This window comes from Herpailurus yagouaroundi, unplaced genomic scaffold, assembly GCF_014898765.1.
Source record: "Herpailurus yagouaroundi ecotype Mexico unplaced genomic scaffold, PumYag 182, whole genome shotgun sequence".
NCBI classification, from domain to species: domain Eukaryota; kingdom Metazoa; phylum Chordata; class Mammalia; order Carnivora; family Felidae; genus Herpailurus; species Herpailurus yagouaroundi.
In genome coordinates this window covers 16615830-16687918 of record NW_024412413.1, presented here as the reverse complement: position 1 = coordinate 16687918, position 72089 = coordinate 16615830, and the positions used below count along the sequence as shown (strand labels likewise).

The 72089-nt window shown below is 43.1% G+C and overlaps 2 long non-coding RNA genes across 2 annotated transcripts; both read left to right on the top strand.

Annotated features, from left to right (window-relative positions):
• Positions 1 to 21904: 21904 nt before the first annotated feature.
• On the top strand, positions 21905 to 30610 carry LOC121040487 (uncharacterized). Its single transcript, XR_005795329.1, has 3 exons — positions 21905 to 22053; positions 26458 to 26818; positions 29433 to 30610. It is a non-coding gene; the product is annotated as an uncharacterized LOC121040487 (long non-coding RNA).
• Positions 30611 to 48046: 17436 nt separating this feature from the next.
• On the top strand, positions 48047 to 68569 carry LOC121040486 (uncharacterized). The gene is made up of 4 exons (XR_005795328.1): positions 48047 to 48261; positions 51298 to 51401; positions 62199 to 62288; positions 68423 to 68569. It is a non-coding gene; the product is annotated as an uncharacterized LOC121040486 (long non-coding RNA).
• Positions 68570 to 72089: the final 3520 nt, after the last annotated feature.

Sequence of the window (72089 nt, the reverse complement as noted above, 5' to 3'; positions counted from 1 at the left end):
TCCTCTTTTTATTTTGGCTGTATTTAAAGGCATAGCTAGGCTTTAATATCATGTGTGTAAGTGTGGGTGTGGAGCCAGGCCAGAGTGGTGATGGAGGTGGTGGTGATACTGGTGATGAGGTGATGGCGGTGGTGGTGATGGTGGGAACTGATGGTGGTGATGGTAGTGGTACAGTGATGGAGGTGATGGTGGAGATGATAGAGGTGATGGAAGTGATGGTGGTGATGGTGATGATGGTGGAAGTAATCATGGTGACAGTGGGAGTTGATGGTGGTGATGGTGGAGGTGATTGTGGGGATGGTGATGGTACTTGAGGAGGTGATGGTGGGACCAGTGGTGATGTTGGTAATGATTGGGGTTGGTGGTTGGTGGTGCAGTGGCAACGCTGATTAGTGTGAAACTGCAACCTTTCTCTGCTTTTGGTGTGGATTTCATGGTCTTGTTTTCACACTGTATCACTTAAAAAAGAATCATACTCTCAATAATCATTTGTTGCTACTAGCTATGCCTTTAATTACAGTCAGTTATGTCCATAAATTATTTGAAAGATTACTGGAAAGCTGCAAGTTTGAGAGAATGTGCTTGGGGAAACAGCTTCCTTGTTGAACATCTTTGGGTCTCTATTTCTTTATGTTCAATCTGGCCTCAAGCCTATGAATGCACGGAACAAACCTGACAATGTGTGTGAAAGGTCACAGGAATAATAACAATGACTATTTGGTTAGCATCTATTCAGTGATAGTATTGGAAACTCACATATATTATTTATAATTCTACATATTTATGTATTTTTATTTACTTTTTATTTTTGGAGAAAGGGGAGGTTAGAGGGCGAGGGAGAGAGAGAATCTTAAGCATGCTCAGCATGGAGTCTGATACAGGTCTCCATCTCACTACGGTGAAGTCATGACCTGAGCTGAAATCAAAAGCCAGATGCTTAACTGACTGAGCCACCCAGGCACCCCATTTATTGATAATTGTAAAACCATCCTGCAGAATTGTTTTGTCCTATTTGTTTATTTTCACTTTGATTTTATAGGTTTATGAGTATATTTAAATGACATAAAATGGCATTGATTTAAGAATTAGTAAACGCAAACCAAAACAAAACAAGAATGTAGCCCAAAGTGGAGCCAGCGGAAAGGCTGAAAGGCTTGCACAATGACCTCCTTGTAATTTCCTCCTCCTGTGTGTTTCCAGGGCCACAAATTGGACACATCTTTCTAGCAGCTATTTTGAAAAGGAAAAGTTCGTTAGTGATACAACTCAGCTTCCTTCAGAGAAAAGCTTCCTGGCTGTTTGGTAGATCAGAAGTCCTGTTGGTGACCTGCAGGCCACCTTCTCAAGGTGGGAGCAAGGGCCTCTCTGCCTGTGACACTTGTGTTCGTCTCACTGCCTTGTGTTCCCATTCCTCCACTCTGTAAAGGGGGGCAGCCGATGTTACAGAGTGAGGCCAAATGGGGCTGGTTCTAACTTGTCTTTCCAAAGAGAAGCCCCTGGCTGGCTTATATATGTATGGCAAGCAATGTGAAATCTATAAAAGGTTGGATGCTTCGGATTTGTCCTCAAGTTTGGGTAAGACACCCACGACCACCCATCCCTGCTGCCTTGGGGTTTGTTGTTGTTGTTAAACCTTGGGGTTTAACCAGTGTCCTAGTATAGCAACCAACTGCTAGAGAAGGCTCAGGGCAGGGGGAGTGTGCAGAGGGTGAGGCCAGTGAGAAGAGAGAGGGCGCCTGGGCGCCTCTCCATTCTGAGGGATACAGATGTTTAACTGCCTTTCCCACTAATCCCTGGAAATCCCAACACTTGTGGAATGAGGAATTTCTCACTTATGGGAGAAGACTGAAACCTTCTGGCTGGTGTGTGAAGGCACATGCTAAGTGATGCGTGAGCAGGTAAGAAAGCGATCCCAGAGGTGGGAGATGCCAACGCTCTGTGCTTTGTGTCTTCTTGTTTAGAATTCTTTCTCGGAGACACGATACGATCTCCAGGTTCTATTTATCACTGTCAGCTCGAGATGAGGGAAGTGCTTGTGTTCTCCATGCAGCTTTAATTTTATCCCTCTTCCCTGACGCTCTGGTCCCCCACCTTTACGACATGTCTATTGAGGGGTGAGTGTGCTTGGATGAAAATTAGACAGTGGTGTTTGCCAGAGAGTCACTGGGTGCCACAGACACCACAGTGATGCTGCACTGCATCACCTTCTTTGCTCATCCTGACAGGAACTATTATCTCCAAGTGTACGTGAAGAAAGTAAGACATCAGGAGGTTATAGAAACTGTGTAATGTCACGTGGCTTAGATGTTGCATGGCTGAGATTCGAACCCGAGACTATCTGATTCCAGAGCTCACAGGCTGAACCACTAGTGTTTGTAAACTTCTCTCAAAAGAGAAATAGGAGGTTGGTGTAGTACAGGGTTCAGGACCTTATTTGATGGTGGTTGTGCCATAGATAGTTGTGAGACCCTTGGTAAGGATGCCATCCTATAGGACTCAAATCCTTCACCCTTAGAGGGACACTGTCGTTCTAGATATTCTCTAAGGTACCTTTCAGCCATTGGTGATTCTGGAATGATATCTATGATCAAGAGCTAGAATAAATTATTGCCTTTTTAAAAATGGGCCTGGCTTCTTAGAAGGAAGCATTGGCTTTGAGATTAGGACTGTGATCTCATTTAGGAGGTTGATGTTCAGCATGGAGTTTAGGGCTTTAGAGTCTTTGGACCAGGATCCAAATCCTGGCTCCATCATGAGGTTTCTGAAATTCATTCTTTCTCTCTAGGCCTCAGCTTCCTGATCTGTAGAATGAGGATAACAAACCTTTTCTAGAGAGGATCCATGAATGCCTCAACTACAATGGTGAGCACATAGTATTGTGTCCTCCTTGAGGGCGAGACTATGCTTTATGTCTTTCTGCCAGGCTTGGGGTTGGGGTTCAGTTGATTTCAAGAGGAGAAAAAGGCAAGTGTGCCTTTCTCTGAAAAAACAAAACAAAACAAAACAAAGAAACAAAACAAATGAACAAACAAAAAAACCAATCAGGGTGTGTTTCTCCTTTGTTGGAGGTGGATAGGGTATGTTTCCTGGCTCCAATATCTCCTCTTGGCCAGGGTTTGACCTGTCCTCAAAAGATCACTCCCTCAGTGCAGAGGACTATGTTATCTCCTGCTATACCAACTGAATCATGCTCACATAAACAGACATAGCGTACAGTGTCTCTGGCTTTGATCATGGAAGAAGGATTTGAGATGGACTGTTCTTTCTTTGACTTTACATCAAGTGGCCATGTTGTGCTTACTAGACTGCCTTCCACACACTCCTGGGCACTGGCTTACTTGGGTAGGTTTTCTTCTCTGGGTTCCCCATATTGAGATGTCATCTTGGGAGACACCTGCTCTGGAGTCATACACACCTTGGTTGGGTCCTGCCTGTTACCAAATTTCTGAGCCTCAGTTTCTTCCACCGCAAAAGGGGGTGATAAGAGTACCTGCCTCCCAGGTCTATTATGAAGATCAAATGGAGCCCAGTACATGGCGAGGGCTCAAGAGTGATAAATACTTTTGTTTCGGGTCCCCTTTGCCTGCCACCGTGGGGACTCGTCATCACTAAGTAGACAGAGTGATGGCAGGAAAAGGAATGAGGGCTCTGGCTTGCTTTTAAGCTGTGCCAGCCACTCTCACCTGGAGTTGAATTTGCAGTTAAACTAACAAATGCTGAGCGCTGTAAGTGCACCCATGACTTCTAACCATTGGCATTTCGGACCTGGGATGGACTTAGTGATCATGTACTCTATCCTCCTTTTGGAGTTGGGGGAAATGAGTGACAGACCAAAGAATCAATGACAAAAAACCAAACAACCAACAAAAACCAGTAGTTTAAATAAGATATGAGATTGTTTGTTTGTTTTTTTTGTTTGTTTTTTTTTTGGTTTGTTTTCCCATAAACCTCAGCAACCCAGGGCTCAAATAGTAGCTCCTTGATCATCAGTGAAAAAGGCTCCTTTTGCATGTTGCTCTCTCATCCTCAATAAGACTTCCACTTTGCAGTCCAGAGATGGCTGCTCCAGCTCTAGCTATCACAACTTTAGCCTCCAGAAAGGAAGAGAAGGACATAGAATGGCACAAACATTCCACTTAAGTATACACCATGGATGCTATGCGAGCCATATCATACATACATAAGGATTTCCATACATGAGGGTCACATAAGCCATATTAACTTACATCCCATTGGTTAAACTTCCTCACATGTGCATATCTAGCTGCAAGGGAGCTTGGGGACTATACTATTTGTTGTGGTAGTTACATACGCAGCCAATATTTGGACGTTCTGTTGTGGAGAAATAACAAGAGAATGCATCTCAGGGGACAACCAGCAGGCTTTGTCACACTAAAGTAACACACCTACTTTACTGTAGAGTTCAAGTACAGATGCATTTCCTCCTCAAACCACACCTTCTCTGTGCCATCACAGATTTGGATTACATTTCTCTTAGGTTCTTAATACAATTTCGTGAAAAATTCTAAGCACAAGGGGTAGCATCTGACAACCTCTGTATTCGGATGCATGGGTCAGAGTATGGACAGAGAGTGGGGGAGAATGAAGTGGGGGAGAGAACCAGGGCCAGTGGTGACACAAATGCCTTCTGTCGGACCGAGACCCTCAGGTGGAGGGCCTTAGAGCAGGACAGAGGAGCTGTACTGCCCCCTGCTGAGGTGACAAGGGGAAATGAGGTTCCACAGCACTGAGAGAAAAGGATGAACACTTCTGGAGGAAAGCATACATGTGTAAAAACTGTCTAATCTGTAAATGTAAATGGTTTGTTGCTAAGATAGGTAAGTGGCCCGAACTCCGGCAGGCAGCCAGAGTAGCCCCAGTCACCTAAAACGGTAGTCAGAATGTTGGGAAATGCCAAAGGAAGAGGGTCTGGACCCAGAATTAACAAAAGGGCAGAACTGTGGAGCCTTCAGTGTGTTTCAGTCTCTGTGTGTGAGGGGTGTGTGTGTGTGTGTGTGTGTAAGAGAGAGAGAGAGAGAGAGAGAGATGTGGTGGGGGGAGTAGAGACAGAAAACACATATGAGGAAGGAAAGCAGAGATAAAAATGGAAAACAGAGTAAGAGGGAGGAGAGTACAGGGAGGAAAGGAAAGAAGGCATTTGAGAGATGATAGAAAAGGAAGGAAGGAAGGAAGGAAGGAAGGAAGGAAGGAAGGAAGGAAGGAGCTAAGGGAGAAAGGGAGGGAGGGAGGAAAGGAGAAAGGGAGGGAAGGAAGGGAGAAAGGGAGGAAGATAAGGTAAGGGAGGAATGGAGAAGAAGTAGAATGGAAGGAGGGAGAGAAGGAAGGAAGGAAGGAAGAGGTGTGTTTACCTGTGTGTGCAGGAAATAGCTGAGTAACAAGGTATCACAAGCCTCTGCTCTAACTTAATATCAAAATCCAGCTTCTCCAACACATACCAGATCTAACGATAGCACCCCAGGTCCCAGGTAGCAGTGGGGACTCACTGGAGTTTCCTCCCTTTCTGCTCTCCTGGGCACTGTGGGTCCTGATCCTGCATGACCCCCATCTCACCCTATCTTCACCCTCGTGGAATCCTGGAGCCTCTCAGGCAATTGCAGAGTTGTTTCACCCATGTCACTGGCCGTGCCTTGGCCGTGGGGACCAGGGGCTTCAGTCTGCCATGTGTTTTCAGCGTGCTGGCTGCCTGAGAACACACATCTGTCAACCTTCACATCAGAGAACAAAAGCTTGGGTCTGACATGAGAAGGACAGCAAAAGAGCAGCCCTGACCTGACTGCCATGTGGCGTTCCTAAGCGTGCAGAGATTCGGCCTGGAAGATATGCACAGTACTTGAAAGAAGTCTTTTATCCAGGCAAGAGGGGATAAACACATCTGTACGGCATTGATTCCTCTCCCCCCCCCCGCCCCCCCCCCCCCGCCGCCTTTCTTTCTGGGATTTGGAGCTGGGCTGGGGAAGGAACAATGAAAACATTTGAAACATCTGACACTGAGTTGGGGTTGTGGGTAGGCAGCATTTGGGGGGAAATGAAAGGTGAAATGCCAAATTTAGTTTGGCTCTTCTTTCTTTCTGGCGCCATTTTTCTCTCTTATATTCCACCCGTATTTTCCTTTTAGCACCGGTGGGGGGTGGGGGGTGGATCGTGTAACATTCCTACTTAGCACATACATAGCTTGCCTTGTCTTGAAAGGGAAACATACACTGACAACAGAAACCTCACAACCTCCCGAGTGGGAGACAGCCTTAGGATTCTGGCTTCCAGGGTATTTATTTTGGTTACTGTTTAGTGTACTGAACACCAACCAGGATCCCTTGACTCACAACTGAAATGGGATCAGTATCCAAAGGCATGACATCTCTGCTGAAAACACAAAGATTGTAGCTTATACAAGAGCAAACGACTGTATTTAAGAAGAAACAAGTCATTTGTACAAGGATGGGGCCAAGTATATTCGTGTGTCAGGAAGAGTTTGGGATGTTACGTTCCGGAAGAGGTTGGCCTGCTTTATTGAGGGTCACCACACAGCCCACTAGTGCAGCTGGGTCTCTGCTGTGGTCTACCAGGTGTCCCGGAAAAAGGATAGGTGTAGCAGGTCGGAAGAGAAAAATTACGAATTTATCACCCGAGACTTCTAAGACCTGACCCTACCCGTGTGGTTATGTGTTGAAGCAGACCTTGGTTCACACCCAGGTGTTATATCTCAGAGCTGAATGGCTTTTGGAAACTCAGTCAAACTTTCTGAGTGTCTTATTCTTTGTTTTCAAAAATAAGATGTTGTGAGATATGAATGAACATATAATATATAGGTTTAAAAAAGTGTGATATAATAGGAACTGGTGCTAAATAATCTATATTTTCTTATTTCCTACAAGTGTGTCCTCAACTATATTCTAAGCTTCTGGAGCGTGTATACACAAATTTTTGGGATTTCTGTATTTAACTTTAGTGCTTTGTAAACTTCCATCAAAAATTTCCTACTAAGTGTGCCTTGCTTGGTTATAATAAACTTTTTTCCCCTTTAAGATAACATTTTTGATGTCTTTTTTTTTGGGGGGGGTATGTCCTCCGTAACCTCCTAAAGTCTTTTTTTTTTTTTTCAAATAACAGTTTAAAATATAATGCCATAATGTTCACCTTTTTTAAAGTGTACATTTCAGTGGTTTTTGTATATTCAGACTTGTGCATCCATCATCACTATCTAATTCCGGAACATTTCATCCACCAAAATAGAAACCCTGTACCCATTCTCCATCCCCTCTACCTCCCCTTGCAGGTCCAGGCAAACACTACTGTATTTTCTATCTCCATATATTTGCCTATTGCAGACATTTTATATAAATGGAATCATACAATATGTGGTCTTTTGTGATTGGCTTCTTTCACTTGCCATGATGTTTTCAAGGTTTATCCATGATGTAACATGTATCAGTAGTTCATTCCTTTTAATGACCAAATAATATTCCATTGTATGGACAGACCACATTTTGATTATTCATTCATCAGTTGATGAACATTTGGGTCGTTTCCATTCTTGGCTATTATGGATAATTTTCTAAGAACATTCATTTACAAGATTTTGTGTGGCCATGTTTTCAATTCTTTTGGGCATACATCTAGGAGTGGAATTGCTAGGGAATATGATAACTCAATATTTAACTTTTGAGGAACTGCCAAGCTGTTTTCTAAAGTGGCTGCACTATTGTATATTCCTGTAAGCAATATATAAGAGTTCCAATGTCTCCACATCTTTGCCAGTATTGTCTATTGGGTATTGTCTATTTTTTAAAATTATATCCATCCTAGTGGGTGTGAAGTCGTATTTCATTATGGTTTTGATCGAATTTCCCTGATGACTAATGATTTTGAGCATCTTTTCACATGCTTATTGGCCATTTGTATAGCTTGGTTGAAGAAATGCTTCTTTAAATTCTTTACTCATTTTTAAATTTAATAGTCTTTTTTATTATTGATTTGTGATTTTACAAATATATTCTGGATACAAATCCCTTTTCAGACATATGGTTTGCAATTTTTTTCTCCTATTGTATGGCTTGTCTTTTTGCTTGCTTGATAGTAGCCTTTAAAGCACAAAATATTTAATTTTAATTTTAATGTTTTCTTTTTTCAGTTGTGCTTTTTGTATCATCTTTAAGAAAACATTGCCTAGTTAAAGGTCATGAAGATTTACTGCTATGTTTTCTTATAGGAGTTTCATAAATTAAAAAATAGTTTTAGCCATTACATTTAGGTCTACCACCCATTTTCAGTTGACTTATGTATATAGCATGAGGTAGACATCTAATATCATTATTTTACATATGATGTCCAGTTGTCTCAGACCATTTGTTGAAAAGACTATTATTTCTCCATTTAATTCTCTTGACATCCTTGAAAATCAGTCGACTATAAATCTAAGGATTTATCTCTAGTATCTCAGTTATACACCATTGATCTATATATTGATTTTTATGCCAGTAGCAGACTGTCTCGATTACTGTACATCTGACGTTTTAAGATCAAGAAGTGTGAATACTTTAACTTTGTCCTTTTTTTTTAAGATTGTTTTTGCCATTCTTGCTCCATTAAATTTTTATATGAATTTTATTATCAGCTTCTTAATTTCTGCAAAAAGGGCATTTGAGACTTTGATAGGGATTGCACAGACCCTGTAGATCAACTTGGAGAGTATTACCATCTTAGTAATAGTAAGTCTTCCAATCTATGAACATGGTTTGTCTTCCACTTATTTAGTTTCTTTCATTTCTTCCAATAATGTTTTATAGTTTCCAATGTTCAAGTTTGTGCTTATTTTGTTAATTTTATTCCTAAGTGTGTGTGTGTGTGTGTATGTATGTATGTATGTATGTATTTAAGGATATTATACATGGAATTGTTTTCTCAATTTCATTTTGGACTGTTTACTGAAAATTTATAGAAATACAACTTATTTTTGTATACTGGTGTATCATGTAACCTTGCTAAACTCATTTATTAGTTCTAATAGCTTTTTAGTGTATTCCTTGGGATTTTTTATATGTAAGATCATGTAATCTATGAATAGAAATAACTTCTTTCTGGGGCGCCTGGGTGGCGCAGTCGGTTAAGCGTCCGACTTCAGCCAGGTCACGATCTCGCGGTCCGTGAGTTCGAGCCCCGCGTCGGGCTCTGGGCTGATGGCTCAGAGCCTGGAGCCTGTTTCCGATTCTGTGTCTCCCTCTCTCTCTGCCCCTCCCCCGTTCATGCTCTGTCTCTCTCTGTCCCAAAAATAAAAATAAAAACGTTGAAAAAAAAATTAAAAAAAAGCTTCCCCCTACTTTGGAGCATTTAAAAAAAAAAAAAAAAAAGAAATAACTTCTTTCTTTCCTAGACAGGTGCTTTTTTTTTTCTTACCTAACTGCACTAAGAGACTTAAACATAGTGTTGAATAAAAATGGTGAGTTCACATCCTTGTCTTTCTTCTGATCTTAGGGAGAAAGCATTGTTTTTTCACTAGTAAGTATGATGTTAACGGTGGGCTATTCGTATATGCCCTTTATCAGATTGAGAAAGTTACTTTCAATTTCTAGTCTGTTAAGTGATTTTATCATGAAAGGGTATTGGAGTTTATGAAATGCTTTTTTTTTCTGTATTTATTAAGATGTTCATGTGTTTTTCTTTTACTTAATTACTATTGTGCATTTCACCGATTTTCATATGCTGATTTCATATATTGAACTATTCTTGAATAACTGGGATAAACAACTTGGTTACGATGCATAATCCTTTTTATATGTGGCTAAATTCTATTTACTAACATTTTTTCAGAATGTTTGTGTCTATATTCATATGGGAAATGTCTGTAGTTATCTGTCTTGTGAAACCTTTGGTTTTGGTATCAGGGTAATACTGTCCTCCTAAAATGAGTTGAGAAGTATTTTCTCATCTTTGAAAGAGTTTGTGAAGGATGGATATTAATTCTCTATGTATTTAGTAGAATTCACCTGTGACACTATCTGGGCCTGGGCTTTTCACTGTGGGACTTTTGATTATTAATTTAATTTCTCATTATAGGTATATTCAAATTTCTATTTGTTATCCAATCAATTTCGTAGTTGTGTCTTCCTTGGAATTTTTAAAATTTCATTTATATTATCTTATTTGTTGGCAAACAATTGTTCATATTATTACTGGAGAATCCCTTTTATTTCTGTAGGGTAGATAATGATGTCCCCTCTTTCATTTCTGATTTTAATAATTTGAGTATCCTGTTTTTGTCTAGTTAAAGGTCTGTTATTTTTGTTATCTTTTCTAAGAAACAACTTTTGGCCTCACTTTCTCTCTACTGTTTTCTATTCTCTTTTACATTTATTTCCACTCTAGTCTATTATTTCCTTACTTCTGCTTGTTTTGGGTTTAGTTTGCTATTCCTTTTCTAGTTTCTTAAGGTGTAAGTTTAGGTTATTGACTTAAAGTCTTTCATTTTCCTTTTTAAAAAAATTATCTTCTTTGAGAGAGAGAGAGAGTGTAGGAGGGGTAGAGAGAGAGGGACATAGAGAATCCCAAATAGGCTCCACGCTGTCAATGCAGGGCCCGACACAGGGTTCCATCTCACCAACTGTGAGATCATGACCCGAACCAAGATCAAGAGTCAGATGCTTAACCACTGAGCCACCCAGGTGACCTTCATTTTTTTTAACATAGTCATTTACAACTATAAATTTCCCTCTTGACACTGTTTTGACGGTTTCCCATAAGTTTTGGTTCATTGGGTTTGTTTTGTTTTTATTTATCTTAAAGTATTTTATACTTTATACTTTTATACTTTATACTTCGCTTCAATTTCTTTTTTGAACCAATTTTTAACTAGGAATGTGTTGTTTTCAATTTCCTAAATTTATTTCTGTTATTGAATTCCAAGTTCTATCCCTTCTGACTAGATATCATACTTCACATGATTTCATTACTTTAAAATCTATTGAGACTTGTTTTATGGGTTAGCCTATAGCTTATCCTAGAGAATATTCCATGTGTACTTTAGAGAAATACGTATTTTGCATTGGTTAAAGTGTTCAATAGATGTTTGTTAGGTGTAGTTGGTTTTTAGTATTGTTCAAGTCTTCCATTTCTTTGTTAATATTCTGCTTGAAATAGATCCATCAGAAGTGGGCATCTTATCAACTAGAGAAATAAGGGGATGTTAAAGCCTCCAATTATTATTGGATTGTCTATTTCTCCCTTTAATTCTATCTGTTTTTACTTCATGTATTTTGGGGCTCTCTTGTTGTATACATTTGTTTATAATTGTTATATCTTCTTGATGGATTGTCCCTTTAATTATTATAAAATGTTCCTCTTTGTCTCTAGTAATAATTTTTGTTTTTGAATCTATTTTGTCTGATATTAGTATAAATACACCAGCTCTCTTTTGGATACTGTTTGTATATTTCTTTTTCCATCATTTTGCTTCAGCCTATTTGTGTCTTTGAATCTCAAAACGTATCTCTTTTACATAGCATGTATTTAGATAATACTCCCCATCCATTCTGACTTTTTATTGGATTGTGTTGTCCACTTACATTTAATGTAACTGCTACTCCTGACCTTTTAAAGTGTCATTTATCAATCTTTCTTCCCTATTATTGTCTCTCTTATTCATTATTTCATTTAAAAAACATTTCCATAAATTAGACATTGTCTCCTTGATTTCAGTGACACATTCATCTTTGTATCCCCAGTGGCTATTACCATGTCCTTCCTGTATATATTAGGTGCTCTCTTAATGTTTGATGAATAAGTGGTGAAGTTTAGGGATTGAAAAATTTAATTAAACTTGTTGAGAATTTTCCATAGAGGCATGATTCAGAGAAGAATAGGGAGTTTTTCTGTTAAGGTATTTCATCTCCTTTTTATAAAAAGGCATTGTTTACCATTAACACCTGATCATCTTGGGGAAACTGGGGCAGTATAATGCAGTTGTGAATGTGTCGTTGGTATGAATCAAGCACTACCGTAGTGGCAAGAGTCAAATGCAGTCAGTCCCCCAAGGCTGACCTGACTTACCCACTCAGCTTCAGGGGGGGAAGCTAAGATAGAGAGGGTAGATCCCTTGTTGGTTCTGTCATACAAGACAGCAAGAGAGAAGTAAGAATGAGAGACAAGCGCTTTGCTATTTTAGTGTAGTGATGTTCTCTCCTGATACATGTAGCCCAATGGATGTAAGGGCTCACTGGTATCCCAGTCAAGTTACTTCTGTTCTCAGAGGATACAAGAATGGAGAGAAAAACTAGATGCAATCAGTCTATACTACCTCCTCCAGAAGAAGGGAGCACAAATTCCCTTTTATATCTGGACTCTTTTTACAGTCTCCAGATTCAAACTGGCTTGTGTAAAGAGTTTATTGATCCACGTAGCTGAAAAGCTCAGGAATTCTCTAGGCCATGACAAATGAATTTCTTTTCATCTTCTACCTTTAACATGGTGGCTTCATTCTTGGTTCGTTATGGTGGTTTTTGGCACCCCAGGGTCACATGCTCCCAGATTCAAGTCCTGTAGAAAAGAGAATGTTTCTTTTTCAGAAGTCTCAACCAAAGAATCACTGCATTTCATATGACCCTGATTGGGTCATGTGTCCATCCCCTGAACCAATCTCTATGTCTAAAGCCATATAATGACCTGAAGAGCCACCGCCTCTGGATTTGGGATGGCATCAACGCCATCCATAATGCAAATGGACTAAGTATGAGACAGGTGGCTCTGGAGAGGAATATCAGGGTACCATTCAAGGAAAGAGTTGCAATGGAGAAGAAAGACAGATGTTCACTATACTTCTCTTCCATGGAAGTATAAGAACTGTGATGATTTTCCCATTAATATCTTTGAGATTTGTGTTGTCTACTATGACAGCCATTAATCACAGATGGCTTTGAACACTTGAGATGGGGCTAGGCCAAATTGAGCTATAAAAGACACATTGGGTTTTGAAGCCTTGGTACGAGAAAAAAGAATGTAAAATATCTCATTAATAGGGGCGCCTGGGTGGCTCAGTCAGTTAAGCGGCTGACTTCGGCTTGGGTCATGATCTCGCGGTCAGTGAGTTCAAGCCCCGCGTCGGGCTCTGTGCTGACAGCCCAGAGTCTGGAGCCTGTTTCAGATTCTGTGTCTCCCTCTCTCTGACCCTCCCCCATTCATGCTCTGTCTCTCTCTGTCTCAAAAATAAATAAACGTTAAAAAAAAATAAAAAAAAATCTAATTAATAATTTTGAATGTATTGTGTTAAATAAAGTATATTACTAAAATGAAATCCACCTGTTTTTTTTTTATTTTTGTAATGTGGCTACTAGAAAATTTAAATTTAAATTTATGAATCACATTATATTTCTATTGGACAGTTCTGTTCTAGATATTTCTAGCTTCATCTTTCAAGGGCCATATTAGATGGCAATTCTCTTGGTATCAGGGACTGTGCCTTATTTATTCTTATTTCCTTAGTATAGGATCTTATATACACTGTGTGCTTAATAAATGTTGTAGAATAAGTGAGTATTATGTCTTAGATAATTACCCATTTTCAATAGAATGAATACAAACTTTCTCAACAATCTGACTCCAATATTGTATTTCCCAGAGTAGGTAGGACCATATCTGCTAGGCCATGTTACACCAAACAGGCCTCTGTCCTCTTCCTTCCCAGTCCAGAGACAAAGGAGCCAGGACACAGAAGAAAAAAGTAGATGAGAGGGTGTATGGAAATGAGACATGCTATCATATGAAGGATTCATTCATCTCTCAATGCTTAAAGCCAAAGCTGGAGAACCATCATTCTCTGAAATGCTCCAGAGTTTTAGGGAATGACTGGGGCATTCCCTCCACTAATCTAGTCTTGGATTTAATACAACTTGGCCTTCCTGGAAACCTTTCTTAATATTCCCGGAGTCCATAAATATTCTTTGTATCCTTTGGCTTAAACTAGTTCATCTGAATTTTGGTCACTTGTCTTCAACAAGAAGAATCATAGAAACATAGGTCTCATAGGACTGTGCATGGTAAATATTGATGGAACAATTGAAAGTTTCTGTGACCTTGGTCTAGAGGGCAAGACACAGCAGGAACTGGGACCCAGATGCTTGGGCGACGTGTTCGGTGCTTTCTTTCTATACCATGCTGGGCCACAGGAGAGAAATACTAAAGAAGTGCTGTGCACCCTTTATAAAAGGGGACGTCTGGTTTCCTTCCTCAGGCAGTTTTCCTGTGGAGGGAAGTGAAATAGGTTGTGGGCACAGGGCCATGGTGTCTGTTGTGTCTGTACTTGTTCCATGAGGTTTGAGCTGTTCCCTCAGTCCCCCAGGAAACAATGGATATGCTAATGTTTCCTGCTAATGTTTCTCCACTTTTCAGGAAAAATATTTGGGAAGAATACAGTGCAGACACTATCCTTCCTAGAAGGAGACTACAACCCTGAGCGCAGGCCTGTGGTTCTCTGTAGAACTGATTCTGGCTCTGTTGCAGAGCTCAGCAAGCATACCTGTAGTCTGAGAGCTGAGAGTCCCAGTAGTGAAACATCCAGAATTAACTGAGGTCAGGCAAAGCTAGATCCAGGTGCTCACGTGTTTCATCGGGAAGCTGCTTCTCTACATCTCTGATTCTATCTTCTTTGGTATTCTATTGGTATTCTTAGGGTGGGAGGCTTAACCCTTGAAGTGACCTCTGGTAGCTCTAGGTATATAGCCTCAAAATTGAATGACTCTTCCTTGGTCATGCCAACAACATTTCCAGAATTAACTTTTAGACCCATTTATGTTACATTTCCATTGCTGAGACATTTCATTGGTTCATTGTTTGTTAAACCATTTAACCAAAAACATGGATTATTTTCTGTGTTCTAGTAGCATTTTATGTTGCTGGGGAAATAGTATGGAGAGGACATACAATATCCCTGCATTCATTCCAGGAGTGGGAAATACACACACACCACAGAAAAATGAGTAAACAAGAAGACATCACATAATGAGAAAATGCTGTGCAGAAAATTAAAACAGAGAGAAACAAATATAAGTGATTAAGTTTCTACTTCAGATTGGGTGGTGAGGACAGACTGCCAAGTCAATAAATGACATTCCCTGAGTGGTAATGCTGCTGTTGCCCCCCTGTATCTTGGAGGCAGGGCCACATTTGCACCTAAACCAAGTGCCTGAGAGGGAAAGAGGGCTGGCTTAAGGGAAACCTAGAGTGCTATTCCCAGAATCAAACGGCATGGGTGATGGTTAAGGAAAAATCATAGTTGTAGACTACAGGAATCCTTTTATCAAAAGATTAATAAAGTAATTTTTATGAAGAGACTTCGAATATTAAAATGAATGAATACCGCAGTCTCTTCTTAGGATGAATTGTTTTATAAGTTCAATGTTATTACAGTAAGCACTGTAAAATCAGCCTGTTTTGATGGACCTCATGTGAGATTTTTGTTGAGCTGCACCAAAGACAATCCAATCTCTTTCCCCTGTTGCTTGTCCTCTGTGGAGGGGACAGAAGGCACACTGGCTAGTTCCTTCTCAGAACTTGTCCATTTGAATTCTGATCCTTCTGCAAACAACTGTATGAAGGAGAAAACACCAACTCCGAAAGAATAAAAAAATGTTCAGCTGTGTGGTAGATAAAAATCCATACGGAAAAGAAACTTTTCCATCCCCCCAAAGCAATAGCGTTCACAGAGACATAGCTCTGGGAGGCTCTGGGCTTAACAAAACAGGCTATTCAGCTCGTGTGTCTGAATTAGATGTATTTACTCTGTTGAATTCTGTCTTCCTCCAAGATGTTCTTGCTTTACTTTTGCATATCTAAAAGGGTCATTGATATGGTTTTCTAAAGAAAAAAATCCCCCAAAATGGATTAGCCTGTCCCAAAGGAGAGATCAGATTTTGGTCATATTCTTAACCCGACACACTCAGAGTCCTCCAATCATGATTTCACCTTAGTGCTCATATTTTTATCCTTCATTACCAGCCAATGCATTGTTGGCTCCAGCTTGAACAAGTTCCTCACCTCCCCCCCCCCCCCCCGCCGCCTCCCGCCCCTGCCTTTGTATATTCTGTGCCAATTCAGCCTCCACATTTTTACTTATGTTGTGATACCACTAGATTCTCTCTCCAGTTCTCTCCAAATCCCATCTATCCTTCAAATGTCTACTTAAAGTCAGTCTTATTCAGGAAATCCTCTCAGCCCAGCCCCCTGGATTTCCATAAGACTTCATGTCTCTCAACAATTTGGATTTGTTATTTAAGTTGCAGAGAGGAAAAATGAGGTGAAATGTCTATGATCTGACTTCATTCTTGTAGGAAGGGAACAACTTTGAGTAAAACACCTTGATTAGTCCATTAAGGAGACAGGCATCCCAAAAGGCAGGGGAGTTGGTGGGCTCTTGGGCACGCAAAGGGACGGCTCAGGTTGCCCTGAGAAGAAAAGAGAGGCATTTGTTTCCTGCTTCTGAGAGGGAGGGGCAGGGAAGACAAGAGAGGTAACGGGAAGGAATGGGAAGAGAGGGAGGAATCCATGAGATCCGTCACGGCAGGGCCCCTGAGCAGTGAGAAGCACTTCTCTCTGGTGGGCAGCAAGGGACTTTAAAAAAGAGGAGTGTCTGATGCTCGCCCTGACATTGTTGGTGCTTCCTCCACCAACCTGCTTCCTCCACACCTGTAGGGAAGTCACCCCTCTCTTGGAACTTTGAGCAAGAAGGGTTTGGAGGGAATTGAAGAGAGAGCTGGGTTTTAGATCTGGGCTGACATGGTGTGAAGCTGAAAGCATGGATGAAGGGAAGCAAGAATGTGGACGTGGTGACTATGCAAAGCCTCTGTAGAAATTTCCTGGAAGAGTTTTTGAGAGTTCTAGCCCATCATAACCATATCTCAGGGGCTCTCACTAGGGCTACTCCGATTACAGTCTCTGTATAGTGAAGAACCCCAACACCTTGATAATCCCCAAACCACCAGGACAGGATCTCTTGCCCCAGAGTCCACTCCTCCAGCAAGCTGTTTCTCATTTTCTCCCCTTCTTGTTCACTTCTGTCATGTCTTCTTCCCCACCCTGCCTCTCCTGCTGCTTTATCCGGCCTTATTTAGAACAATATGGCTTCTACTACTATCCTCTGCCTACCCCCTCTGTCAGCATGACAAAGACCTGGTAATGGGCCAAATGATCAAAGGATTATTTCTTTTAGGATAGTGGGAGGTAGGGTGCGGAAGGGGTAGGTTGAAAATCTTTATGGTTTAATATATTTTATATCTGTCTCACTGTCATATGCATAAATGTGTGTATGTATATATACATACATACCTGGAGGTCTTACCAGAACCTCTAACTTTTAAATTCTATGAAAGTAGGAACTATGTCTTTTTTATGAGCCCTATCCAGTGAACCACAGATGACTTCAGCGAGTCATATGCCTTCTACGGGAGGAGGGTGGGAGAGAACGGGATAGGCATTCGTGGAGTTTTTATTACAGTACAAGCCACCTGACATGTAATATGTACAGTATGTTAAATGCTTGCGGTGCACCCAGTCCTCTGTGTGAGTCCTCTTAATTAGTTCTTAATGCTGAGCCGTGTTTCTCACCTCTAGGAATTGTGCAAAATGATGGCCATTCTCACAATCACCTTATCACCATAGATACTGTGGGAAGCATTACATAGATGAGTTTGGGGCTCTGAGAATCATTCACTCTGCTCGGGGTTCCACAGCCGGAGTGGCAGAAACAGAACGTTTGTCCTGGTCTTTTTGACTCTATGGCCCTTGTCTTCTTCTGTCATTTTCCATAAAACAAATCTATTTCAATTGTTTGAAGACAAGACATGGAGAGGCCAAGGATGAGGAAGCCTGTGCTCATCACTGACACGCTCTGGAGCAGGAGTGGAAAGGATGGGTGTCGGGTGACACAGCTCATTCCAGCAGTGTTTCTCCAGGGGGACACTATTGACGTTTTTGGAGGGACAATTCTTCAGCATGTGGGAATGTTTTGTGAATTTCAGGGTGTTTTGTGTCCTTAGTTCTTGCCCACTATATGTCAATAGGGCCCTTTCTCTTTGTGACACCCCCAAAACAAGTGCTCTTAGACATTTCCTAATGCCGCTAGGAGAAGGTACTGCCCTTCTACCCTGAGAACCACTATAGACCAATCTGCCTCTCTAAGTGAGCTCCTAGGTCCCCTTTAGCTTTACTATTCAGTCATCAGTGTAGAGATGAATGAACGAATGAATGAATGAATTGAATGAATGAATGAATGAATGAATGGAGGGTCAGGAATGGTCCCAGGCATCAGCTGCTCTTGTGAGGGGAGATTTGAATGGAGATTTGGAGGACTCAGGATGACACCCACATGGAAATGTGATGTATGACCCAGATGTGAGATGAAAGGACCCAGAAGGCAAACTTCATCTACTCTGCAGTTTACCTCTAAGCAGACCCCTTCCGGGTGCTTTCAAGCCTGCTGAATGAAGACTCTGCCTGCTCAATGGCAGCCTGGAGTGGGAGCAGAAGAGGGGAAGGAGGTGCCTCAGTCTCACTATAGCAAAGTGGAATAGCGTCGCTCTCGGCGCTAATGCAAACCAGCTGCCTGCCGGCCCCAGCTTGTGATAGAACAGGCGGAATTCTTGGACACTGAGTTATTCTTAGAAGCATGTGCACAGCCCCCTGGCAGGGCTCACTGTGAACTGGCTGTTGCCAGCCCCCTGTCAGGATACTGTGCCAGCAGACCCAAGAGTGACTGTTCTTGCTTATGAAAAATAACTTTGGGATTTTAATTTCAAATTACTCACAGAGCTAGAGCCTAGATGTGTAAAGCGATGGTAAGGGCAAAGAGTAGAGCAGGACAAAGGGAAGGGATGAGGGGCAGAAGAGCATCATTCATTTGCTCAGCAAATATTTATTGAGTGCCCCCCACCCTGCCTGTGCAGATATGGGGGTTCTCATCACATCCAGACTTCCATTTGATCTGGGTGAACATAGACGGGCAGGTGGCTAGACCTTGAGAGTGGAGATGGCCATGGGTTTTTAGGTTCTGTTTATTGAGTATTTTTTGTGATCCAGGCTCTTTACATAGGAGATCTTGTTCGGTCTTCATAGGAACACTGAGAGGTAGACATCACTGCTCCTATTTTATAGGAAGCTGAGTGGTAGAGAAGGAATCTGCCCGAGGCTCCAGAGCTATCAAGTGGCAGAGCCAGCATTTGAACTCAGGCCAGTAGACTCCTGCTTTCCTGCCCGTGTTGGGCACCAACTCTGTGCCAAGGCTGAGCTAGACGTTGGGACTAGGAAACAAAATAAAGAGGCTAAATTACAGCCCTCAAGTCTCTCTGTTGCACTGTCTCTGGAAGAGACAGGCATAGTGCAAGGAATGATAGTAGCAGGATCTATAAAGCAGGAGATCAGAGGTATTGCACTCTGCCAGGACGTATCAGGGACAGTTTTGAGGAGGTGGGAATGGCTGAGACTTACACAGGCACCTTCATGGAAGGCAACAGAAAAGAGCACGTCCAGCAAAGGACCAGCGTGTGCGGTAGCCCATGGTTGGCAATCACGAGATGATCGCTGGTGTTGTGGCACAGGGTGCACTGGAGGAGATGGAAGATAAGGATGGGAAGGGGAGCAGGATCTGACCAGGCAGGGCTTGCAGAATCGGCTGGACCTTTGTCCTGTAGGAGCTGAAAACTCATGTATCCATGTGTTTAGTCATTTGCTCACTCAACATGTATTTACTGAGCACCCAATATACACCAAGGACTCTACATTAAAGAGTTTTAAGCAGGAGACAGGTGCATGCTTTGTACCTTAGGGGGAGAAAAGGTACCTGTGTGGAAATTAAGGGGTCTCCAAATGGCCCATGTGAAAGATGATCCAAAAATGACCAGTGGTAGCAGCTGGGAGATTAGGGGCATATGTAATGGCATGAGGGACCTGCCCACTTGACAGACATAGGGATTTAACTGAAGCTCTGGATTTCCTCTATAAAACACATTGGCGAAGGTATGCCCACATCATGGAAAGTGCCTGTAAATGTGGGCATCTCTGCAGGACACCGACATATGCCTCCTGTCGTTTAGAATTGTATGTTTATCAAGGATCATTTGTGCTTGGTTCCAAATCTTTCCTGCAGCCTTTCCCGTTAGTCACTTAATGCAATATTAGCCACAAAAATAAAATAGGTGTGAAAAACAAAAGGAGAAATGTTTCTATGAATGCTGAATCGAAAGGTTTGAAAAGACTTACTCAGGAGAATTGAAAAAAAAAATTGCCGTGGAGTTGGGTGTGGTTGAAACAATGAAAGAATTGGGGAAATCATAAAATTCTAGCAAGATTCTGCACTCCGATTGCTTTACAAGGGTCTTTAAGGTCTCTCTCTGCTTCAAAGCAGCTGACGCTGGAAACTGTAGATGATGCATGATGGGTGTGGTTTATGTAAGAAAGATGACAAGAAGTTCCAGTCAGCAGACCCGTTCTCAAAGAAAAACCTTGGCTCCACATCAAAAGAGTGGTGAATGAATGTGCATTTATATGCTTTAAGTTAAAATTAAACAGGTTTGAAGTATTATGTATCATTCTTTAGCTTTAAGAAAAGTTTTTATTGAAGTGTAACATACATAGAGAAAAGAGCACCCATCTAACAGTGTAGCAGGATATATTTTCACAAAGCGAACACTCAGGGTAGCCGGCAACCAGATCAGGAAACAGAACTTTGCCCCCACCCCCAAAATCTTTCTTCGTGTCTTATTCCAATCATCGCACACTCTTGCCTCAAATGTGATGGCTACTCTGACTTCTATCAGCATTGGTTACGTTTTCCTATTTTATAAATCAAGCTAAATGTTTTTGTTTTGTGTTTTGGGCTTGAATTCCTTTGTTTGGCATTATGTTTGCAAAATCCACCCATGTTGTTCAGTGTAGCAGTAATTTGGTCAGTCTTATATGGTATTCCATGAGCTATAGTGGTACCCAGTAAGCACTCAATAAATAGTAGCCAAAAAGAGATGTAAGTAACCCTAGCAAAATACGACCACATCTGGGTAGCAGTCCATCTGAGTTCAATGGTGCTTTGGAAGTGGTTGATAACTCTGTTTATCTACCCATTTTATTATTGGGGGATATTAGTGTTGTCTCCAATGTCTTGTTGTTGTGAACGCTTCTGCTATATACATTTTTATACAGGCCTTGTGATGAACATATACATGCATTTTTTTTTAATGTTTATTTATTTATTTTGAGAGAGAGAAAGAGTTCCAGCAGGGGAGGGTCAGAGAGAGAGGGAGAGAGAGAATCTCAAGCAGGCTCTGCACTGTCAGCTCAGAGTCTGATGCAGGGCTCAAACTCACAAACTGTGAGATCATGACATGAGCTGAAATCAAGAGTCAGACGCTTAACAGACTGAGCCACCCTGGGGCCCCATCTTTTGAGCATCTTTCTAGAAGGAAAATTGCTGGGCCCTAAGTTGTATTTGTATTCAGGTTTTGTAGATACTACATGGATTTTCCAAAGTGGTTGTGTCTGTTTACGCTTTTCCTCTGTAGAGTATGAAAGTCCCAGTGTTTCCAACATCCTTGCAAATATTTGGTGCTGTCTGTGCCACTGTTGTTTCTAATTTTAGCTATTCATGTGGGGGTGATGTATTATCTTATTGTTTGTTTTTAGTACATCTTTTATTGTGGAGTAATTTTAGATTTACAAAAAAAAAAAATGGCAAAGATAGTACACAGAGTTCCCATGTTGACCTCACCCGGTTTTCTCCATTGTTAACATCTTACATTACTATAATGTATTGGGCAAAGCTAAGAAACTGTCATTGGTACATTACTATTAAGTAAACTCCAGACTTTATTTGGATTTCATCAGTTTTTCCATTATTTTCTTCTTTCTGTTCCAGGAACCATTCCAGGGAACCGCATTGCATTTACTTGTCATGTCTCCCCAGCCTCCTCTGGTCTGCGACAGTCTTCCAGTCTTCCTTTGTTTTTATGGCCTTGATGGTGTTGAGAAATACTGGCAAGGTATCCTGTAGCATATCCACTAATCCAGGTCTGTCTGATTGCATTACTAGAATAGGGTTAAAGATTTTTGGAAAGAATAGCACAGAGGCGAAATGTTCTTCTCATTACACCATAATTAAAGACTACATACCAACCACATGACATCACTGATGAGGTTAACCTTCATCACTTGATTGAGATAGTCTTTTCCGGGTTTCTCTACTGCAAAGTCCCCATTATTCCTTTCTCTATTCTATAGTTTGGAAGTGAAGCACTGAGTCCAGCCACCATCAAGATGGGTGGGAAGGGAGAATTAAGTTTTACTTTTATCTTCCTCATGCATTTGTTCATTCATTCATTCATATCAGTATGGACTCATGTATATTAGTTTTGTACTTTGGGTTATAATCCAGTACTATAGTGACTTACTTGTGGCTCAAATTTTTCCAGCATTGGCCACTGGGAACTCCTTCAGGGTGGCTTCAATATCCCTTTAACATGTCCCCCACCCCTTTGTTTTTTAAGCATTTTTTTTTTTTAACTTTCTGGTACTTAAAGTCACTTCTGGTTCATATTGTATTTTCCCTGCTCCAGACTTAGAATTGTCCATTTCTCCAAGAAGCTTTGATCCCTTTTATTGGAGAATAGAATTTAGAAACCAAGATCTCAGTGCTAAGTGTCTTATTGTGGTTTTATTTTGCATTTCCCATGAAGATGATCCCATTTTCAAAATGATCATTGGCATTTGGAATATTCTTTTTAATGAAGTGGCTGGCTATTCATGTCATTTTTCTATTTTTCTCTTGGAATGTCTACATTTTTCTTAGAGATTTATAGACAGTTTTTCTTTTTGTGTGTATTCTGGATTTGAGTCCTTCATTGAGTATACATATCACAAATATCTTCGTCCACTCTGTGGCTTATATTTCCATTCTCTCAGGACTGTCTTTGAAACTCAAACGTTCTTGATGTTATCATGGTACAACTGGTCATCTTTTCCCTTATGGTTCTGTTTATGATCATAAGAATATTCTCCAAGGTTATCCCCTAAAAGCTTTATCATTTTACCTTTCATATAAGACACCTGGAATTGATTTTTGTGTGTAGTGTGAGGTAGGTTGAGGATGCTTGCTTTATGTTTTTATATGGGTTTCTAATGACCAAGCCCCATTTATTAAAGAGACCATACTTTCCTTACTCCATGCTTTTTTATCTTTGTTTCTGGAATCTCTGTTCAATTCTGTATGTTTATTTGTCCACCCTTTCAACAATGGCACACTATCTTAATCACTGTAGCTTTATAAGGCTTGATATCTGGTAATGCAAGTCTTCCAATATTTTTTCTTATTTTTCAGTGTTATGTTGGCTATTCTTGGCCTTTCTCACATACATGTTAGAAGAACAGGTCAATTCTCTCTCTCTCTCTCTCTCTCTCTCTCTTTCTCACAAATACACCCCTTCACTAGGAATTTCACTGAACCTATAGATCAATTTGGGAATAACTGACACTTTTAAATTATGAAGTCTTCTTCTCCATGACAATATAGCAGATTCTTTCTATTTATTTAGGTCTTGTAAAATTTTTCTCAGTAAGACTTTTCAGTTTTTAGTGTAAAAGTCAGACATATTTTGTTTTAATTGTAAGTAGTTGGTATTTTTTGATGCTATTGTATAAAGTAGCTTTAAACTTTTCATTTATAATGATTTACTGATAGCATATCCAATATTATTTTTTAAATATATTGATGTTATATCCGCTAACCCTTGCTAGCTTCCCTTATTAATTTAATGATTTGTCTGGAGAATCTTTTGGCTTTTCTATGTACACAATCATATATAAATAAGGACAATATTTTTTTTTCTGATCCCTATACCTTTCATTTATTTTTTTTCCTTTTATTTATTTATATATATTTTTCCATGACTTCCAGGACAATGTTGACCAAAATTTTGGTAGTGGATACTCTCGTCTTACTCTTGATCTCAGATGGACACTTTCAATATTCCATTGTTAAGTATGTTTTCTGTAGCTTTTAAAAAATATATGTACTTATCAGATTAAAAAAGTTCTTTTCACTTGAGGCTAAATTTGCCAAGATTTTTAAAAATCATGAATGGATGTTGGCTTTATAAATGCTTTTTACTCATTTATTGAGACAATCCTATGATTTTTGTCCTATATCAAATTAATTGGTAAATTACATTGATTGATTAATTTTGAACATAAAACCAACCTTGTATTACTGGAATAAACCCAACTTGGTTGCCACATACCATTCTTTTTATATATGGTTAGATAACATTTGGTTACAATTTTTCTATCTATGTTTATGAGAAAGATTGACCTGTAATTTTTAGTTCTTATAGTGTTCTTGTAAGGTTTGTTTTCAAGATTCTGCTGGCATGATAAGACAAGTTGTGAAGTGTTTTCTTTTTTTGCTTTTATTTGGAAGAGATGTTTAAGATTAGTGTTATTTCTCTTTCAAATATTTAGAAGAATTCACCAGTGAAGTCATCTGGGCCTGGAGACTTTCTGGGGAAGTTTTTTAATTACAGGTTTAATTTTTAAATTAGATATATTACTATTTCAGGCAAATTCCAGAATTTTTTGGTTCCTGAAAATACAGTTAAACTAAAATGTGCTAAAGAGATCAAGATTAAAATGTAGTCACCAAGTTCACACAGCCTAGTGGTTAAGAACATGAACGCTGGAATTCTACTCCAGTCCTCTTCAATAATGAATTTTAAATACAAACAAAACAAAAATCCTTGTTTATTCAGCTTTAGTATTAGAATCTTAAGCAGTCAACAGAATCTTGGGTTAAATTTTTTAGCATATTTTTGCTCTACTTCCTAAGCTTCTGTTCTGTGCAAAAGCTTTAAGCTAAAAGAGTGTTGGGCTTACTTCTCTATGCCTTTCTTCTCTCAGAGATCTTGGACATTCAATTCTTCGCTGCCTGGAAAGCCATGAACTATAACTTTTTATCTCCCCAGCTCTGTGCAATTCTTGAAAACTTTCCTGGCATTTCTGCCCTTGGCAACTGTCCTCTGACTGGACACCTTGGAAACGCCAGGCAGCGAAAGAGAGAGGGATTGTTGGCTCACCTGACTGTGGTTACCTTCTCTCCAAGATCTTGACTTCTCCTGTGCTGGCTGCCTCAGCAACTGTCAAGTGCCTTCAAACAGATTTGTGTTTGTAATTTAATTGGATTTTATAGTTTTTTCTTGACATAAATGGTGTGTTGCAAGCCACTCAATATAGGTAGAATTAGATGTTTGAATATCTTTATTGTTATTATTAATTTCTCACTTGATTTGACCTTTAAAATGTTTATTTACTTATACTGAGAGAGAGAGAGAGAGAGAGAACAAGAGTGCACGTGAGTTGGAGAGGGGCAGAGGGAGAGGAAGAGAGAATCTCAAGCAGGCTCCATGCTGTCAGCACAGAGCTGATGCAGAGCTCCAACCCACGAACTGTGAGATCATGACCTGAACCAAAATCAAAAGTCGGACGCTTAACTGGCAGAACCACCCAGGTGCTCCATTGATTTGAACTTTTCATTTAACCAATTGACTAAGGTTAATTTTCAATTAGCCAATTGTTAATAAGAGATAAGAGATCTACTATGATGATGATATTAATATTAATTAGTGTCAATATTAACTAACTGTAATATTAATAGTAATAATAGCAGCTAACATCCTTGGCTAAACCACTGGGTGCAAGACTCTATGTTAACTTGCTGCTGTGTATTCTCTTATTTTATCCCTTAAAACCCCTGGAGGTAGATATTATTATATTCCTTTTTTTTTTTTTTTTGGAGGAGAAACTGAACTCAGAGTAACCTGCTCACATCCATAAGGCTAATAAATGGTGATAATAAAATATGAGGCAATGCTACTCCATACCAGAAGCTACAGCCTTCAGAAGATATTTAGAATGCATTTACCTTACAGTTGATGTATTTAGAGGCACACGAGGGTAACTGAGCAGGGGAAAGTGTTTGAAGGTCTAGAATAGGATGCAAAAGAGCCAGTGTAGAGGGCTGAAGCGGTCAGATTCCTTTAATGTAGGAGACTGGCTTCTTACCTAGAAAAAAGGGGGATTCTAGTTTCAGAATACCCTATTTCCCTCAATCTGAAATTCGGCACTTCACATGTTTTATGTTCTCACGCAAAAGGGATGCGTCTTACAATAGATGTCAAAAGAAACTTGTCAGCTGCCCAGCACTGGAATCAGTGGTGATGAGGAATTCATCTCCAGCGCATGGTGCAACCTGCCTGCATTCATCTGATTGCCACTTCGGCTGGGTGACTTATTTGGGTAGCACCTTACAGAGTTAACCATTACTTAATCTTGTCCCCTTCATGAAGCTTCTTCAAAAAAGTTATAATAGGATTAAACATCGAAATAAGAACTTGCTGAATTCACAGGTTTTCCATCGTTTTTCAGGAAATGCCATTAATACCGCTGAAATTGCCAAATGTTTTGGAATTCAGCATAGACTTCTCAAAGCCAACAGTGGCTGGTGTGACTGACTCGACTGACTCACGCGTCATGAAGAGCATCAAGCACCCAGCGTCTTGCTGTCAAAAGTTTCCAGCTGACTTTCAAAGGAAGCCATTTGACTTCCAGGAATGTATCCTTCAAGGAAGGAAAAAACAAAACAATTAATTTAACCGAATCGGAAATGCAAACCAACTCCAGCATTCTTTGATATGCCTGGAAATTACTCTGTTAGCTAAAGGTTCCAAAAAGGTCAAGATCAAAGTGTCGATCACGAGAAGGACAAGAGCCTATTGTTAAAACACAGGTCTGGCACCATACTACCTGCCTTTCAGTAGCTAGGGAATTGGGGACACTTATCTCTGCCTCCCCGTCCTCAACTTTACCCAGGGTAAATAACAGCGCCTACCTAAGAGCTGTTGTGGGGACTAAGCAACTCATCCACATAGACACTGAGAATGGTGAGGGCTCCATAGATGTTAGGTATTAGGATGATCACCATCCCTGATGGGCCCCAAGCTGTGCCTGACTGCTCATGGCCAAACGTGATTCAGAAAAATATTGAGATCTGGAATTTAAAGAGTCCTTAGGGGCTAATTTTGAATGTGATATTGTTGAAGGAAGGGGTATTGATAAACGTCATGGATAAAAGTACAAGGATAATTGTCGGCCACTAAAGGTTTTATTTGTTGTTGTTTTTGCTTATGCTTAATATAATCCTTCTTTTGCTTTTTCACTGAGCTGCTGCTAGACTCCCATTTCAGTAAGTGAAGTCAATGATCCATTCTCCCATCACCATCCCTGTAGTCTGTCCACTGCAGCTGCCTCTTAGTAGCCTCCCCATGCATTCTTTGGCCCCTTGGCAATCTTTGTTATGCACAAATGGCAGATGCTGCTAACAAACATAAGTTAGATTGTGTTGCTGCCTGTGCAAAAGCATCCAGTGGCTCCCCGCCACAGTCACAATAAATCCAAAATCCTTCACATGGTCCCCTGAAACTTCCCTGCTGTGCCACCTTTCTGGTCTGGCTGTGCACTGGTGTTTCTCACTTGCTGTTCTCCTCCATGTCTGTCCGTCCCTCCTAAGGGCCAAGCCCGTCTTGCTCAGAACCTTTGCTGTCCTCCTTCCTCTGCCCGAAGGCTTCTGGGTTGACTTCTGCCCACTCTGCGGATGTCGGCCGAAGCCTCATTCCTCAGAGAAGCCTTCTTAGATGTTAGGTCTGAATCAGACCTCATGTTACAGTCTCCCCACTTGCCTTTTATAGTACTTACCACAGTTTGTTTTTCTTTATCCCTTTGGGTGATTATTTGCTTAATGTCTTTCCCTCTACTCACTCCTCTAAAATCCAGAAGGGCATGGATTGTGCAATTTTTCAAGTGTCAGATCCCTAGTTCCTGGCACATTCTTGCACATGTGCTCTCTCTCTCTCTGTCTCTCTCTATGCGTATAGTTGCACATATCATATACATTTCTTATTAAAATATAATATGCACAAGGTATACACACTTTAAATGTATAGGTTGATGTGAAACTAATATTACACTGTATGTTAACTGTAATTTAAATAAAAACTTAAAAAAATATAAAATAAAATGCCCAAGCTTCTTTAAATAGGCAATCTTCTCCAAATGAAATCCAAATGCTTCTTGTTTTGGCTTGAATTACGAATGCCTCAGAACCAGTTTGTTTGGTTCTAGCTTTATCCAACTGCCATAGAAGCTTATAATAAACAGCAGAATATAACACAAAAACAAAAAGCAACCACACAAAAATTTAGAGGTTGATGAATTTTTATATGTAAATACTTTCATGTGACCAGCACCCAAAGCAAGAATGGAACATGATGAACCCCTAGAAATCTCTCTTCTGCCCCTTCTTGTCGCGCCACAAAGGCGACTATTTATTTGCACTTTTACCATCAGAGATTAATTTCCATTTCTGAGCTTCATGTAAATGAACTTGTAAGCATGTACTCTTATGTCTAGCTTCTTTTGCTCAACACCTGTCTAGGAGATTTATCCACGTCATGCAAATCCTCGTAGTTCTTTTTCATTGCTGTGTTGTAGTCTATTGTGTGAATATGCCACGATTTATTAAACCATTGTGTTGTTGATAGACAGCTGGATTGTTTCCAGGTTGAGGGTGGGGTATAACAAATGATGCTGCTAAGAATGTCTTTTTTGCCTGCCCACTGGCAGACATAGGCATTGATCTCTCATGAGTTTGTAACCAGGAGTGCGATTGAGGGGGCCCCCCAGCAATTTGGCAACCATGTATGTGACAAAACATATTTTCTCATATGTTTGTTACATGTTTTGTCACATACATAGTTGCCAGATTTTCCAAAACTGTGGTAACTAATGTAGTATGGGGGGAGCTCTTGCCTCTATTTCTGATAGGGATTCTGCCAGAGTTCAAGAATTCACCTTCAGTCTTTTTCGGTGTGACAGCGATGAACTCCTTGACTTACCTCACCTTGGCCTAAGCAGCAGCCCTCTATCACACCCACCCTGGCTGCAAAGGTCTCACTAGCACAGAACACAGCTATCGTAACTGCTCGGGGGTCCAGAGAAAGTCACAACATTTCTTTTTTCCCTCATATGGCTTTTTAGGCAATCTTGACTCTCTTTCTTGGGTGTCTGGAGCCCCCTCTCCTGTGGTTTTCCCTTTCCCCCTCTGTTCTATCCTCTTCTCCTGGGATCCTGCATTTATTCTGAGCATCTTAGGCTGGAAGTGACATTTCTGGTGCCCTCTTGCTTCTCTCCTTACTCCCTCATGTTGGTGTATTGGTCAGGGTTTTCCAGAGAAACACAATCAATAGGACATAGACAGGTATAGGTGTAGGTGTAGGTATGGGTAGAGTTATATTTATTGAGATATACCTTATACGTATCAAAATTTGCCGTTTTTTGACCTACAGGGTAATGAGTTACGACAACTGTTTACATTTGGGTAACTACCACCATAACTGAAATACAGGACATTTCCATCTCTTTGCAAACTACCCTGGCGACAGAGGCGACAATCCCCTCCCCCAGCCCACAGGAGGGCTCTACCTTTTACTGCACAAACGCCCCCCAAGAAGGCCACCCTAGCAGGTCCTGAATGCTTAACTATAGGGATAGCTCTGTCTTCTAGATGGGAGGCCCTGGGGGCATGCTAGCTGAGGATGGAATGGCTGGTAGAAATGAAAACAGCCCCAGGGACAAGGCTGGGGAGATGGGGGACTGAGATCTGGGGAGAAGCATCCATACCAGGGGGTGAACCCGAGCTTGCTGTGGATTGGCGGGGGGAGGGGGGGTCTGGTGCATGCAAAACCAGAAATGGAGATGCAGGAACTCAGCCTCCAACGTGGGTTCTTTGGCTGGGCCCTCCCCAGTCTTCATGTGCCAGCAGTGTCCCCTGACTGCAGGGATATGGGCTGAGATGCAGTCCGGGTGGCCTCACAGACGTGCTGATTTCAGGACGTGCATGTGCGTGCACGTGTGTGCATGTGTATTTGGAGACCGTGGCAGGGAGCTGTCCATCTGGAGGCATGCAGCTACCCCCGCATCCACAGTCGGGTGGGGAGCTGGGGGCCCCTTCTGCCCGCGCCCGTGAGAGCCCGCTGCTGCCTCGCCAGCGAGCCCTCTGAGCAGCACGGGGTGGGGGGTGGGAGGGTGTCAGCCGTCACCCCCCGGCTGGGGCAACCGCACATTCTTAGACGCTCTATGTCATGGAAAGAAAGGTGACGTGCTTCGTCTGCTCTGCTCTCCCCAAACATTACCACTCCAGCAACAAAGGGAGGCATGCGGTGAGAGACTTTCTCCTCTCGGAGGCCGGGGAGAGTTTTTCAGATACTGGAGTCCATGGTGATATTAAGTTTGAGGAATTTTTCAAATCATCATCCCGCAGAAGCAGCTGCTAACCACCCTCCTGCACCTGGTTCTCCGGGAGACTTAGTTCCAGGAGAGGGACACTGCAGGCACGGACAGCACGCTTTCTTTCCCTTGGCTGTTTGCTTCAAGTGCGGGGCACGTTCAAACATCCAGCCCCAACACGTGTCCCTGTTAGAGCAGTGGGTAAAGTGGACAAGGTCTCTGTCTTCAGGAGACAGCCTGGCAGGCCCTGTGGGGGTGCTGGGAGGGGCTCCAGGGGCAGGGGGAGCCATTGCCTCTGTGGTCCCAAGTATGACTTCCCTGTGCCTGTGCCTTTTACAGAGTGACTGTGGTGGTCTGTTCTCTTTCTTGGAACGGTGCCCTTGCCATGTGCACACAGTCTCCTAGTGGAGAAGAGTGCATCTGTCCAAGCTAAAGCCATTCCAGACCAGGTGACAGCCAGCTGATTCCAGAACACATGAGCAAGGCCAGCCTCGGTCAGCAGCATGGCCTCCGGTTACCACAGCTGACCACAGACTCATCAGGAAGCTCCGTCAAGAGCAGCGGGACCACTCAGCTCACCTCTAGACACCTGAGCAAAAATAAAACTTTATGTTTTGAGCCTCTGAGTTTTGACGTTATTTCTCATGTAGCAAATGCTAACTGGTTCAATGTGTAGGGCACATGTCCTGCCTCTGAGAAACTCACCTTCTAGTGATTGCCCAGAAACCTCTTCATTCCTAACGCAGATGTGATTTGGCTAAGCGGGACAGCATAGAGGCTAAACTGGCTTTGGAGCCCGGTAGAACTGAGTTGTTGTTGTTTTAAGTTTATTTATTTATTTTGAGAGAGAGAGAGAGAGAGAGAGAGAGACAGCAAGAGAGAGCAAGGGAGGGGCAAAGAGAGAGGGAGGGAGAATCCCAAGCTGGCTCTCTGCTGTCAGTGCGGAGCCCAATGTGGGGCTTAAAGTCATGAAGCATGAGATCATGACCTGAGTCGAAATCAAGAGTCAGACGCTGGTAAAACGGCATCTGAATCCTGGTTTTGCCACTTACGTGTTGTGTGAGTTCAGTCTCAGTTATCTGATCTGTAAATGGGTGAAATGATAGCATCCACACAGGCAGTATCTATTGGCTGAAATATAGCATCCATGCGAGCAGCTGTCCAGTGTGTCCATCGGCTGTCGGCTTCCAGGTGATCCTTCTATAGTCTCCTCTGCATACGAACACTGGAACCCTGAGAATTCCTTTTCCTAGAGTCCGTTGCTACCGCTGGCTTCCTGTTGGGGTCTGCCACTAGGATCCATTGGTGGGAAACCAGGAGTCAGGAAACGCACATCTGTCTGCTCCTGGCAGGGCCTCGAGCAGCAGCAGTGGGCTGCTGAGGCCACTGACCGCAGGCAGTGGTGGTGCCACTGGCATTGTTGGTGGGTTGTGACTCCAGTCCAGGGTTACCTGCAGCTTCCTCATCCCTAAGGAACAGTTCTCTGCTCCCCTTTGCTCCTCCGGCCTTCCTATGCTTTTATAACCAGTACCCAGCTTTAATTTGCTTTGTACTTGAAATACGTAAAGTGGCTCCTGAAAAAGACCCCCCCCCAAAAAAGCCCCTGAAAGGGCTAAAGGACTCAACCAGTGGGAGCTGAGATCAGGAGCAGATTTGAACCCCAAGAGAACTGGTCATGGATCGTGGAGTTCTAGGGTTCTGGTATCCTTACTGTGATGTTGGAAGCCTAAGTGGTGATAGGAAATATTGGGACTGAATGAAATTGTATGGAAAATAAAGTCCCAGGGTGAGTTGGGCCGGGCACCAGCCCTGTCCTCTTGTGCTCGAGCCCATTTCCTCACCTGCTCGAGAATGGGGGTCCATGCTTGGAAATAAGAGCCCATCTTACTGCTTGGCTGACTCATTGGGCTGTCCAGGCTTTGCCACCCCCACTGAGGTGGTGACTAGAAATTGGGAGGTGGACAGCCCCACAGCCTAAGTGTGCTGTTGGCTTACAGAACAGCTGCAGTTTGGAGCAGGGAGGGCAGATGTGGAGGAGGAGCACAGAAAAGCCACTGGACCACATGCTGTGAAGACTTCATTCTTGTGCATCTTTCTAGAGCATTGTCATTTCTAGTACATTCTAGTGCATTCTAGAACATCTGAAGTTGTTGGATTTTGGCCAGAGACCTTGATTTTGGCTTTATTGTGGATTGTCTTTGTATAGACTGAGAAAAGATGAAGCTCAGGCTCCAGACCTCAAGCACTTTGAAATAACTGTCCTTTCCAATCAGCACATTACTACACATTATAATTGCTTGAAATTAAAAAAAAAAAAAAATCCATGCTGGAGATCAGCCCTGGAGATTCTAGAAGTCAGGCATGGGGTCTGGCCTTCAGCATTAAAAGAAATCCATCCACAGGGGATTTTAATGTGCTGGTGGAGTCAGAACTAATCTACTAAGCCTTGACCCTTACTCTATTTTAGGAATGAGTGGCTGATTCCAGTTTCCCTTCTCCTGCTGAGCAAGATGGCACTTTTCTTGGAAGGCCAGCCTCACCTTCCTTCACCTTCCTTCAATGCTTCCAACTTCCAAAAATACCTCACCTCCAGAAACTCTGCCAAAAGTTTCATGATGACAACCTATCCCCGAAATAAAGGATGTCTTTGACTTCCCGGTTAGTGATACTAATAATAGCTAAGATTATTTAGTGCTCACCAGGGACCAGGCGATGTTTCAGGTGCTTTCTGTGCATTAATCCATTAGAGCCACACGACAGCCCTACAGAGGCCTATGCCGTAGGGTGGTTGTAAATGCAGGCTCTGGAGCCCCAAGTACTGCATGTGAGTCCTGACCTTGCCCATTACCATCTGTGTGACCTTGAGCAAGTTACTTCCCCTCTTTGTGCCTCAGAGCCTTATGGGCAATACGAGCATCTATTTCTGAGGGTTGGTGTAAGAAGCACATGAATTAACTCAGGAAAGTCTTCAGAAAAATGCCTGAATACCCTGACACATAGAAAATGCAATATAAGTGTTAGTGAGTGTTATCACTCCTATTTTTGAAGGTGAGCTGATGGAGGCGTTGAGAGGTCAAGGAACTTTCCCAGCTAGTAGATCATTGTGACAAGCTTTCTGTTTGTGCAGACTTTTGCAGTTAAAATCTTGTCTTGATGGGTGCTTGGAGCAGCCTGATGAGGTAAGTGGTTACCATCATCATGTGGGTAAGGAACCTGAGACTCAGAGAGGGGAAGTAACTTGCTCAAGGTCACACAGCTGACTTGTGGTAGAGCTGGATCTCTTATCAGGCATGGTTTCTTCATGCTGTGGGGCTGACCCCACACCTTCCCCCCAGAGCTACGATTGTGGCAGAAACCCCCGCCTCTGGCTGGTCACAGCCTTCCCGCTGAGCCCTGACCCACAGCCCGACATCCTGACAATCATCTGGTCTTGCTACCCTTCCCTCATCTCTGTCTCTCTTCACCATAGGCGCTTGCCTGATGGCACAATTTACCATCCTCCTTGACTTCTCCTCTCCTGGCTCTGCAGGGGAGCCCCTTTCTGTAGCTTTCATGGGCCACAGCTCCCCTAGGGTCACCTACAGTCTTGATCCTTTGACCCTAGGTCCAGCCCTCTCTCCCTTACACCAAGTGAGGGCTCCTGTGGGTTGGCTCTCCCATGCCATTTCTTCTTCTGTTTCTTTTTAAGAATTTTTTTAAAAGTAGACTTCACACCCAGCATGAAGCCGAATGCAGGGTTTGAACTCATGCCCGTGAGATCAAGACCTGAGCTGAGATCAAGAGTCAGATGCTTAACTGGCCGAGCCACCCAGGCACCCCTCTCCCATGCCATTTCTGAGGGATTGGTAGTGGCTGCCTGCAGTTCTGTGTTCAAAAGGATTCCGAGGCCATGCCTTGGCTCAGTGGCAGAGTGCCATGATTGATGTACTGTGCCACGGAAGCAGGAGAGGGGGGTGGGAGTGTGCATGGCACGTGTGTGTGCCATTGACAGCCTATCCTGCATTAGTTTATTGTGAGATATGGGACGTGTGTGCTTACTGAGACTCTTCCTCTAGGTCTAACTTTGGTGTCACATCTTCCAGGAAGCCTTCCCTGGTTTCCCGCATCCAGCGAAATCCCCTGTGTCTGTGCTCCTGCAGCTGTAACCGTCTGGCCTCTTGTCTGTGTTTGCCATTGACCTGTAGCTCTGTGAGCGGAGAGTCTAAGTAGCCACTCCATTGTTGTATTCCCAGCACCTTAGAATTGTGCACAGCAAACACTAAGTGCTCAATAAATGTATGACGAACGAATGCATGCATGAATGCATGGATAATGGAGCTGAGTTTGGTGCTGCTTTCTGTACCTCTGTCTGAGGCTTGGTTCCTCACTGAGCAAGGCTCTCTCTGTTTACTGTTGGCCAGTGCAAGGCTCCTGACTTTCTGGAGGCTCAAGAACCATTAGTCTCTGAAGTAGTTCCTTGTAGCAGCCCCTTCTCTCTTCATCCACCCTCCCACCCCCCAGCTCAAGCCATCTTCTGTTTGAGGCAGCATGAATGTTGCCTGCATGTTGACTGCAACAATGTTACAGTATTTCACAACCACTTTACAGGGAGGAGAACAACACAGGCATATCTGTATCATGGATATTTATTTTCCTAAATAAACAGCACTTACCAGAGGCTAGTTGTAGAAAGAGTGAGTCTGCTGGACAACTCTGCCCCTGGGGGAAAGGGAGGCCCATGGAGAAAGACCTAACGGAGAGAGAAGTAAGGCTCTTCTCATTTCTTGAAGAGGGGAGAGGAGAGAGTAGGGGATGGATATAGATCTTTCCAGATAAGGATTTGATGGAGTGGTTCAGAGATTAGCGCGTCTGAACATTCATTCATTAATCTCTTCATTCATCCACTTGCCATCTTTCTTGGGCACCCACTGTGTATTGGGAACCTGTTATGTACTGCTGTTACCATGGGGAACAAGGCGAACCCCGTCTCTGCCCCATGCAGCTTATACTCCAGACAGGCAGGTGTCACTCCCAAGGACAAATGTAGTGAAGACCCTCCCAGGGGATGTATGAGTGGATAGGGAGCGGGGGCCCGGAGGCCAGTCAGCAGCTGTGGCCAGCTCTGGCTGCTCAGCAACTTTCCCTCCATTTCTAGCTTGAACATCCTGATTCCCTGTAAAAAGAAGCATCTCTCCTTAAACTTGTGTAGTCATGCAGAGTGAAATCAAAGCGCCTGTCCCTCCTCAGCCACTCAAATCCTCTCTCTCTCTCCTGGGACTTTGAATTTTGAACTCAGTGAAGCCCAAAATGTAACCCAACCTGTAGGGTGCCTTTGTGCCGGTAGCAGAGGCCTGCTGAGGCAGTGAGTCGTTTCTGCTGTTTAGACCCCTACTGCTGTCCTGGTGGCTGCCTTTTTTGAGAACGGATTGCCAGTGTCCTCTGACTCTGTGACTTACCTGATAAACTTCAGATAAATTCCTTTCCTGCGTATACTGGCCACAGTCACCTTCTGTTCCTTGCCACCAACGTCCTCTACTTGATTTAGTTGCCTTGCTGGGTCCTGCTCAGCTGCACCGTGTGTCAATGTCAATTACCCTGGCAATGCTGGCCCCGAATGGGGCTTCTAAACATTCCTATTACTTCTATCAAGATGTATTCTGAGAACCCCAGACACTTCTCATAAAATAATTTTTTTTCTGAATTCTATTGTAGTATAAGGATTAGCAAAAAATGTTTCTGTAAAGGGCCAGACTGTTTGTGTAAATGGCCGTGTATTTTAGGTTGGGCGAGCTGTATGGTGTATTAGTTTTCTCTGCTGAAGAGCAGTTTATCACAAACTTGGCGATTGTACACGACACACAGTACAGCAGGGTCTGGGCATGGCTTAGCTGGATCCTCTGCTTGGATCTCATAAAGCTGTAGTCAAGTGGGTTCACATGGTTATTGGCAGGATTGAGTTCCTTGCAGTCATAGGACTGAGGCCTCCTCTCCCAAGACCACCTGTAGTTCCCTGCCATATGGCCCTCTTCATAGGAAGCTCATGTCAATGCAAGCTTGCTTCTTCAAGGCTGGTAGGAGAGTCTCTCCAGTCTGCTAAAACAGAGTTTTAAAGTAATGCAACCAAGAAAGTGATATCCCATCACTTTTGCGGTAATCTGCGGGTTATAAACAAACCACAGTTCCACTCATATTCAAGGGGAGGGTATATTATACAATGTTGTAACTCATGGGGGGGTCACCTTAAAGTGTGTTGGCTTTGTAAAGTCTGTTGCAGGTATTAAACTCTGCCTTTGTAGTGCAAAGCTATAGATAGCTATAGACAATATGCAAACCAATGAGCATATATATGTTCCAATAAAACGTTATTTACAAAAACAGGTCGAGGGCCAGATTTGGCTCATGGACTATAGCTTGCCAGCCCCTGGTTTTTAAAGTCATACTGTTGGTTTGCACCAAGAGATTTTTATAAGGATATTATTCACTACCTCATTTAACATTCCCTTTATGATAAATCTTAGAATAAATTTCTTTCTGGTAACTGTTTTTCTTGAGCAACTGGCTCTGGTTTTAATCTCACAAACACTATTATTTGCAAAAAAAATCTATTGAAGTAAAATATATAGGCAAAATTGTTTTGAGCACCATCGTTTGCCTATTTGATTAGGTTCCCTTCTTCTGTTTGGTTGCTAGGAATCTCAGAGCCAAAGTACAGCCCTGCACACCAAGTGTAAACGACTCCACACTATGCATTTTCTGTATTTGCCTCATTTCTTACTCCGTTTAATTCTCTAATCTTGATTCCTCTTCTTTCACACTGACATCATTCATGTCATCTTACTGTATTGTGTGTGTCTAAATCCTCACTGTATAAGGTGGGGAAAATGTTTTATAAAAGAATAAACAATTGTCTTCTGTTATGTATGGTGCACTGGAATATGAAGAACCCCTAGCTTCAAATTAGGACAAAGAGTAATTCAGTGAAAGAACATTCAAAGTTCTCCTCTTATGCTACTAAACTTGAGAGAGTTGAAAAATTTTTCTACAGAGAATATTGCTGGTTTCTTCTTGTCTATTCCAAGCTTGGGCTTAAAGGAAAAGATTAATACCAGCTCATGGACATTGTAGGCTGTACTGGGCTGCACCTGGGTAGGGCTGGGCTGGGGCAGGGATTCTGGCTCAGTGTTTCTGGACCCATGAGATCACAAGCTACATCCTACAAGGGTGCCATTGTGTGTGGTGCCACGGTGGTGATTTCACTGCTGAGCGGTCTCCCTCCAAGATCTCTTTCAGCCTGGGGAAGGCAGCTGTAGAATGGTTCTTCAGTGAAATCATCAGGTCCAAACTGCAGCTGTCAGCCTTACCCTGTAAACCCAGGTCCCAGCCTCCTCTCCTGGGGTGGAGGTGGTAAGGGGTAAGCAGGCTGCCTTAGTCAGCAGTGGTGATACTGAGCTGCTGGCCCAAAGGGCCTGAGATAATTTTGTTCAGGTGATCTCCCTGGAGAAACCTGGCCCTTCCCATGAAGCTGAATCAGGAGACCAGCTTTCTGAGGCCAAAGGATTTTGGCTGCCTTTCTCCTTTCAAGCTATGGATGCCCTGGGATCTTGGGATTTTTCTTGGGGGTGATGTGTGCATGATTGAAATGTCTCCTGAAGTGTCTAGCACAATGCTTGACACATAGTAGGGATGAACCAAAATGAGCTAATCTGGGGAAACATATATTACATGGCTCCTAGCAGATAGTTTCCCTTATCCAGCAAATGTGTACTAATTGGCCTAGAGAGCCAGTATAACACAATGGTTAAGAGCAAGCATTCGGGAGCCAGGCTGCCTGGCTCAAATCTCGCCTCTGACACTAACCAGCTGTGTGACCCTGGACACAGTACCTGAATTCTCTGTATATGATTGAAATATATAAAATGGAGATTGAAACAGATGTTGAATTTCTATTATGTCTCTGCTTTCTCCCTATATTTGCTCTCCCTGGGAGAAGCTAGTTGCCATGTCATGAAGAAATTCAAGCAACCTAAAGAAGATATGCATGTAGAAAATCTGAGGCCTTCTGCCAACAGCCACATGAGTGAACCATCTTGGAAGTGGATTCTCCAGCCCCAGTCAAGCCTTCAGATGACTGCAGTCCACACCAACATCTGGATGACAACCTCATGAGAGACTCTGCGCTGGAATGGTATAGTTAACATATTCCTGGTTTCCTGATGCTTAGAAACTGTGTGAAATAGATAATAAATATTGTTTTAGGCTACCACACTTTGGAGTAATTTGATATACAGCAGTAAATAACTAATACAGATTTTTTTTCTATGTATAAGACTGACATGGTTTCGGCCATCATGGAGGTTATGTTCCAGTGAAGCATAGGAATGAAGAGGCCAACAATTACAATACAATGTGAGAAGTGCTCTGGGGAAAGCCCAGGGTGTGATGGGAGCATATAGGAGGGATGTCGGTCATGGTGGTGGTCAGAAGGGCTGCCTACAGTTAGTAACATCTAAGTTGCATCTTGAGGATGAGCAGAGCTAGTCAAACAGGCAAAGGAAATGGAGAAGAGTATTTCAGAAGGGACGGCATGTGCAAAGGTCTGAAGGTGACAAGTGACAAGTAGGGGCAGGGTTTGGAGAGGGGCTACCTGATATTGGCCTTTGGGCTCCATGATAAAAGAATTTGGACCCTGAAGGGTTTTAGGCAGGCCAGATAAGACTTGCACTGTGGAAATATCAATCAGACTATGCATGAGTGTAGGACTAAAAAAAAAAAACCAAGAGAACTTAACAATTTATTTTTATTTACTTGTTCTATGATGACATTCTATTTACTTGTTACTTATTTGTATTTTTTCTGTGATCATATTCTATGATGACATTACCAGATATATGAAGACTTATTTTTTTAAAAATAAATAGAAGTCACTCTGAATATACAGAATATACTTGCTTTACTGAAAATAATTTTAGGTTGTGAATATTTTCTCATAATATTATTGTGAAATAAAGTCTAATAGGATGGCATAGTGTATTTGAATGTACCACCATTGATTTAACCATTCTCCTATTGAACGATTTATTTATTTATTTATTTATTTATTTATTTATTTTCACTTTTTTTTTTTTTCACAGTTATAAATACTACTAGGGTAAATGTGAGAGGTCTCTAAGAACCTTGCATGGTGAGTTTTGTTTCTGGTGGTTTTGAGTAAGGAGTCTAGGGGCACGTGGGGACAGGAGTATGTAGAAGATGCAGGTGGTAGATTGGGCCCTAATGACCTAGTATTTTGGTGACATCATCATTGGTATTTTCTGAGACATTCCTGATTTGGAACATTCCACCTCATTGGGGCCATATATCCTGAGTTTTTGTTTGGAAAATATTATCACCCCTCCATGCCATGAACTTCACACTTCAGCGACACGGACTTGCCTTTCACGTCCCACGCCTGCTATGCTGTTCTCACTTCCCGGCCTTTGCTTAGGCTGACCCCTTTGCTTGGAATGCCTTCCCTCCACTTTATCTGTCTGCCTCCTTTTCACTGTTCTTTGGCTCATCTGAGATCTCCTCCACAGGTGTTCCTAGTCTTGTTCTACCCTAGACTGGGTTAGGATCCTCCTCTCCATGCATCCATGGTGCCCTGTGCTTGCTTCTTTTCAATGAACTTAGCTCTTGCCCACTCAGCTGTGAACTCCTCAAGGGCAAATGATCACAGATTTAGAAAACAGAACAAACTATTTCTGCATAGAACCAAAGGGATTGCTCTAAAAGCAAAATCAGGGCACACCCCTTTCCTACTTTAAAATCCTCAAGGGGCTTCTCGTTACACTTGGAGCAAGAGTGGCACTCTTTCCCGTAGCCGCAGTGGTCCTCTGAGACCGCGTCCCTGTCTCTCACTCCTAGTCCACCTCTGCTCTCCCATCTCACCTGTGTGTTTCTGGGACAGACTGAGTTCTTCCCCACCCCATGGGCTTTGCTATGGCCATTCTGCTGGCCTGAAGGGCTGTTTCCTATCTTTCCATGTTCTGCTTCTCCCCATGATTCAGAGTCTCCATGACCACACAATCTAACCGCCCCCCCTTCCCCCAGCTGCTATTGCACAAACCTGCTTTATTTTTCTGAGAGCGCTAACCACAAGGAGAAGCTGTGTGATTTATTTACTTGTTCACATGTTTGTTGTCTGTCTTTCCTGTAAGGACATCAACTCTGTGGATGTAGCCGGCTGTTTGCTTTGTTTGATTGTGTATCTGCAGCATGGAGAACAGTGCTAGACACATAGTGGGTGCTCAGTAAAGATTTGCTGATGGAATAAAGATCAACCAGCAATGAAAGTAAAGCATGTTTAAGTGAGAATGTAAGTCAATGAGGAAGAGGTGAGTCAAGCATTTGTGTTACATGCAACAACATATTTTTGATTTATTGTCCCTTAGAGGAAACCTACTTTCTCTTGCCATAAAATCAGACTTAAAGCAAAAAATTCATTAAAAAGATTTAAAGGCTTGATTCGTGATGGGAAGAACTTATTGTCTATGTCTCCAGTCAGGTTTCCATTGGGGAAATTAAGGGGGAGTTGAAGTAACATTTGGTGCTGGCCTACCAGCTACAGGCAGTGCTGGGGTCATGAACAGAATAATAAATGGCACTTACTGTGGGCTTACATGGTCGTACTGTCCCTGCCATATATGTGACATCCCCTGTGTCAATTAATCACCACAATGAGCTACAAAATTGGCCCTGCCATAGACCTCAATGTACAGAAGAGGAACCAGGTCCCAAGAGAGAATTTGCCTGAGGTTTTAATTCCATTCTCTTCGGCTTTGCCACTTGTCATCATGCAACCTTGTGTATAACCCTCACAGCTACCATTAATTGCGTGTTTTCAGAGGCAAGGCCCAGGCTTTAGGTGGAAGCATGTTTATTAACCAGGATCAGAACCCAAAGTCTCTGCCCGCTTTTCACCTTAGGCCACACACCCTACTGAGTAGCTTCGGCCATCCTCTGCCTTCAGTTTCTGGTTTGTTCTGGTTTGGGAGCAGATGTCAAAAGAACATTGTGATCGATTCATCTGTTGCTGGCAAACCAAGGGCCTGGGAAACTTTTGCTGATCCGAGTGGGATGCTAATGCTGATAAATGGTTTGTTGCTTGGTGTTGGGGTGATATGTGCCATTTGCAAGAGTAACTCAAATGTTTATTGAAAGCCCACTAACTGTCTGATATTCACAGTATAGGACTGTTTTGTGGGTCCTGGTGTCAGCAGAACTAGGTTTGAATCCTGACTGTGGAGCTTATTCACTGTGAGACAATGCCTTTTGAAGGCACCTTTTATGTGGGTGCATGCAGAAAACAGAGGTTACCTACCTCATAGCTGGTGATTGATTGTGGTCATGCTCTCCACATAGTGCCTATAATTGGCCCTCAGTAAACATTAGCTATTGGTTTTATTTTTATTATCATTATTATGTCAAACTCGAGGACTGTCAGTTGTTAGCACAGAGCCTGTAGTGGGGCTCGAACTCAGGAACCATGAGATCATGACCTGAGCTGAAAATCAAGAGTCAGGCGCTTAATCGGTTGAGCCACCCAGGTGCCCCCATGATCTGGAGCTTTGGGTTAATAAGACGGGAGGTAAGTGTGTGTGGGGAGATCACAGGGATTAATGAAATATTTACTTCATTACACTGAGATCTTTCAGGGGAAGAAACTTTTTATTATTGCCATGGTGCAGCCTGCTACCTGATACGTAACAGGTGCTCAGTAAATTTTTATTTTTGAATAAAATGAGATAGATCAGAGGTTGGCAAACTTTTCCATAGTAAATGGAAGTTTCCATAGTAAATATGTTGGGCTTTGTGTTCTGCATGGTCTCCGTTGCGACTTCTCAAGATTTCCGTTGTAGTGCAAAAGCAGTCATATGTAGTCTGGAAATACATGAGTGTGGCTGTGTTCTGATGAAACTATTTTCAAACACTGGCAGCAGGACAGATTTGGCTGTGGGCTGTACTTTGCCCAGTCCTCATATGGATGCTGATGTTGATAGATGGTACCATTTATCAAATGCATACTCAGGGCGAGGAACTGTTCGAAGTACTTTCAAGCATAATATCCTGAGATGCTGATAGGGAAAGTGGGCTCATCATCAAGTTTAAATATCTTGTCCAAGTCCGCAAGACTACAGAGCCTTGATTAAGGAGATAATGTTAACAATCTTGAACATAATCCAGATGAGTGTGTGAATTAAGTCTAGATCCTTACTACTCAGTGTCTAGTCCCCAGACCAGCAGCATCAGCATCATCTGGGAGCTTGTTAAAAAGACTTTGGGGTCATCCCCGGAACTCCTGAAATAAGAATCCACATTTTCACAAGACTCTCAAGTGATTCCCATGCACGTTGAAATCTGAGAAACAAAACAAAACAACAGACCAAACACTGTTGAGTATCCTGAAATCTTTAGCTGTTGTGAGTTATTTGGTTAAGACTAATAACATGACGAAGCTCTTCATTCATCTTGTGGGTGTGAACCTATTGACAGCATGTTGCCGGAAGAACAAGAGAGGCAGGAACAGCTCTTACATGAGGAAAGAGAAGTGCAATTGTCAGACGCTTTATTGTCTAATGGTCTTTGGAGGCTACTTGGAAAATGCAGCCAATGATTTAATAATTTTTTTACCATAAAGGCAATTCAGATTATCCAACACCAACTGGAGTCAAGAATTTAGTTGTTTGCACAGAGATTGAAACCCAGGTTGAAATTTTTCAGAAGCTCCCAGTTGGAGCCACGAATACCGATGTTCCATGTGGTTTCTTTCTTATGATGGGAACACACACCGTAGCCCCTGCAACAGCCTCTCCTAGCGGTAGCTTAATCTGATTGACAATCAGCACACAAAGAGGGGTGAGGGATCACACTGCTAACAAGCCTCTTGCCCTCCAGTCTCTGGAAGAATGTTGACTGACAGGGACACAATTAAAAGGGGATGGATTTATTGAGCTGGAATGCTCTGGTCCCCCTAATCTCAGCGTCTCTCTGCTTGCAATCACTGTTCCCAAACAAGAGTCAGCCTACACAAACGAAACCCTCGTGATCGCCAGGGAGTCAAAGGCGCTCTTAGTTTACCAAAGGTAGCTCAGCCCTAGAAGCCCATAAAAAGAAAAACCACATAAAAGAAGTCCTTTCCTGCACCAGGGCCTGGATAAGGATCTGGAATGCAGCAGGGAAGGATGATCTAAACAAAAAAGCAAGCAATGGTAACGAAAACTGCTAACCTTGGCTCCAAGGTGAGGCGGGGCGGGGGGGGGGGGGGGGAGTTGGTTGAGAAGGGTAAATGGGCAAGGTCTTTGGGTCTTTTCTATAATGAAACTGTAAATTTCTGTTGGAAGTCACAGGATCATCGAATCTCTGGAATGTTGATGGGGGTGCCGGTGGGATTCCAGGGAAGAAAAAAGTCTATAGATTTGAATTCAATGCTTCCTTTGAACTGTTTTGTTGGACTGGTGGGGCCAAATCTCGGCTACGTATATGCACATAATTACTTATAATTATTGGGATTTGAGGGACACCCCATAATTAGCACCTCTCTTTTTCACCAGTTATGGACTGATGAAGAAGGAAAACAAAAGACTTGGAGACAGAACTAGGCTACCATCTTCGTTACTGATTAAGTGTAAAATGTAGCTTGTATGTGTGGATTGGTGCATTGTTTGCTACTGAGTCCTCAACCTCACCTTCCTCGGTCATTGAGCTCTGGACGGTCCCTTGTGAAATGTCCTGTACAGAAGGCCATGAGGAACATGTTCTCTGCAGACAGGCTCACTCCCAACAGTGAAAAGAGAGAAAAGAAAGGAGCTGGGGTGTCAGGTGTCTGATTTCTCTTTCCAAACTCACCAGAATAAAAATATCACTTTCTCCTCCTGGAGGGTCAGTGAATGAGGGGACAGAGAGAAAAAGAGGGAAGTAGGATCTTTCCTACATGGAAAGAATCATCGTTAGTGAGGAAGAAACACTCCCAACTCCTACATGAATGAAATAATTAACAGAAAGAATAATAATAATAATTATTATTATGACAAAAGTTACCGTTTACTAAGCATTTACCCTCTTCAGGCTTTGGGCAGAATACTTTGTCTCATCTAATCCTTACAACGACTCATTGAGATATTTTTTTATTATCTCCCTGCAACAGAGGAGAGAACAGAGACGGAGAGGTGGTGTGACTGTCCAAGGGCACAGAGCTAGCAAGGAGAACTGTGGGAAAATCCAGTTTTACCTGGCTCTGGAGCCTGAAATCTGAAGCAGGGTCTGCTCTGTATGTAGAATGAATGAAGGGAATGAAGGAATGAATGAAGGAGATGAAATTTGAGGGAAACAGGTTGACAAGCTTGGCCAGCATGGAACAATCCGTGAGGTGCTCTAGATCCAGCAGTCTTCCTCCTAACTCAGGTGGGGTTGGCCCTATGACTTTTCACCTGGATGTTCTGCCCGGCCAGTCCAGGAAGTGCCCGGCAGGTGAGCTCTGCAGCCAGTCCTGGTGTCCCAGGGACCCCATGTCAGGGTGTGCTGGGCAGAGAGCCCCAGATGTCTGCTTGTCCACTTGGCCATGGTCCTCCCCTTCACTTGGTCTTCGATTTTATTCTAGATTGCCAGCGGCTCTGCTCCCACTGGCCTTCCTGATGGCCAGGGCCTCCACACCACCGACCAGAGGAGCAGGTGGACAAATTCCCACCCCTCAAAGGGAGAGAGGTCACTCATCTCTGCCCAAGTAGAAATCCCACTGGCTGGGGCTGACATTCAACCTCCCCTCTCCTGGTGGGAATTTGGCCACCACATCTGGCCACCACATTTCCAGATATGCCCCTCACCACTGGGTATTGCCAGAAACAGAGCCCCTGATACCTCGTTTTCCCCACGAGTTCTTCACACCTTGAGATTTATCTTTAATCCTTGGAGCAGCCATAGCCCTCTATCAGCACATCTTTCCCTCCAGGAGAGGACCAGGGATCTGTTTCCTGCTCATCAGCCTGGCTACCTCATTCGCTGTCACGCCAGTCCTGGCATTGGCTTCTGTTATCTTAATCTCTTTCTTTGGAAACTTCTGTCACTTCCAATTTTCCCCAGTTTTCTCCCTCTACCTCAGCCTTCCCCCCTCCCCCCGGACCCCCCTTGCCTTCTCAGCTTTCTTTCCAAAGATGTTGTATTTCTTTTTCTCCTTATTTGGTCCAATGTGACCTGACAGGGTGGCTGAAGCAGCATATTGGGGATAGAAATATGTACTGGTTCTCCACAGATTTTTTTTTTTTCTTTCCGAATGGGGCATTTGCAATCAATTTATGTAGTTTAGCCAAAAGGTTAAGAATTTTCCATTTAAAAATCAACCTCCCTAAATGAAAATTTTTTGGTGCTTTTTACTTTTTTTTCCCCTCGTAGTCAGGTCTCCACATGCCCCATGCATAGAGCCTGTTCTGGAGAGGGCTTCCTGAGGAATGCCTGTCAAGGGTGTACCATTTCTACTCAAGCCTTAGGAATGCTGATTTCATGGACAGTGGGGAGATCGTGGTTCTTTTGTCTTTGTCTTTTTTCGGATTCTCTCTCAGAGGAGGGATGTCAAAATGAGGTGCTGCTGATGGTGTTGCAGATGGGGATGAAGGTAGGATAGTGTCAGGTCCGGGGTTCATTTGGACTCGAACCCCTCCACGATAGGTCTCTATGGAAATAAATGTTTACAGAACAAAACAAGGCAAAGCAACCCTGAATTGTTTGCTGAGACCCCGACTCTAAACCCAGTTGCAAACCTTAGTAGATCCAGGTGCTACCCCATAGAGATTTCCTTTTCTTAGGCTAGGTGGTCCCAAGGAGGCTGGAGTGGGTGCCGTTCCTATTCCCACCCAGATCCCTGTTCCCAGGCTGGTGCCTCCATACTCCACTGGATCTGGGAGTCACCTGCTGAGATTCTGACATGAGAATTCCTATCGGGTAAAACCTGTGTGTTGAAAATATGTCTTGGTACCTTCTCTTCAGCAGCAGATGCTGAGCCTGGGAGGGCTGAGGTGAATAGGACACTTTATATAATACGAGGACAGGACTGTGGTTGTAGCAGAGGGAATGCGGAAGGGCAACCAGAGTGTGGCAGAAAACAGTGTTTCCTCTCCCTGGGATTTTCCAAATCTTCACTCAAGATGAAATTCTAGAGGCAAGAGGCATTTCTGTGGAACTGGGCAGGGTGCTCTCTCATGGACCCATGGCATCCTGGGTGACCCAGGAGTGGGTGGGCCAAAGTAGCAGAAAGAGCTTACCTATCAGCAACTTGCAGAAATTGTAGGGAGAGTTTGGTACCCGTGAAAGGCATGGAGGGTTGTTTCTGGCTACCTCAAGGCCATTTTTTTTTTTTTTTTTTTATGAGGTGACTTAGTGGGGCCTAGATGTTTCTGGGATAAGTTTCTTATGCTGTTTGAGAGAATCTTGGGGGTAGAGCCCTAAAATGCTTCTTTTTGGAGTCTTTAATTCAGTGATGACACACAATGGTTGATTTAAATTGAGATCCGCAGAGGAGTAGGTACTATTGACCATGTTGTTTGTCACACTTGGAATGACATAGTATGCTTTTTCTTCCATTTTTACACTTGATCTTCACATGTGCTGTGGAAGATAAACTTTGATAAGCTTGTAGACAGATAAAGAAACACGGGCTCAGGGAAGGTGAGTGACTTCCCGAAGATCACAGGGCCAGAAAGTGGCAGAGCTGGGACTTGAACCAGAGCTCCTGGCTCCAAACCCAGTGTTCACTTCGTCTCCCACACCAGGAACCCCCATGCACTCTTACAACTCATCAGGGTGAACTGGGTGAACCTGGGAAGCTAGGTTACAGAGGTTTCTATATTAACTTCTGAAGGAACATTATATATTTTGAGAGTATGAACTGGTGCCAGGATCCACTCCTGTGTTTCTGAAATTATCCTCATGAAATGTTTGGGTCACACACAGATAGCTACGAATCACCAGGCTTCCGAAAGCAATTCCAGGATCCCAAAGCTTGGAACCATCAGAAACCATCAATCACCTGGACCACCAAACCAGAGCATGCCAGTCTCTCTGAAATTGGAAGGTTTCTTATACGGGTGTCCACCCCACTGGGAAGATGGCCATTGTTGGTGGTGGGGTGTAATCTGCAATTTGTCACCTTCACCACTGTCAGGCGCTGATCCCTGTAGCGCATCCCGCAGGGGATACGTGAGATTTCCTCCCAGTGACAAATGAGGAAATGAGGCTTAGGTTAAATTCCCTGCCCAAGTTCCCACAGCTAGCAATGGCGAGATGTGGAATACAAACCCACGTTCTTAATCCAAATGCTGCATTCTCAGGCACGATGTTCTCGTGCCTCCAAGTAGACATTTGCTGATTGAATGGGGTTGAACAGCAACACAGGAGCAAGTGTGGCTAAGTGCCAAATGGCTAGTGCAGTGGGAACTTCTGCAGCAGTTGAGAAAGAGTAGACTGTCTCTAGAAGCTATTGGTGCCACTATGGGGCTGTCAGGTGGGTCAAGCAAGCAGCTGCTGGTGGGGGAGGTCTTTCTGGGCAGCCTAAGAGGAAGAGACCTCATAGAAAAACCAAGCCAGAAATGGCCACTCCGTCACCAGCCCCGTCTTAGGTCATATTTCAAAGACTGGCTCAGGGCCACCGGCTGGGGCGCGCGACTGTGAGATCATGGCTGAGCAATCTGACTCTGAAAAATATAAGGACCAACTTGGGAGTTTTATCACATTTCTGCCGCCCAGGCATGAAGTCAGCTGGACTGCGCGTGACAGGGAGCGATCCTCTTGTAATTAGCCGGGGTGTTTTTCTTTCATGTTCTGCCTAAATTCGGTGTGCTGCGAGCGCGTCCGCTCCCTCCGAGCTGCCCCACAGCAGTAGCGGAGGTGAGTCATGGCCATAAAATTTGGAAAGCTCGTGGGGGGATGGGGGTGGTGGTGGAGAAATATAAATTATTGTTATCATCTTTCAGGCGCAGTTGAGTTAATTATTGCACTTGGGCCAGCTGCATCGGGCCTCCGCTAACTGGAGCCAGAAATGAGGCTTTTAGTGGAAAGGAATAGATGCTCTGCTGGGGTGGAGGCCCTAGAAGCCCCTTTGCTCTTTTGGGGGAGAACGGGGCACGTTAAATTCCCAGCACCGCCGCTCACCAGCTGGGACCTGTGTGGATTTGCTCCAAGACACTTGGGTGTGAGCACGGTCACGTTTTCTTTATTTTTTCTAGAGCAAGGAAGTCTGGCTTGGTTCTGCACCTGCCAGGGCTGCCGGGAAACCCGATTTTAGTTATGTCTTTTTTGGAGGAGTGGTGGTGAGGAATATAAGGAAGCCCTGGGAATTTCTAGCGATGGGTCCACTATGGAGAAAATCCTTGCTCATGGTCCACGAGCACCATTTTGAAGGAAGCCTCCCAACTCCCTCCCTCCCAAGCCTGGTCAGTTGTGGGGGGGGGGGGGTCTCATGTTTTCCTCACATTTTCCCTAGCACACCCCTCAGTCACCACTCCTCCCATCCAGTGCTGCAGATCTCCACCCTCAGAGGCTCTCAAACCACTGCCCTTCCCCCACCTCAGGGGAGACACAGAGCACCTCATGCTGAGCCACCTCCCCTCTGTCTTCTTCAGGCACTGAAATTAGCTCATCTCTTTAAGCCTTTTTTCAAACAAAACAAACAAACAAACAAACAAACAGGGAAATTATTTTAGATTTTCCCCTTGGCTATTTGCTCAGAAAAGGAGAAAAATGACCTTTTAATTCTTTGAGTCTCATCTAGCAAGAACAAGATACAGCCACTTCTCCATGAGTTTGTCATTGTCCGGTGCCTCCATCTTGAGCCTCTCTGAGGCTCAGTTTCTCCTTTAAAGATAGACAGCCCTTTCCAGCGGGGATGTCATAGGTCAGGTGACCTATGACATGTGTCAGGCACTTGGTGTAAGCCTCACTCAGAGTCAGCTTCCAAAGCATGGCTGTTGGTAGAGAACAGTGGGCTCTGGGACGATGCCTGTGGCCTCCCCACCCCTGAGGACAGGGCTGGAGTCTGCTTATCTCAGCAACTGGCCTTAACAACTGGGTCAGTGCCAGGTACTCAGCAGGCATCCAAACCTGTTTGGTTAACTGAACGGTTGTAAAAGGCAAGGATTTAGGAGCAGCTGAGAGAACCAAGCTTCCTTGAGCGACACCGACCAACTGGCCTTCATGTCGTATGTGCATAGTATACACACATGTGCATTGTGGGCATGCGCAGTGGGTGATGGAGTGATAACAAGACATAATGCCTCAAGGAGAACTGAATATTTGATCTTCTCACTGTGGTTACCAAACTTTTAACTGTAATGGATAAGGAGACTGTACTCATTTTGGGCATATGCTATTTTTTTTTTTTTTTTTTACAGAAGTATGTTTTCTCATTGCCTAATTTTTCCTAAGGCTAGTTTCTGGGGGCTTTCCCTCCCAGCTATCCTTGGCTTCAGTGGGGTTTATAAGCATCCTGGGTCATTGAGAAAAGGGGGGGTATGTTTCAAGAAAACTTTGATGGGGCTCAGATAAATCTCAAGTCATAGGCAGGTGACTTTCTTCTGGATGACCAATGGACAATGTGCAGGAACCACAGGAACATAAATAGCTAAGGTGGCTCCTCTGTCCAGTTGATGTCAGATGCTTACCTACATGGTGGCCTTTGGTCTGCAGGCCTGGCTGGAGTCCCTACAGGCACAGGCAGAGACCCTGATGCCTTCCCCCTTTCTCTCTACCTGATCTGCTTTGTCCTTTTCATTTCTGTGCTCCCCCTGGCCCGCCCACTGTCATGCCCCTCCTTGGATCCAGTGGTCTTCTACCAAGCCAAGTGACCCTCACCTAGGGGTAGGCTTGCCTTTACTCCTATTTTCTTCCCAGGTTTTTGACTATAGCTTATACTCTGCATTCTTCCTCCCTCAGACCTTCCTTTCTGGATCGGTGAATTACTGATATTTCATTTAATCTGAACAATAAACTGAGGCTGGCCCTGTGTCTGAGAATCCCCTGGAGTTTCTAGATCTCTTCTTTCTGCTCCTATCTGTGCCTTTCTTCTTGGAAGGTTGTGCCCTCCATTTCCAGTGGAGAAAGAATCCCAGGGGCCCCCAGGAGAGGCTGGGCTGGAATACTTAGGTGGTGGAAACTCTAGGAAATTTCTGGAGGAGGGAACCTCCTGAGGCCTCCAACCCTTTGCTTAGCTTTCTCAAAATCTCAGCAGCTGATCTAAGGGACATGGCTTCTAACCATCACTATTGTGAAGTCTCCTCACTCAGGGCCACGTTATGATGTCTGTGAGTCTCTCACATTCTTGTTTTGTTGAGCATCTTCCTTCATAAAAACATATGAAAACAATGTAATGGATTTTCAAGGACCCTAAGTATTTCATTTTTTTTCTGATGTAAGAAAAAAAATTAAAACAGTTTATTCAATCTTAAAAGTTCAGATATTTTTCCTTTGAATTTTAAAAAATAAAAAACATTTTTCTTGGTCCCTGAAGGTATGGTGGGCCCAGACACTGTGCCTACCTGTGCGATGGAGAAGTCAGCCCTGTCCTCACAGATTAAGAGTAGGCATCAGAACACCAGCCGGAACGTGCATGGGGGGGTTTGATGATTTCTTGGTGCCTATATCTAGATGCAGCTTCACATAGTTGAGACCAAGGTGACTGTAGTAGAGTAGCAAAAGCAGGAGCTGGGGCAGCCTGGACTGAACAGACCCTGTGGAAGTCCTGTCCTGTGGTTCCCCAGCCCCACCCAGCTTGTACAACTCAGAGCATTTGCATCCACAGTTCCCTCCCTTCATCACTCACTTGGTCTTTGAGGAGTCATTTCTCCAGTCAGGACGTGTGAGCATGTATGCTGGGAGACTTCCATGGCACATTTTGGAACTTTGTGCTTTTTTTTTTTTTCCCCTTAGGATGAACCATGTGAAAGTGCCAGTTTTGTGAGTCACCATTGTGTATGGTTCAACCTGGTACCTGTCAGTTATCCAGTCTCGTGTGCCGATGTCACTGTCACCGTGTAACTTCCTCGTGCATAGAGACTGTGATTTGAACGTGGCTGTGTCTCCAGCAGCTAGCTCACCATCTTTTAAGTGTTTCTGGAATGAATGGACAATTCAACCCAAAGGGAAGATCGCCCCTATTGTACACACTTTGCTCTGCTTGTGGAGCAAAGGTTCTTAAACTTGAATGGGCATCAGAATTTTCTGTGGGACTTGTTAAAACACAGATCACTGGGCCCCATCCCAGAGTTTCTGATTCTGGAGGCCTGATAACTAGCATTTCTAACAAGTTCCTAGGTGAAACTGGTCCTGGAAATCATGAAGCTGGTCCTGGACACCACTGTTTTAGATTAAAAGTTCTTTCCTGGGGATGGGAGGAAGATTAGTCATAAGTATTAAAAAAAATCCCCCCTGTACTAGGTTGAATAGTGCCCCATCCCAAACTCACGTCCACCCAGAAATTGTGAATGTGACGTTATTTGGAATGAGGTCTTTGCGGAAGTGATCAAGTTGAGGTCATATTAGATTCGGTGGATCCTAAATCCGTTATGCGTAGTATCCTTATAAGAAGCAAAAACTTAGACCCACAGACATAGAGCCCCACAGGGGAGAATGCCATATGAAGATGGAGACAGAAAGTGGAGGGACACATCTACCAGCTCAGGAGTACCAAGGATTGCCCACAACCACCAGGAGCTAGCAGATAAGCAGAGGACAGATTCTCCATCAGAACCCCCAGAAGGAACCAGATGGGAGGGATGAAGATTCCTCACATCACTCCATGTTGGAGCTGGATGGATTCATTCACCCAACAGTCTTTCAAAGAAAGTGCTGAGCCCTGCACCTACAGTGTGCACTGCTGGGGCCAGAGGAGTATTCAGAAGACACTATTGGAATTTGGGCCAAGTTTCAGCCTCTCAGGCCTCCTGTGGTCTAGCCAGCATGGCTGTGACCATGGCAATGCGTAGGCCAGGCAGAGGGCAGGTGGGGCTTGCAGTGGCTTGATAACTCCTGGAACATGGCCTGTGCCTTGTCTGGTGTGAGGTCAGGGTGTTGAGAGGCAGGCAGATAGGTGGGGGAACTTTCTACCACACTGACCCAGGCTGTCCTCACAGAGGTCTGCTTCTTATAAAGCCCATGTGTGTGTGTGTGAGGCCTCTGACAGATGTAATGGGGGCCTTTGCTTGTTGAGTTTGCTCCACTGGCCAGCACGGCCAGTGAGGGGGGCAAGTCCTCCTGCACCCCCTTCTTCCCATCTCTGTGAGGTTAGAGCTAGAATTGGAAGTCTTGGGGGAGGCACACCTCTGGTCCCAAGGGAAGGAGGGGGTGGTGAGTTTGGAACTTTCCAGCTGTCCTCCAGGGTCTGGCCATAATGGTCAGGCAAACTACAACTGTGTTTACCAACGTGAGGGAGACAGGGAACCGATCATGTGCTCTGTCTCATGCTATCTAAGAGACAAGCTCCTCAAAAGTAGCACCAGCCCCAACTTCCACCTTGTCAAGGGTGACAGCAATCTTTGTGCAGTAGCATCAAGATACAAGAGAAGCAAGGGATTTAAGGCTAAGTATCCTGAATTTAATTAGATTCTGTTTCCACTAACTGCTACTTCTTTGACCTTGGACAAAGCTCTTAACCTCTCAGGGCCTCAGTTTCCTCACAGCATAAGCCCAGGTGGAAACTGGGACCACCCTGTCAGTGAAATAGTAGAAAAGGAGGCTTAAAGCTCTACCGTGTCCTTCCATGGCCCCACAAAATCTCCTGAATGTCTGAATTCTGGACCCAGCTTCCTCACATGCTGACTCTGTTCTGTTCCACATTAACCAACATGAAGTTGGATCCCTTCCGAGAATTAAAAAAAAAACCCCTTACAAAGTAGCAACAATAAGATTGGTAGAATCGACCAAAATGTCTTGCTTTTTTGTCTTTTGTTTTGGGTTTGGTCTTTGTTTTTTCATGGAAAAGAGAGATGAAGGGTAGCCACAGCAGAATTTGATCAACTTCCAAAATGGTAGTTGGCCTCAGATTGCCTCTAAGATGACCTTCAGCCACCCACCACACCACGAGGGCCTCCCAGGCTCTTTGCTTCCCCCAGACCTAGTCCTTCTCTCTCTGTTGTCTTCCCTCTCTTTTCTCTAGTTACTCCTCTCTTCACTCATTCCCTTTTCTCATACCCAAGGTCAAGATGCTCTCCCTTCTCTTTTGTTGGGGGTCAACACCTCTGCCTTCAAGACTCTCACCTACGTCAAGCATCTCAAAGCATTTTTTTTCCACAAAAGAGCATTACATTTCCAAGTAAAATTTGTGTACTTGATGTTAAGAGTAATAATTCACCCAGTCACATGCAGATTACATGAGATAACATAAATGAAAGTATTTTTGAAATGCAAGGTATCGTACAAACTCATTCCTCCATCCATCCATTTCTGTGACAAACATTTGTGAAGCCTTTGGTAGGTGCTGGAGATGCCTTCAAGGGTTTCACAATCTAATGAGATGCTAGAAAATAACTGTAATGAAGTGTAACAAATGCCATAATTGTGCAACATCTCATGTGTAATGGCACAATAAAAAAGGGAGTGATTCATGTTACTGTGGATAATGTAGAATATATGATGTGATAGGATATGATACAATATACTTCTATTATAATACAATAGAATATAACAGACAAGGCAAGCTCAAAGTGCTCTTCTGAGCATTTTGGAGATGAGCTTCCTGTTTGATCCAGTGCCTGTAATTTTATTGACAACTATCTGTACCTCCTCTCCCTGTCTGTAGATTCAGATCTGTGCTCAAGGTTTGCAGGTTAACCTGCAAGGGACAGGTCATTTGACCTCTTAGAGCCTCAGTCTTCTCATCTGTCAGATCGGTACAAAAATTCCTCACAGGCTTGCCATAGAGACTGAAAGAGATGCATTAACTTGTTTGTTGAACAAACAGTTCTTGAGCAACTCCTATGTCCTGGACACTGATATGGGCACTGGGGTTTTTTTTTATAGGGAATGAGACAGTGCATGGGTTCTTGTTCTCTCAGAGTAAACATCCTGTTGGGGAGATAAGATAATTATTGGTGTGCAGCCCTGTTAATTGGCACCTGGAAGCTATGTAACACCTTTGCTGCAGCCTTTCCTTTCAGATTGTCTTCATTTTTCAATCCCCTGCACCTTGCCTCAAAGTTCTGTTGCCTTGGAGTCTTTCAGATAGAGGCTGCATAAAGGAAGTCCTGGGAGTCTGGGAGGAGGAGGCAGTCTCTGCTCACGGGCTTGCAGGCTGAGTTGGAGAGTGTTTTAGTTCAGGCTGTTATAATACATAGAATGGGTGCTTAAACAGCACACATTTGTTTCTCACAGTTCTGGGGCTGAGAAGTCCAAGATGGAGGTGCTGGCAGGTTTGGTGTCTGGTGATGGAGGACCTGCCATTGTGCCCTCACATGGCTGAGGGAGAGACCATCTCTCTCACTTTCCTTCTCATGAGGGTACTAATCCTATTCGTGAAGCTCCACCCTCATGACCTAATAAGCTCTCAAAGATCTCACTTCCGAATACCATCACAATGGGGGCTAGGTTTTAACATATGAGTTTGGGGAGGGTGCACAGTCAACCCATCACAAGGAGAAAGAGTGGGAGCAAATTGAAGTACTTAAACCAATAAGCACATATCTCTTTCTCTTGGCTTCCGTCTGCCAAGGGCACTGGGGAGAAGCCCAACTTTTTAATGACTTCTCTTCTTTGGTTTAGGATTTATTACAAATGTGTTTCCTCTGTTTCTCCTATAATCATGTCATTGAGTGGCCCAGAGATAAATGTCAACAACACAGCTCTTAAGGAGTCCTGGTGGCGGGAGAGTGAGGGAGCTGAGTAGGGGGCTGGCAGGCTCATCAGAGGACACATTTATTAAACTGTGGAAGGGATGGGGTAAGCCATCCAAGCCCTGGGTCTGGCAGAGTTTGCAACCAAGTGGTAGGGAACAGAGCACTTTTTGTATCTCAGGAAAGCTTCTCTTCAGCCATTGGGCTGGTTTTCCCTGGCACTTTTGTCAAGCTTGGGCTTTTCAGTTTTGACATTTGTTTTTCCTTTTGGACTTTTCTTCTCATTACAAATAGATGCTGTGAATTCAAGCCTTGGGAAAGAGAGTTGGGTTTTAGGCATGGAGCACTGATAATATATGGCACCTGGGAAAGGAATCCGGTGCCGAGGACTTGCAGAGGCAAGACCTGAGGCTTGGTGGGAAAATGGCGTGGGCCTATGATGTGGACAGGTCAACCATTTAGGAATGGGACTGGGTTTTTTGATTGCCAAGCAGGGCTACCATTCACCTCCAAAGGGCTCTGCTCACAGAGATACAAATAGACGTGCTCTAGGTTGACAGGGGTCAACTCCCTTCTTTCCATCCCCCTTTCTCTCTGAGCCTTCCTGGTTTTAAGTGGTGGGACTAAGTGCCAATTTCCTTAAGTACTAGGATTGGATCCAAGGAATGCACTCTTGGGGCTAGGGGAGTTTGTGAAGAATTCTGCTGTGGAGACATACATTAGGGAGCCAGAACACCAGAACTTTCACTGCCAGGTTGGAAGAGGAACTCTGTTCCAAAGGGCCCTGGGTGGGGTCTCTTCTTAGGATTAGGTGGGGAAACTTGGGGGAGACCTTGCTACTGTGCCTTGAGGATGTTTTTATTTACCTTTCCTATCTCCTTCTTCTCTTTCTCACTCCTTTCTTCTCATTGCCTCTTCCAGCAACATGCTAGTGTTAGGGTTTCCCATGTGCCAGTGTTGGGGTTACAATGATGATAAGGATGGGAGTTGGAGTAAGGCTCAGGTGTGTGAACTTCATCATTCTCTCATCTGTGGGGCTTGGCTTGCCCACGGAGAGATCGGAACTCCCCAGGGACAAGCACTGGATGGAAACAAAATACTGCTCTAGTAATAGTTGGGCAAATACCTCCCCATACCCCTTTCCTCTGTCAACTACCCCCATCCCTGCTGTTATTGCAGAGCTCTCTGGAGAGTTGTGCTGGGTACCAGACTGAGAACTGTAAGCCTAAGAAAACCTTCCATTGCTTCCCTGAAAAGCCCAGATAGGTCTGAAAAAGAAGTTTGTTTATTTATCTACCCAGGGGCAGATGTGAAGTTGGCACACAGCTGATGAGATGGATGTGGCTTTGCCTCATGTGTAGGAAGCACAGGGGAGCATGCCTGGCGTGAGTCCTGTCCATGAGCATGCACGGTGACCCTGCTCATAAGAAATCATAGACCAGTGGGTCTTGTCCCTGGTGTCGCAAACTGGAATCTGACCTTGATTCTTTTTTCCCTTATTCAACTATTCACCAAGTCCTATCAAATGGACCTCTAAAATATCTTTTGGGTCCATGTGCTTCTTTCCACCCCCTCTGCCACTTTCCTAGCCCAGGCCACTGTAGCCTCACTTCCAGCACAGCAAGTGTATTTTTCTAGGTTTCCTCATGCACCTCCTGCTCCTCCCATCCATCAGGGTCCATATTGGTTCCAGGGAAATATCTGTTTGGTTAAGAAACTGCCGTATTGAAAATCTTCAATGTCATCCTTTTGCCTTTGGGGGGGGGACCTTTAAAAATGTTTCTGACTATTCTAATAATTCCTGTATGTATGTATGTATGTATTTATTTATGTAAACAATTTTTTAAATGTTCATTTATTTTCCAGAGACAGAGTGTAAGCAGGGGAGGGGCAGAGGGAGAGGGAGACAGATTACGAAGCAGGCTCCAGCCTCTGAGCTGTCAGCACAGAGCCCAACATGGGACTCGAACTCATGAACCATAAGATCATGACCTGAGCAGAAGTCAGACACTTGATCAACTGAGCCACCCAGGCGCCCTAACCCTGTTTATACTTTCAATATCATCTTTCACCTTGCCCATTCCAGAAATAGTAAGCTGTTTTCCTTTTTCCCAAACAGGCCACCCTCTTTCTTGCCTTGTCTCATGCTCTTCACTCTGTCAGGTACTTTTACTCTATCCCCCTCCCCTTTTCAACCAGCTCCAATGCAATCTTCACCTTCTTTTCTTAGCTGTCACTTTCTCCAGGAAGCCCTCCTTCCTTTGCCTGGATCAGTGGTCCTCTCACGCAGTCTGCAGCCATCTATCCCTTTCTGATTATGTATTGTCACGGCCCGTTTGCTTGAAATCTCCCCCCACCCCCACTCCGGCTGCTAGAGTAACCTCTGCCATTGACAGCCACCTCCTTGGCTTCTGTTAGGCTAAGCATATGGAGTCTCTCTTCCATTCCACACCATATGGCTCCACTGTATCTCTTCATGAGTTGACCTTAAGCAAAAGAAAAGGGACACTGGACATAGTAATGGATGGTGTTCACAGCAGCAATAATTTCTTTTAATATTGAGACATTCCCCACGTTGTTGGTTTTTTTTCTGGCTCTCAACAAAGCCAAGGGTGAAATGAGATGTCAGTTCTTCAAGTAGTGATTCTTGTGGGGTAGCAGGGTAAGAACTGCTTTTTAGGTTATGTCTGAAAACTCCCAAATGGAACACAATTCCACCTCCTCTCTTCTTTGTTATGGTAGAAACTTTGGAGAAGGCATGGTAAATATTTTTTCTGTCTGGAGCCTCAATAGTTCAGCCAGGCTTTCGATGAGGGCTGGCTATATATCAGATGACTCACCGTGTAGACACTGGGGGAGAGGAGAAGATGATGTACTGTTGACCGGGAGAAGATCCACACACTGTAGATGGCAAGATGCTTCTGTTCTATATCCAACACTTCCAGAGCACCTCTCTGGGCCAAGCTCCACTGAGTGCTGGGTATTAGGTAACTCCCTGCCCTTGAAAATCTTGTCAATCCCTAGGTTTTATAGGAAAGGCTCAGATGAAATAGTAGGAGTTGAGAGAAAGGAGGAAGCACAGGCAGACACATATCAAATAAATGAGCAAGAATGGTGTAGTCCCACTTATACAGGTAAATTTCAAGAGTGACAGCGTGCCATTGCCTTGGGAAGTATCGCTTAGGTGGTGGGAATGTCAAGGGCCCGTATGGCATTGGGAGGCTTTAGATTCCCCCATAATTTGCATTAGCACCCCCATGTTTTTGTACAATCCCTTCTTCCTTAATGTTACCTAAAGTGTTATGGAAACACATCCTCAATCCCATGTGCAGATTGCTGCCCAAGACTGACATTGGACATTCTATGGCTATCGCTTCCTTTCTCCAATTCCTTGCAAACTCACAAACTGCTGATAGTTGGTTCTCAGTTGGAAAATGAGGCACAGCGGGCTTGCCAAAGATCTGGACACAGACAGATGCAGACGCCTGGGCTTGTGCAGACAAGCATACACTTTTATGTGCATGCACACACTTATTTCCATATATACTATGACACCATATTGTCATCCAATTCCCTTACATCATTTGGTAGGAATGTGTACAAACACTCCAGGGACTGAGCAGGTTCATGGGTAAGACCCTTCCTCCTCCTAGATGCTTGACAGGCTTCTGCAAAAATGACCTAACAAAGCCCTGGTTCCAGACAGTGGGACAATGAGGATCTCAACATTATTTATGACAGCCTTTTTTGTATTGTAAGTGACCTAGGTACCCAGTTTCTGAGAGAGGAATTTACACACTGAGAAGACAGGAAGATATGTGGGTGTGGAGTGATGGATGGGGGGTTTGGAAGTGTGAAGGGACAGGTGCCGATCTTGAAGCTGCTTGCCTTATATTGGGACATCTCTGACTAAACCAATGGAGATGGAAATCCTAAGTTTTCATTGTTAATAAATCTGCCTCAGAAACAAGGAAATGATGATATTAATAATAATAGCTCTCAGTGTGACAGCTGGAGTTTTGAGGGAGCACAGTGAATATTTGTCTTCCTCTCTGATTCCGAAGCAAGAAAAGATGTGAAGCAGATGGGACCAAAATGTCACTTTTATGACTGGAGTAAGTACTTTCAGTGAGAACCCAAGTGGGCTTCTCGATTCCCTAACCCAAGACCCGACTTTAGAGCACCTGACCTGAGAGCAAATTGGCGTCTGTAAAACAGTGCCCTTTGCTAGGTAGGGAAGGATGGGGAAGAAAATGGGGATCTTTGACAGATCAGCACCATCCATTCAAGAAACGTAAACATGTGCTCTTGTTTGGCAACCAGGTAACTCACTCTGTCTCCCCAGGGAGTAAGGAGAAGTGAACCTAGAAGGCCAGGTGTGGTCTGGGAAACCTCCCTCATTGCTTTGAACATCTAGTATCTGAAAAACTTGAACATTCCCTGAATGTTCCCATGCTTTTGTCATAGCCAACTATAGTCAGAGTAGTTTGGCGGGAAGAAGGTCTGGCCCCTAAGGGGACAGGAGTCCTCTTTCAGGACAGCTCGGCTCCCCACTTTGAAAGGCTGCCCTTCCCATAAACCTCTGCTCCTATGGTGTTCTCCTGGGGCAGCTGGTGGGTAGGGTAGGCTTTGCCCTCAGAAGGTTCTGAAATGAAGCAAATTGTATGTTAATTGAATCACTACCATGGACATTCTGTTCAAGGTTAAAAAGGTGTTCCATTTTCTACATCCTACCCTAAATTATGCCTAGCTACATTGCCTAATATAGCTCCAGAGAAGTGATTGTCCAATGGAAAAACAAGAATGATAAAGGGGATCTGTCAGGACAAAGCCTGACTGACACAGAGCCTCTGAAGTGGGGGGAGAGTCGGTGCTATGAAGGGCTTGTTGAAGGGGCACCAGCTGCTTCCAGGGAGGAGTTGCTGGTTTGGATTTGGGGGCTTGTAGATGCCATTCAAGGCAGGAGTGAAGATATGAGTGAGGGCTAAGTATCTCTCTTCTCCACCCCCCAACCTCTCTCTCTTCCTCACTCTTCCTGAATTAATGACCCCACCAAGACTTCCTGAGAAAAACAACCAAGTCAGAAAGTCAGAGATCACCCCACCTCTCTTGACAGCCCAGCCCAGCCCCACAAACCCGTATCTCTTGGTCAGTTACTCCCACATGTCACCCAGGCCACAGAGAGACTTCCTGTTCATTCCACTGTCAGAGACACTCGATGTTAGCACTTTTTGGCAAAGGATCTCGACAATCACCTTGAAAAGAAAAACAGCGCCATGAGTTAGTGGAAAGAATGTGGCTTTGGAGCCAGGCAGTCCTGGGCTCTACTCCCAACTCTGCCACTTAATGCCTGTGTGAGCCTAGGTACACCAATTAACCTCTTTGACTTCCAGTTTCCTCATCTGCAAAACAAACAACACAAAGATGACAATCGTGACCCTACAGAACAGTTTGGAAAGGCGAGGGATTCAACGCAGGAAAATGTGCCTGCAAGACACATGGCGGATAGTAGGTTTCAATATTTGGGGAAGATTCCACTAAAGGCTAATCTTCCTCTTGATAAATAGCAGAACTTATTTTAAGACTCTGAAGTTACAGAAATCCTGCAGCATAAGGAAGTTGTTCTTAAGCAGTCATCATGAGGCTTTCTAAAGAAGTACCTTTCTTCTGCTCCAAGTCTGTGCCCGTTTTCTCTCAGTGGTAGCTTCTCATTAAAATAATTCCATAAATACACTCTCACTGATACCTCTCAGCCATTCCCTTACTACACCAGCCCTGGTTTGTAATGAATTGTTTATCGAGGTTGTCTGTATGTGGCCATGAAATTTATAGTGTGGATAGAAGTCCACAGGACACAGGAGCCTGGCTGGCTCATGTCCTTGTGGCCTTTGTTATGGGCCTGCCCTGTAGGTGATTCAAAGCTGCCTAGTCCTTCCAGACTTTGGAGCTTGGATGGAGCCCAAACAGGACCAGTCTACCCATAAATCCTGCTCTCAGGCTGAGTGTGTTAGAAGGTCTCAGTATGTCACGATGTTTCCCTAAGGGTATCAATCGGGGTTACTAGGTACCAGTGACGGAATTCATAGAAAATGCATGTATTGAAAAGATACTGAATAGCTTCCAATATTTATGGAAGACTGGAGAACCAAGTTTAAAAGGTGTATATATTCCAAGGAGGTTAGGCCACAGCTGAATCCCTTGTTGGCACGGTGCCACTACATTGCCCCTACTTCCACTATGGGGCACTAAGACTCCCAGCACGGAAAGTTGATGCTACTGGATGAAAACCTTCTGTCTTTGTGTCATTGGATTGCCTGTTCAGTATTCACAGGCAGGAACTGGAACATCCCATTGGCTGATCCTGGGTCATGTGCCTGCTTCCCAGTACCAGAGAACAGGGAGAGTCCCCTTTGGCTTCCCTCATGGGATCACAGACTAGGGAGTTCTTTCAAAAGTAGGAAGATATTTTAAAGATTAATTTTTAGTATGCTAGAAAAATAGGTAGCTTTAGTTTGTTGTCACAACTTTTGGTTCAGTAAACAAAAAATATAGTTGAAATGCGCTACTTACCCCTAAAACTTGGGTATAGCAAAAAAAGTACGGACTTGGACTCAGCTTCTCTGACCCTTGGTTTCTTTTCTATGAAATGGGAATTAGAATAACTATCCTCATACCTCTCTCAAGTTTGTTGTGAACATAAATTAGATAATATAAATACAAAACAAACTGTTCCATGTTCTATCAAAGGAGCAGATGGTACGAATATTTTCCTTTACTATCTGATAAACCACTGGCAAACAATAACATCTACAATATGGGCTATTTGTTGTCTGGAGTGTGGTGATGTGCGTAGGGGCATGAAAAATCTCCTTCTGCAATTAGGGTGTCCAAAACTCAGGAGACATGAAATGTTGAGTGAGTCCCCTGAGGCCATACAGCTGGTAAGTGGCAGAGCCAGGATTTACATCCAGGTCTGTCTGATTCTGAGTTCTGTCTTCTTTACAGGAGGCGTGGTTCTCATTTCTGAATCTGGATGAATTGGCTGGAAGCTCAGGAAGGAGGTTTCTCTTCAGGAAAGAAATGGAAGAATATAAGGTGGGAGAAATGGAAGCCCATTTCCTGAGTGCTTAGAATGATGATTATTCCATAAGAGCACATTGACATATCAAAGCTGGAAGGCCCTAATGAAAACCACAGTGAGCTTTCTCAGCAAGCTCATGAGCTATTGCATTGAACAGTTTTCATTTTGTAGATGAGGAAACTGAAACTGCAAGAAGTTAAATAAGATGCTCAGCCAGTACAGTCAGGGTTTGAGATTTAACTCAGGCATGTATATTGCCTTGGATTCTTAGTTGGAAACAATGGAGACCAATTTGGGTTAGTTTAGGCAAGGAAGTGATTTCATAAAAGATACTGAGTGGCCCTGGAGAACCAGTCATGGAACAGGATCCTAAATCACATCACTGAATTAGTTCAGCAGCTGATTGTGCTAATGTCACCACTGGGTTGCTCCTGCTAGACCCTCTTCCACTGCAGCTCCCAGGGGCTGGATGCAGCTGCCACTACTCTTGTTTAAACAGATTCTTCCTGGTGCCACTTCCCTTGTGTCAAATAGTCTATGGAGGCTTCTGTTAGTCTGAGCCCAGGTCACATGCCTGCAACTTAGCCACAAAGGAGTTTGAGAAAGTGAGTATATGGCTTCCACAGAGGGGAGAAATTTCTTCCTCCTATTAAGGTGGGGAAAATCTCAAACATGGAGAACTGTTCCACCATGCTGGGGGTGCAGAGATTTTCTTGTTCCTACCTGAATTCTCAAGATGCAGAACAAAGCTTAGCACATAGTAGATGTTAAATACTGACTGTTTATATCCTCCCCCAAATTCATATGATGAAACCCTCAACCACAGTGTGATGGAATTTGGAGGTGGGACCTTTGAGAGGTAATTAGGTTTAGATGAGGTCATTAGGGTGGGGCATCTATGATGAGATCACTGCTTGTATGAGAGGAGAGACACCAGGACTCTCTCTTCACCATGTGAAGACACAGCAAGAAGATAGCCACACAGCCAACCAGGAGGTAGGCTCTCACCAGGGGCTGAATCAGCTGGCACCTTGATCTTGAACTGTCCACCTTCCAGAACTGTGAGAAATAAATGCCTCTTATTTAAGTAACCCTGTCTATGGTATGTTATTGTAGCAGCCAGAGTGGACTAAGACAATAGGTGTGTAATAAATATTGATCAACTGATTGACAACATGATTCTGTGTGATTTTCAAGTCCATGCCCTTGACCATTATACTCTACTTTTCTTTAGGTCATCCCTTGACAAGATCTAGTACAAAATACTCAATTTCACATCAGTGAAATTATGTAAGGTCCCTATCCTGTATGAAACTACCTTCACGTATATGTATTATTCATTCACTCAATAAAATGTACTGTTGTGGGTTATGACCATGGGCTCTGAGAAGGAAGTACTATATCTTATCTTTTCACCATGGTGACATCCATTTTTCATACAGTGCTGTAGAATAAGCAATCGTTAAAGAAATGAGAAGGTTGCTGAATGAAAGACTTTAAGATGTAAAGTTGTCAGCACTTGGGGTGAATAGATCTTATAGGTAGGGAGAGAGGTGGTGTCAAGGATTGCTTCCAGGTTTTTGGCTTGAATACCTGGTTGGATGGTGACTGCCATTTACTGAGATAAGGAGCATGGAGAAAGAGCAGGCTCTGGAAGGAAGATCAGGGATTTAGTTCTGGATTTTCTGAGTTTGTGTGTCTGAGACATGAAAGTGGGGATATTGAGTGGGCTGCTGGATATATGGATCTGGAACTTAAAAGCGTTGTCGGGAATGGAGACGTGAATTTCAGCTAGTAACTGAAGCTATAGGCATAGACGTGAAAATGTATGATACACACAATACATAAAGCTATTCTTGAATCTACAGATAATTACATAGAAAGTTGTATACATGTGTAACAATGCGTACAATGGAGTTAAGTTATTGGTAATATTCAGGAATGAATAATATATAGTATCAGCCTGAGAATTTGATTACTGATCAGTGTTCAATGGACACCAAAATGGCAGAAACCATATGTTGGAGGTTGTAATAGTTTAATCCCAAACTGATTTGTCTGCAAGGGCAATATGAACACAGAGAGTGATGTGTCTTTGTCTCAGAGCTCTTCCTCCTGAGTTGTTGGACACAAAATGGTAGATATGTCAGATGGATCTTAGCCATGGTGTAGGCATTTCCTTCATGGCGAGCCTAAGAACATTCTAAAGGAGGAGCACAAAGGCATGGCAGTGGGAATGTCAATCTCAGACAGGGCTGGGGACCTACAGAAGAGCTCTATAGGGACTGAGTCTTAGGAACTGTAACCAAAGAGAACACCCCATATTTTTTCTCCTCTCTGTGAAACGTATTTTCAAAAAGCCAGGCAATCCTGAGATTAACACTGACCCTTCAGAGGCTCCCAGTCTGGGAATGGGCTGAGGGGACTTGTGTTAGGAGATCCTTGTACTCAGTAGTTAAGCGATCACAGTCCACCCATACGTCATTCTGATTAAGAGCAAGAGTTGTGGACTCCGAGTTCAAACCTGACTTCTGCCACTAATTTGCTGGGAAGCCTTTGGTATGTTACTTATTCTCTCTGAACCTCAGTTTCCTCACCCTGCTCAAAGGGCAATGACAGCTTAAGACACAGGGTACTTTGGGTGCAGTGAATATCTAAACAAATTCTTACTGATGACAAATTGGAATCTGCCATCTTGTTAGATAGGTAGCCACTGGTGAATTTTAGATAGAGAGGTGATAAGATCTAAGTTACCATTTAAAAAGATACCTCTGGGGGCGCCTGGGTGGCTCAGTCAGTTAAGCATCCGACTTCGGCTCAGGTCACGATCTCATAGTTCGTGGGTTAGAGCCCTGCGTCAGGCTCTATGCTGACAGCTCGGAGCCTGGAGCCTGCTTCGGATTCTGTGTCTCCCTCTCTCTCTGCCCCTCCCCCGCTTGTGCTCTGTCTCTCTCTGTCTCTCAAAAATGAATAAATGTAAAAAAATTAAAAAAAAAAAAGGTATCTCTGGTGCCATAGAGGAAGTCAGAGAGGACACTGGGAGACCAAACTTTTGGCTACTGCATTAGTCCAAGCACGGAATGATGGTAGTTTGGATCAGGGTAATAGGGAGTTAGGGGGTGAAATTTTGGATTTCCAGGTTTTTGTAAAGTTACTGCTTTCATTTTTTTAAAGTTTATTTATTTGAGAGTAAGAGAGAGCTCGAACAGAGGGAAGGGCAGAGAGAGAATCCCAAGGAAGCTCTGTGCTGTCAGCTCACAGCCCAATGTGAGGCTTGATCTCATAAACTGTGATATCATGATTTGAGCTGAAATCAAGAGTCAGATGCTTAACTAACTGAGGCACCAGGTGCCCTATTACTTTCATTCTTAATGACATCAACCAATTGCAGATAATTGGAGATATTTCAAAACAAAACATGTACATTGTAGTTGTTTTTTTTTGTTTTTGTATATAACAAGCTCCTATGTAGTGCTTATTTTGTACCTGGCACCATACTAAGCACTTTACAAAAATTACCTTATTTAATATGCCTAACACTTATATCATCCCCATTTTACAGAAGAGGAACTGAGGCTCACACAGCTAGTAAGTGGTAGAGCTGGATTTCAACCCCATGTAGTCTGGATTAACATTAAATTAAAATAAAAAAGATAATTCTTAGAATTAATTTGGGACCAGCTCTGTTTTTATTCCTTCAAGCGGTAACGGGTTCAGAATCTCTTGCCTAAGGAATTGAACAAAGATCCTCCCATAATTTGGCAGTCTTCTCCTACACCCCAGGGCCATTTAGGACACACCAATTTTGATAATAAGTATATGAACACATAACTAGTGGGCATCTGGGTTGAAAGTCTCTTGGAAAACTTCTTGTAGTTCTCTGGGGTGTATGATTTCACCTCCAATCAAAAATTATTAATGAAACAAAATAAAATGAAAAGATTTAAAAAATTGCCTGACTGTTGAACTGCCAAGAGCCCAATTAGTCAGAGCAGACCTTACAATAATACCAAATCAGGGAGGAAGTCCGATAAGAAAACATCACCTCAGATGATTTTTAATTGGCAGAGAGAAAATAACTTGAGAACAATAGCTTAATGCTGCCAATTCCCCCTTCACATTTCTCACTAAATCAGTCTTTTCCCCATCCGGAATGCTCTACCCTCCTCTTGACCCACCCATGTACATAATTACCTTGGGGACTTGGCTGAAAAGTTAGCTCCTGCTAAATGCCTTTCCCACCTAGCATCAGTGTGCTGGGCTTTGATGGATTATGTCATTAATCCCTCCCTCACTCAGTGAGCGCCTTCTGGGTCTTAGATCCTCACCTCGCTGCTGAGAACACAGTGGTGACCTGGACGCCACTCCTGGCCTCTCAGAGTTCAGAGCTTCCTGTGATGATGGAAATGTTCTATGTTTGCGTCCCCCAATACAGTAGCCACTAGCTCTGTGTGGCCTCCAAGTGCTGGGAAAGCGGCAAGTGCCCTTGAAGGATTGAATTTTTAAATGTTATTTAGTTTTGATTAATTTCAATGTCAATAGCCACACGGGACAGCCTAAGTCTAAAGTGAATGGCTGATAATAAAGATAGGATTGCAACAAAGTCTTCAGGGGCTGTGATAGAAATCTGGAAGAGGTTGAAGGAGGGAGCCAGAGTGAGGCCGGTCAGCACTTCTGGGCAGAGTCAGGGTTGTTTATGGGAGTGGTAATGCACAGCCTCTGGGTCAGCTGTCTGGTTTCAAGTTCAGGTGTTTTCCACCTGTTATCTCCGTGATTACAGGCAAGTTACTAAAGAAAAGTGCTGTTTTACAAGTGAGGAATCTGATGCTGAACTAGGGCAGAGGTGAGTGGAGCTGGAGGGAAGGTAGATTCGAGATCTGGCCAATCTCACCAGTGGTCCCCTCCTCAGCATGCATGACAAGGCTCATGCACCATTAGCATATAGGGCTATTCTGGCCGAGAATCACATTCCAGTTAATGCACCTTGTGGGAGTCATTCCACTTGTTCACTCACTCGCATGCTCGCTCCAGAATGAAACCACTTTATTTATTTTTTTACTTGATTATAAAAAAATTCTTGCTCCTCATCAAAAAAGTACAGAAATCACAGGAAATTATAAGGAAGAAATCACAAATCCCACCACCCAGAATTTCAGGAATTGGATGGATGTGCAACTATTCCTATATAGAGATATTAAATTTACATAAGTGGGAAAGTACTGTGCACTGTATTCTGTAGTTGCTATTTTATCACTAATTTGTTGTGAATATTTTAATATGTTAATATAGAACCTCATAAACATGTTAATGACTATGTAATATTCCATGGTACCATTGTACCATGTATGGACATTTAGATTGTAATTTCTCCCCATTCTAAAACATTCCATGGTGATCATACATCTTTATATCCTTGTATGATTATCTCCACAGGATAAGTTCCAAAATAGGGCTTCTGGTTATCAAAAAATACATTTAAATTTTGATACATAATGGGGACTGAATCTGTAGAGTGCGTTGGGTAGTGTGAACGTGTTAACAATATTAAATCTCCTAATCTATGAACACAGGACGTCTTTTCATTTATTTGTGTCTTCTTTAATTTCTTTCATCAATGTTCTATAGGTTTCAGTGTGTAAGAATTTAGCTCTTTAGTCACATTTATTGTTACATATTTTATTCTTTTTGATGCTAGGATAAATGGGACTGTTTTCTTAATTTTCTATTTGAGTAGTTTGTTGTTAGTGTATAGAAACACAATTAATTTTTGTATGCTGATTTCATGTCCTGCAATTTTACTAAATTGCTTTATTAGTTATAACCTTTTTTTTGTATGTGGAGTCTTTAGGATTTTCTACATATAAGATAATACCATCTACAAAGAGATAATTTTGCTTCTTCCTTCCTGATTTAGATGACTTGTTTATTTATTTTTTCCTGATTGCTCTGGCCAGGATGACCAGCACTGTGTTGAATGGAAGTGACACGAGTGGGCATCTTTGTTCTGTTTTTGATCTTAAAGGAAAAGCTTTCAGTTTTTCACCATTGAGTCTGATGTTAGCTGTGGCTTTTCATGCATGAACTTTATCATGTTGAGGTAAATTCTGCCCTCCAGAAGGTGTTTACTCCCATGTGTTCCTTTTCATAGTGATGACACACACCAAGAACACAAGACCTGCAGCTACTTACAACTTCTTTTATGTGAGTCAGAAATAAATTTCTGTCTCACCCCCCATTGTCGCCGGCATCTTTTACTTATAGTCTCAAGGTAACGCCTTACTAATATAGAACCTCAGCCAGCAAATGTGCTTTAGCTCATTATTTCCATCATGATCCTGTCCCTCTGTTTTTCATCTCGCCTACGTATCTCACACAGACCTTAGCTGAATCCAAACATTTAGTTTCTTTGTGCCAAAATTCAAGTGGCCTTGTGTACTTCTGGGGAAAAGAAGTGACACAACAAGGCAGGATGGGAACACTTTGAATTAATAGTAAACAACCACTAATAGTTCTCTACACTGTCCCCTATAATCTTTTTTTTAAATGTTTATTTAATTTTGAGAGAGAGACAGAGTGAGAACAGGGGAAGGGCTGAGGGAGAGAGGGAGACAGAGCATCTGAAGTGGGCTCTGTGCTGACAGCAGAGAGCAAATACGGGGCTCGAACTCATTAGCTGTGAGATCATGTCAAGTCAGATGCTTAACCAACCGAGCCACCCAGTCACTCCCTGCCCCGGAAATCTTTTGTTTTTTAATTTTATTTTTTTAATTTACATCCAAATTAGTTAGCATATAGTGCAACAATGGTTTCAGGAGTAGATTCCTTATTACCCCTTACCCATTTAGCCCATCCCCCCTCCTGCAACCCCTCCAGTAACCCTCTGTTTGTTCTCCATATTTAAGAGTCTCTTATGTTTTGTCCCCCCCACGCCCCGTTTTTATATTATTTTTGCTTCCCTTGCCTTATGTTCATCTGGTCTGTGTCTTAAAGTCCTCGTATGAGTGAAGTCATATGATATTTGTCTTTCTCTGACTGACTAATTTCGCTTAGCATAATACCCTCCAGTTCCATCCACGTAGTTGCAAATGGAAAGATTTCATTCTTTTTGATTGCCGAATAATACTCCATTGTATATATATACCACTTCTTTATCCAGTCACCCATCGATGGACATTTGGGCTTTTTCCATACTTTGGCTCTTGTTAATAGTGCTGTTATAAACATGGGGGTGCATGTGTCTCTTCAAAACTGCACACCTGTATCCCTTGGATAAATGCCTAGTAGTGTAATTGCTGGGTCATAGGGTAGTTCTATTTTTAACTTTTTGAGGAACTTCCATACTGTTTTCCTGAGTGGTTGCCCCAGTTTGCCTCCCACCAACAGTGCAAAAATGATCCTCTTTCTCTCATCCTCGCCAACATCTGTTGTTGCCTGAGTTGTTAATGTTAGCCATTCTGACAGGTGTGAGGTGGTATCTCATTGTGGCTTTGATTTGTATTTCCCTGATGATCAGTGATGTTGAGCATTTTTTCATGTGTTGGTTGGCATCTGGATGTCTTCTTTGGAGAAGTGTCTATTCAAGTCTTTTGCCCACTTCTTCACTGGATTATTTGTTTTTTGGGTGTTGAGTTTGATAAGTTCTTTATAGATTTTGGATACTAACCCTTTATCTGATATGTCATTTGCAAATATCTTCTCCCATTCTGTCAGTTGCTTTTTACTTTTGCTGATTGTTTCCCTTGCTGTGCAGAAGCTTTTTATTTTGATGAGGTCCCAGTAGTTCATTTTTGCTTTTGATTCCCTTGCCTCTGGAGACGTGTTGAGTAAGAAGTTGCTGCGGCCAAGATCAAAGAGGTTTTTGCTTGCTTTCTCCTCGGGGATTCTGATGGTTTCCTGCCTTACATTGAGGTCTTTCATCCCTTTTGAGTTTATTTTTGTGTCTGGTGTAAGAAAGTGGTCCAGGTTCATTCTTCTGCATGCCGCTGTCCAGTTTTCCCAGCACCACTTGCAGAAGAGGCTGTCTTTATTCCATTGGACATTCTTTCCTGCTTTGTCAAAGCTTAGTTGGCCATACGTTTGTGGGTCCATTTCTGGGTTCTCTATTCTGTTCCATTGATCTGAGTGTCTGTTTTTGTGCCAGTACCATACTGTCTTGATATTATAGCTTTGTATTATAGCTTGAAGTCTGGGATTGTGATGCCTCCTGCTTTGGTTTTCTTTTTCAAGATAGCTTTGGCTATTCAGGGTCTTTTCTGGTTCCTTAAAAATTTTAGGATTGTTTGTTTTAGCTCTGTGAAGAATGCTGGTGTTATTTTGATAGGGATTGCATTGAATATGTAGATTGCTTTGGGTAGTATTGACATTTTAACAATATTCTTCTAATCCATGAGCATGGAAATTTTTCCATTTTTTTGTGTCTTCAATTTCTTTCATAAGCTTTCTATAGTTTTCAGTGTATAGATTTTTTACCTCCTTGGTTATATTTATTCCTAGGTATTTTATGTTTTTTTGTACAACTGTAAATGGGATTGATTCCTTGATTTCTCTTTCTGTCGCTTCATTATTGGTATATAGGAATGCAACCGATTTCTGTGTGTTGATTTTATATCCTGCAACTTTACTGAATGCATGAATCAATTCTAGCAGTTTTTTGGTGGAATCTTTTGGGTTTTCCATATAGAGTATCATGTCATCTGCAAAGAGTGAAAGTTTGACCTCCTCCTGGCTGATTTGGATGCCTTTTATTTCTTTGTGTTTTCTGATGGCTGACGCTAAGACTTCCAATACTATGTTGAATAATAGTGGTGAGAATGGATATCCCTGTCTTGTTCCTGACCCTAGGGGGAAAGCTCTCAGTTTTTCCCCATTGAGGATGATATTAGCATTGGGTCGCTCATATATGGCTTTTATGATCTCGAGGTATGCTCCTTCTATCCCTACTTTCTTGAGGGTTTTTATGAAGAAAGGATGCTGTATTTTGTCAAATGCTCTCTGTGCATCTATTTAGAGGATCATATGGTTCTTGTCCTTTCTTTTATTGATGTGATGAATCATGTCAATTGTTTTGCAGATATTGAACCAGCCCTGCATCCCAGGTATAAATCCCACTTGGTCGTGGTGAATAATTTTTTAACTGTGTTGTTGGATCCGGTTGGCTAATCTCCTTTTGAGAATTTTTGCATCCATGTTCATTAGGGAAATTGGTCTATAGTTCTGCTTTTTAGTGGGGTCTCTGTCTGGTTTTGGGATCAAGGTAATGCTGGCTTCATAGAAAGAGCTTGGAAGTTTTCCTTCCGTTTCTATTTTTTGGAACAGTTTCAAGAGAATAGGTGTTAGCTCTTCCTTAAATGTTTGGTAGAATTCCCCTGGAAAGCCATCTGGCCCTGGACTCTTGTTTTTTGGGAGAGTTTTGATTACTAATTCGATTTCCTTACTGGTTGTGGGTCTGTTCAAATTTTCTATTCCTTCCTATGTCAGTTTTGGTAATGGATATGTTTCTAGGAATTTTTCTATTTCTTCCAGATTTCCTGTTTTATTGGCATATAATTGCTCATAATATTCTCTTATTATTGTTTTTATTTCTGTTGTGTTGGTTGTGATCTCTCCTCTTTCATTCCTGATTTTATTTATTTGGGTCCTTTCCTTTTTCTTTTTGATCAAACTGGCTAGTGATTTATCAATTTTGTTAATTCTTTCAAAGAACCAGCTTCTGGTTTCATTGATCTGTTCTACTGTTTTTTGTTTGTTTGTTTGTTTGTTTGTTTGTTTGTTTTGATAGTATTAATTTCTGCTCTAATCTTTATTTCCTGTCTTCT